This window comes from Diadema antillarum, unplaced genomic scaffold (genome assembly GCF_040938485.1).
Source record: "Diadema antillarum isolate AM-2024a unplaced genomic scaffold, OU_Dant_1.0 seq00002334_RagTag, whole genome shotgun sequence".
Lineage (NCBI taxonomy): Eukaryota > Metazoa > Echinodermata > Echinoidea > Diadematoida > Diadematidae > Diadema > Diadema antillarum.
The window spans coordinates 17,211-80,000 of NW_027272951.1; the positions used below are offsets into that span (position 1 = coordinate 17,211).

The 62,790-nt window shown below is 41.0% G+C and overlaps 3 protein-coding genes across 3 annotated transcripts; 2 read left to right on the forward strand and 1 right to left on the reverse strand.

The window, feature by feature from the left end:
• The first annotated feature begins 8,152 nt into the window (after nt 1–8,152).
• Nucleotides 8,153–10,674, forward strand: LOC139714606 (piggyBac transposable element-derived protein 4-like). Its single transcript, XM_071626286.1, has one exon. The coding sequence runs from the start codon at nt 8,456–8,458 to the stop codon at nt 10,301–10,303; it is 1,848 nt and encodes a 615-aa protein (XP_071482387.1). The 5' UTR covers nt 8,153–8,455; the 3' UTR covers nt 10,304–10,674.
• A 16,233-nt stretch (nt 10,675–26,907) lies between these two features.
• LOC139714601 (UDP-N-acetylglucosamine transferase subunit ALG13-like) lies at nt 26,908–35,278 on the reverse strand. Its single transcript, XM_071626280.1, has 4 exons — nt 35,089–35,278; nt 32,712–32,874; nt 31,136–31,274; nt 26,908–27,103 (listed from the first exon to the last, which is right to left on the reverse strand). The coding sequence occupies exons 1-4, from the start codon at nt 35,179–35,181 to the stop codon at nt 26,992–26,994; spliced, it is 507 nt and encodes a 168-aa protein (XP_071482381.1). The 5' UTR covers nt 35,182–35,278; the 3' UTR covers nt 26,908–26,991.
• A 5,717-nt stretch (nt 35,279–40,995) lies between these two features.
• Nucleotides 40,996–60,001, forward strand: LOC139714605 (uncharacterized). Its single transcript, XM_071626285.1, has 3 exons — nt 40,996–41,149; nt 50,036–52,806; nt 54,360–60,001. Exons 2-3 carry the CDS (start codon nt 50,085–50,087, stop codon nt 59,999–60,001), a joined length of 8,364 nt encoding a protein of 2,787 aa, XP_071482386.1. The 5' UTR covers nt 40,996–41,149; nt 50,036–50,084.
• The last annotated feature ends 2,789 nt before the right edge of the window (nt 60,002–62,790 follow it).

The following is a 62,790-nucleotide window of genomic DNA, read 5'->3' on the forward strand; positions in this document are numbered from 1 at the left end:
TGTCACAATACAGATACGAAACATGATGATTATCAACCGATGATGACGATGAACCAGAGATAATTGATAAAAATACAATGGCAAAAACAAAATGAAAAAAGTATTACAATTTTTACACTCTATCAGCAAGTAAACAAGATTAACTCTTAATGTGCCAGGCCCAAAACCCCTAACGTGCCAGAGATTTTTAGCCAGTGCTCGGAAGCTCCGAATCTGGATAGACAGGGTAATTTCAAACTGTCATATCTCTGTAATTACTGCTTGTTTTGAAATGTTGTCTGCACAAAAAATGTGGAGAAATGGTAATTCTTTCGTGCCATGTCGTCAGTTTGCAGTAATATTTATCCTAATTTGAAATATTGCTGAAAGAAATCATATCATAAAAAAATTATTAAGAAATTTTGGGTAGCATGAAAAGGAAGAATTAATTGTGAATTTTCTTCAATAGAACGTGTGTTTGACTCTGTGACAAAGTTTTAGATATACATTTTTTCTTTCGAATGATACCACATTTGTCAACTAGAGTCGTATACTTTCAAAGATATTCGCAGTTTGTTTTGCCCATGCAATTTACTTTTTTGACCGAGTAGTTCATTCCCAAACTTTGGTTATTTAGTCCCGGTTCCTCTTTGAGAGTAAAGGTAATTGTCCCGGGTCTTGGAGGAGAGTCTTTCCACTCTTTTATCCATTTGAGCAGGAAGTGCCAACAGTAATCCCTCTTTTGTTAGTGTGAGGGGCGAGCGTGCCCTATTGAAATCGGCAGTCCTTTGTCGGTGAGGGGCTCGTTGGCGTGCGAGCCCATGGTCACAGGCGGAGATAATCCGAGGATGCCTTGAACAATGTGCTACACTGTTGGACCAAAAAATATCTTATTGACAATGCGGCGCATGCCTTCCTTATTATTTCATCAAAAGTCTACGAGTAATCGATCAATGGTCAGTTCCTTGTTTTGCGTAGCTACCCACCACCAAAGCGATCGCGGCATGACTAAAGTGTAACCTTAGTAACTTCATAACAACGACGCGTGTTTGGCTCACAACAAGCGATTTACTCACAGCACCACGAGGACAGCCGCTGAAACCTGCAGTTGAAGCCACGTGCTTGTTGCGCCTAGCGCTGGCTGAAACCAGATACGTGGAACAAAGTGGAATTTGAAAATATAGCACTACACATATCTACATAATCCTCATTCTGAAACGTTCACCAGATTTTGAAGAGCAATCAGACCCTCATCTAGGTCTAATATTCCCGCGAACTGTATGCGAACATCGTTTTGTAGGAATATGAAATTCTCAAACTAATTAGTCTATTTCAAAATGAAGGACATAATGGCACACAGACCAAGAACTACACATCCATATGAAATAAACAAAGGTTACTGATAGTTCATTTGCGTGCACTGCAGTGCGGTGATTCGGGGGGGGGGGGGGGGAGGCGTAAAGAAATGGAGAGAGTGATTTTTGGTTTGCGTATTTCTGAATATTTCAAAAGATTTTGATCGGTAACAATATCATTGTTTACTGAAATTATTTTGGAGCTTAGTGAGTTTCATTTTCGTATCGCACCAATATTATGACCATGTGAAAAAATCTATTACTTTGCTTTTTGACGTGATCGGTACATTGGGTGTTGGGTAACACTTACAAACAGAATATCAGCGATATTAGAGGTATCCCAGAAATTGTACTTCACTTCGGAAAAGTGTTTTGATGCTGGACCTTCGCATGACGGCAGATTCATTTCCCGACATTTTAACCGCTAACGTCTCACAACCTTAGTAATATCGGAGAAAACTGCAAAATCAGAATGTAAAGTCTAGCACTCATCCGTCGCGAAAGTCATGCATCCACACATCAAAGAATATGATCAAGTCAAGCACGCATCCTTATGTTTTGAAAAAAAAAGAAAATATATATAAAATTGTTAAACATTATATGATTAGTATGATCACGTTATTTGAGGTAAAAAAAAAAAAAAACATAAGGGAAAACATTTGAGGTGCAGTAAAAACTAAAATCTTTCCAACAAAATTACCATGATGCAAAATGATAGAAAGAGAGAATCAAAGGACTTCAAAAATCATCGTACCCGTGTAGCAGCTATAAAGAAGAAGGCAATGCTGGTAAGTGGGATTGAGCCGCCGGGGCAACAAAATATCAAGCAAAGAAACAAGATGTCAATCAATCAAACAAACAAACAACGAAAAGAAACTACAAACATAAAGACAACCTTTAGAAACTCTGCTAATGTGGGCTTTTTTGATGTCATTATCTCTCTTTTGAAATTACGTCTCCTTACTCGCTAATCGCTCCTGATTAGTTTACGTTATTCAGCAGTATAGTCAATACAGCTATCTTCTGTCGGAAGATCTGAGGCGCTTTTCTTATTGCTGCTAATTCTGTTCACTACACGTCTTGTAACTCAGAGTGTCATCTTTTTCTCTAGCAGAAACAGTATTTACACTCTATACTGTCGAAGTTCAGTCGTCCCGGTGTAGCGTAGAATGCTAGCTTCATTATTCATACTTTTCTTTATCAATTTTTATGATTTCGATCACTGATCGTGCCTTTGCATAAATCAAAGTATGTGCTCTGTCTCACCCTCTCTTTCTCTCTCCCTCACTCTCTCTTTATATCTTGCCCCTCAACTTCTTCATTTCTGATCGTTGACTTGTTATTCACATTAGGCATAATTGACTGTGAAGTTACGATAATCTCAATGTCAATAGTAATCACTATCGCTGCAAAGGAAGGGGGAAGTTTTCGCCGTCTGGTTCATGAGTTCAATTAGATACGCTCAATGATGATAATAATTATACATAATAAATGAATGCATGTACACGCCAAATACAGAATGAGCTGTTTTTCACGTTTGTAGTTTCGTATACATCCATGCAATCACTCGTATGCTGTAGGATGCATATAGGATGATGCTTCATTTCGCTACAAACTGAAGGGTTTCAAGGAATGAATGCAGAACACAGGTGGTACTGAAACTCATATTTTGTTGTGCACAGAAATGAAGCAAAATATGCTATAGGCAAAGGGAGTCGAAGTAATTCCTGTCAAAGATTAATTTGGAAACGTGTTTTACTGACCTAAAAACTCAAACCATGTTCAATAAAGCGTAGGTGTCACGCTAGTATATAAGTTTCATTCACAGGCTTCGACTATAACTATCATAGGGCTCTTCTAGTCTTCATAAAACATGTATCGTTTTCTTGCAGCTCCGCGATGCTCACTGCATTTGAAAGTCGACCGAAAGAACTCTCACAAAAGGCGAAGTTTGTATATGCTTATATATACTGCGTTTATTCATGAACTAAAGCTTTCTTTGAACATGCAAAATCTTCACAACTTATGCTACCATCAGGGGAGGTCTCTTGAATTCTTGGTTTCTGTTCTGTACGTTGCTCTGATTGACTCTTCTTTCTTGGTAAAGACCCTATCTGCGCTAATGATAATCATTTCCTATTTTTTCTCACAGTCCGTCGAAATCAGAGGCCTTCCTTCAACACCCTGTCATTACCACATTCTTCATACAAGGTACCCCACGTATTTCAAGTACCTGTATACAGCTTGTTGATTTTCTTTTTTTGATAACAATTAGATGCATTACTGACATAATCACTTCTTGAAAAATGTACACGAAAATCGTTGGCACAATGCATACAGTCAATCCACGTTGCTATAGACATGATGGAGGATGGTTATGGAAATACATGTACGGACCCATCACAACAGCCACGTCCCACCGGTATCGAGACAGGAGTAATGCAACTGGAATGGACAGAATTTGAATCTGTTTTGAAAATTGAATAATACAGAGCTAAAAAATGATAGTTTGATTTTTTTTAAGAACATGTGAATACCTCTAGTATCCAAAATTCACGGAAATGGGTATTGTACTGCCCGCGATCTTCAATTCTGATCTGTGGTAACAGCGAGTTCTTCAGATCGGCGACGCTAACATCAAGACGGCGCAGATTCCCGTGTTGGACAATGATCATGGCTGTTGGCTGTGTCGCGCATGTTCAGAACATAATGATCTGCCTGATTAGCGTCCTCTTAGCGTTTGCGAGGCAAATCTTTAGTTCGTGTTTATACCACTGTGTGGTCAAGATGAGAGAGATGAATGGCAAGTTTTATGATTGAAACTTGTCTGTGTTCTTTCTTTCCTTTTTCTCGCAAAAGCTGATTGCTTTTCTTATAGGCTACAACACGGTATTATGTATCCTGAAGAAGCTTTGCAAAGCGGAATAAACAAAAAAATCTGACTGCAGCATGAAGGAGAAGCATTTTATGTTCTGCTTTACATGGTACATATTTTGTCCTATACTATTATGACAGAGAAGAAGCGCCGTCTTAGGTTATCAAGCGCAGTCGTTATAACATTACTGTCAAAATATATATATATATATATACTTCTATATACATGTCGGTAGAAAAGATGAAGAAGTAGAATGGTAATGAATTTTGAAAGTCCGAATGTGCTAATAAATAGCACTGTTGGACTGTCAAAATGCATTACCACTCTACTTGTTTATCTTTTCTTTACTGGTACCAACACGCGGACTATGAGTTTCATAATACATAATCATAATCTATATATATATATAGCATACAAGGTGAAGCGGCTTGGCCTCCTACGTTGTGGGTGCTGCATTATATTCATGTGTAGGTGTGTCGGGAAAGACTGCTCGCAGATGTTGCAGTAATGTTCACTAATAGCCTTTTACTCTCCCAAGCTTTCGACCGAGTTACCAGTCTTTTTCAAGGGCTTGGAACGTAAACACAAAAGCAGAAAAGCAACCAATTTGCATACATTTGAACAGAATAAGGCAAAATCGTATATAAAGGTATATATATATATATATATATATATATATACATATATATATATATATATATATATATATATATTCACAACAGTAGGTCAATATAAACTCCGTTGGAGACATAAATTTGACGCATTTTCGCCCATAGGGCTTTGTCAAGTCAATACATTTGACACTTTACGTCTCCAACGGAGTTTATATTGACCTACTGTAGTGAATCTATACTTTCTTAGGACTCCGAGAAGAAACTATTTGTTGCTGTTATATATATATACATATATATATTATATATATATATATATATTATACATATAAGAGAGAGAGAGAGAGCGAGGAAGAGAAGGCGCCTTGTACAGAACAAGTGTACATGTAGCTACTTCATTATTCATCCAGGGTGAGAAGATAAGGGCATTCACGAACGTAGTTCAACGAATGTGTGTATACGTGGAACATGTACGTTGAATTATCTATACGTCCATGAATGCCTTTATCTATTCCCACTCTGCATATTATGTATGTATGTATATCTTTTAAATCGACATGACAATGCTTTATTGAAATGAATATTTAATTTCTTTTCAATATTTAGTTCGTTGACATACTTGATGAAACCTAGATTTACAGCCCACAATCAATTGCGCGATAATATAGTCTGTCACAATCATTCACGTGTTTGATTCTGCTGGCAGAAAAGGTACAATATGACAGGGAAAAGGTAAGGTTGACATTCGCAATTGAGGTGTTGCCAGTTCAAAACACTCATTCCCCATTATTTTACGAGTGTTTACAGACCGATATTCTTGTTTCGACGGGATAAGTTCATATATTTCCATAGTTTGACCAACAAAATACTGACACATGTTTTTCGAATGTAACAAACCATGACCAAGGTTGGATATCATGGCCTTCTTTTGTCTGAGGCGGTCTTTCGGTAGGCGCTTTCATCTATGCAAATAAGGCACTCTTATTGTATTCGCGGTGAGGTGGCGTGGCCATGAAACATCTATTCACGCGTGCCGCGCCTTTATTATGGGCTAGGTTTTGGAAATAGGCGGTACTCTTTCTTTTCAGGTCTTTCAAACGAAAGTTTTATTCTAGAGCTATAATAACCTTTGCTTATACGTGATTGGCGAAGGTATCGAACGTTGATAGTTTTAATCCTGCTATTCTATCACCCGAACTGATCACATTGACTTACATAAGAAGGGGGAAATTGCCAGTGATCATCATTTATCTCGATCGATAGTGTGATTTTTTTATGCACATGTGAATACCTCTAGTATCCAAAATTCATGGAAATGGGTATTCTACTACCCGAGATCTTCAATTCTGATCTGTGGTAACAGCGAGTTCTTCAGATCGGCGACGCTAACATCAAGACGGCGCAGCCTCCCGTGTTGGACAATGATCATGGCTGTTGGCTGTGTCGCGCATGTTCAGAACATAATGATCTGCCTGATTAGCGTCCTCTTAGCGTTTGCGTGGCAAATCTTTAGTTCGTGTTTATACCACTGTGTGGTCAAGATGAGAGAGATGAATGGCAAGTTTTACGTTTGAAACTTGTCTGTGTTCTTTCTTTCCTTTTTCTCACAAAAGCTGATTGCTTTTCTTATAGGCTACAACAACACGGTATTATGTATGCTGAAGAAGCTTTGCAAAACGGGATAAAAAAATCTGACTGAAGCATGAAGGAGAAGCATTTTTATGTTCTGCTTTACATGGTACATATTTTGTCCTATACTATTATGACAGAGAAGAAGCGCCGTCCTAGGTTATCAAGTGCAGTTGTTATAACATTGCTGAATTTATAATTGTATGTAAGATACATATATTTTGGTATATATATATATATTTCTATATACATGTAGACAGAAAAAATGATGATGAAGATGAAGACTGTCAAAATGCATTACCACTCTACTTTTTCATCTTTTCTATACCTACTGGTACCAACACGCGGACTAAACGTTTCATTATATATAATCATATATATACAACATATAAGGTGAAGCGGGCTTGGCCTCCTACGTTGTGGGTGCTGAATTATATTTATGTGTAGGTGTGACGGGAAAGACTGCTCGCAGACGTTGCAGTAATGTTCACTAATAGCCTTTTACTCTCCCAAGCTTTCGACGGAGTTACCAGTCTTTTTCAAGGGCTTGGGACGTAAACACAAAAGCGCGCAAAAAAGCAACCAATTTGCATACATTTGAACAGAATAAGGCAAAATTATTAATATTATAAAGATACACATATGTGTATTAAAAATATGAATATATATATATATATATATATATATATATATATATATATATGTTGATAAGGTAGCCCACGTGTTGGCAAGATAAAAAGATAAGTAACAAAGCTGTAACAAAGTTCATGCTGTATTCACCAACGGTTTATTTCTTCACACAAATTTTCGAGCGTCTCGCCGCCCTTTCTCAAGTGTTGATACTGAGAGAACAATAACAAAATTCATTTTACATTATTGTATTATTCATTGTATTTTTGTTACTTATCTTTTGTTACTTATATATATATATGAAATGAGAGAGACAGAGCGAGAAAGAGAAGGCGCCTCGACCTTGTACAGAACAAGTGTACATGTAGCTACTTCATTATTCATCCAGGGTGAGAAGATAAGGGCATTCACGAACGTAGTTCAACGAATGTGTGTATACTGTATATACGTGAAACATGTACGTTATCTATACGTCCATGAATGCCTTTATCTTTTCCCACTCTGTATATATGAGTGTATATATATATATATATATATATATATATATATATATATATATATGTACATGTGTCTTTTAAATCGACATGGTAATGGTTTATTGAAATGAATGTACTTCATTTTATTACAATGTTTAGTTCGCTGACATATTTGATGAAACTTAGATTTACTGACTAAAATCAACTGCATGATAATTATAGTTTGTCACAATTATTAACGCGTTTGAATCTGCTGGGAGAAAAGGTACAATATAACAGGGAAAAGGTAAGGTTGACATTCGCAATTGAATTACTGCCAGTTCAAAACATTCATTCCCAATTATTTTACGAGTGTTTACAGACCGATATTCTTGTTTCGACAGGATATTTTCATGTATTTCCATAGTTTGACCAACAAAATACTGACACATGTTTTTCGAATGTAATAGACCATGACCAAGGTTGGGTGTCAAGGCCTTCTTTTGTTTGTGGCGGTCTTTCGGTAGGCGCTTTCATCTATGCAAATAAGGCACTCTTATTGTATTCGCGGTGAGGTGGCGGTGGCCATGAAACATCTATTCACGCGTGCCGCGTCTTTATTATGGGCTAGGTTTTGGAAATAGGCGGTACTCTTTCTTTTCAGGTCTTTCAAACGAAAGTTTTATTCTAGAGCTATAATAACCTTTGCTTATACGTGATTGGCGAAGGTATCGAACGTTGATAGTTTTAATCCTGCTATTCTATCACCCGAACTGATCACATTGACTTACATAAGAAGGGGGAAATTGCCAGTGATCATCATTTATCTCGATCTCTCCTGCGATTCAACAACGTTACTGCTTCATAATCTCTAAATACTCTATCAGTCTCTCCTGAATGAGCTAAAGTGTGCTCGCTTCTATGGCTCCACCGAGAAAACGGCGAAGGCGTGAGTTCACTGCCGAAGAGGTCCGTGATTTCATGTTGGACTCTGACTTCGAAATCGAGGATATTGTAGATAACAACTGGGAAGAAGACACGCAATCATCTCGTAGCAGTGAAAGCACAGAAGAACGTGATTCCTCACGTCTTCTCCCGGAGTTTGAAGAGCACGGTGAATCACTGTTTGAAGACTCGTCAGGCGACGAAGCTGATGGAGGTGACGATGACCACCTCAATGATCTACCTCCGCCTCATCCAACAACTCATGCTGAACCACTCTCCGATCACGATTGGCGGAGACTTGAGCCTGACGAGCGATTCAAGTCAAGTCGACGAGTGTATGACGACCAACCCAGACTACTTTTCGACGCTGAAGGATTGGAGCCAGTGGACTTTTTTACGAAGTTCTATCCGACTCCCATCTTTGCCCACATAGCAGATGAAACGAACAAGTATGCGCAACAATTCTTCGATTGCCCAGCGCCCCTCCCAGAGGCTTCTCGATTCGGCGTATGGCTGGACACCGATGAGGAGGAGATACGCGCTTTCACCGCACTTCAAATAGCGATGGGACTGGTGTCAAAGCCATCTGTGCCTCAGTACTGGGAAACGAACTCCGACATCTTAGTGACTCCTGGGTTTGCCGACGTCATTTCCAGGAATCGATTTCAGCTATTGAACACCTTCCTTCATTTCAATGACAACGAGAAGCTCGTGCCCCGTGGACAGCCCGGTTTCGACCCCCTTCACAAGACGCGCCCCCTCATCGATATGTCCCAGCCGACGTACCTTGAGCATTTCCTTCCCGGGGGATACCTGTCAATCGACGAGAGCTTGGCGCCGTTCAAAGGAAGAATCTCCTACAGACAGTACATCCCAAACAAACCACGGAAATGGGGGATAAAATTCTGGATGCTCTGTGACGCCCAAACGGGATTTTGTCTGCGGTGGCGGCAGTATGTCGGAGCCGAGGGACAAGACAATGGGGACAGCGCCACTGAAGCCCTGGTGAAACAGCTGACGGAGCCATTCTACAACACGGATCGCGTGATCGTGATGGACAACTATTATAGTTCCGTAAAGCTCTACGAGGATCTGTCACGGAACGGACTTGGAGCCTGTGGAACGGTGAGGAGCAACCGACGAGGACTTCCAGAAGAGATCCGACGTGGTGGTCTGCACCTTGCGAAAGGTGACGATCCCGTGTTTTTCGCCAAAGGGAGGGAGATGTCAGCAGTGACTTGGCATGACGTGAAACTCGTGAACGTGCTGTCGACCGTCAGCAGCAACGATCTCAAACAGAAGCAGATACGGAGTAAGAACGCCGAAGGAGGTCGCCGTACGATTCAGAAGCCAGCAACTGTTGACGTGTACAACAGGTTCATGAACGGCGTGGACAAAATGGATCAACGCATGTCCTACTACCGCTACCCTCATAAGAAAATCAAGGGATACCGCGTAACCTACCACTTCACCATGGAAGTAGCTCTCGTGAACGCTTACATCGCATTTCGCATGGCTGGCCACAAGATGTCCACGCGCGACTTCAGATGTCGGGTGATTGAGGGTCTGCTGAACGGCTACAGAGCATCTCGCTATCGTCGGACACCGTCACCTCCCATCGCCGACAACGAGGCAAGACTGACTGAGCGCCACTTCCCAGCAGAGTTCGAAGATCGACAACATCGTCCTGACTGCTACGTGTGTTCGGACCGCAGGAGGGGAAGGCGAAGACAGACGAGGACATACTGCCGACAATGTGGACTTGCTATGTGTTGCATCCCGTGTTTCGAGATCTACCACACCAGAAAAGATTTCCGATCATAGGTCACAAACACTGAGTCTTCTGATGACATGAACTCTAAACAATGTCATGAACTTGTCGTGTATAGGCCTGTCTACCGTTGCTTATAGAATATGCATGTTCAAATTACAGCTCACAGATGGCAAGCATTTCCAGGTGCATGATTCATTGTAATTACATGGACATTATTGGTTTTACGATCCAAGACTGAGATGTATTGAAGTATAATCGTGATATCTGTCTGAACTTCACCCCAAAAGAAACGTTCCGTGTACTCTCACTTGTACTCATTTGCATGTACACAAAACCAGGTGGTTATTGTCTGTCAAATCGATCCCAGTTACCAATGATTATGTCATTAGCCAGGGTAACGTGAAATCTTTAGACATGAATTTCTCTGCCAAGTTATCTCTCATATTACATTGCCTATTTACAGTGTACACACAATGTATGTACATTTCAATAATGGTGATATTCCCGTAATTGTAAGGATTGGTTATTTATTATCCGTAAGTCTTCGAAATAGTAATTAATAGCATTAAAAAAATCAAATACTGTACAAAGAGATAAACGTTCATATTGATGATATGGTTATACACAAAATATCAATGACAATGTGATAATTTATTGAGATGTAGCTCACAAGTTCTTGTATTATCAGAAAAGGTTGATATTATGGGTCAAATCGATCCCCATGAGTAACCAGTGATATGCCAGTGATTGTGCCACTAGCACTAGTTTATTATCAACTTGTACTAGTAATTTATTTTGTATACATACATATGTCCGACAAATTATGGAATTATGGATTTGTGTAGTGCTCATTACACTTACAATGTATACTTGTCAGTGGCAATTCTGAATCTCGATGGTATATTGTGTTTATGAATTCAATGGTGTATCTTATCAAACTTTAGATTATGTGGGGTTATTTATGTCATTGTGTAATTATTCCTTGGCTCTTCAACAATAAGTAGCCGCTGTCATGATTTTACAGCGAGTTCCACGATCGCATTTGAATAAGTAATTGTCATATCACCACATATTACATGCATGTAAGTTGTCAATGTAAGAGCAGTGAATTCTTTTCCGGATATCACTAGTCATCGTGTGAATGAGGAATTGAAAATAAAGCATTATTCACAGTGACGAGTGAAAGAGATAAACTATACTCATCTGTTTCTTATTTGTAATTTAATCAGCGTTGCTGAGTGTGTAATGTCAGATCAAAGCTGATCAATTATAGTGAGATTGCAAAACTGAAGTGTATGTAACTACTGAAGGATACTAGTAGTATCTAGAGATATTGACGAGAGAAGGTGCAATGTATATTCAGTAACAGGTTGTATATGTGGAGTGAGATCAGTTTGAAGAGAGAATACTATTGCCAGAAAGACAGAGAGAGAGAGAGAGAGAGAGAGAGAGAAAGTGACGAATGGAAATGGAACTCGACGTTCCAAAAATAGTTATCTATGACATACAGTATAACGATAATAATAATAATAATAAACATGTGTGCATATAATATATATATATATATATATGTATATATACATACATATATATATATATAAATATATAAGTATATTATATGCGTATATTTCTTACTCTCTCTCTCTCTCTCTCTATATATATATATATATATATATATATATATATTGTATACATACATAGATCGAGGTCGTCAGTTTCTTCTTCGCCTAAAAACACAAAATCAAATAAACAACCGACAAACAAGACTCAAAAGCACACATACAAACAAAGCAAGAGTATGATTATTAGCACACTTAGTTGCATGTAAGGTTGGAAAAGTATAATAAGCGAAGCTGAAAACATGCACAACAAAGGAATTCATCAAATCATACACTCCATGCAAACGTACTGTACAACAACGTCAACATGTAAGCTAACAGTTTTTATATCCGCATCAAATCATACGAGACGCAAGGTACGAAGAAACAATGCACGAAGCCTTGTACAGCAATTCCTCTTTAGAGTATATAGTTCTCCCCCCCCCCAAAAAAAAAAAAGAGAGAGAGAGAAAAAAAAGAAGAAATGAAATTCGCCAATAGGGTATTAGTAACAACAAGAGTTTGAGAGACAAAGCGATTCTGTCAGAAAGAGAGAGAGAGAGAGAGAGAGAGAGAGAAGGGACAGATGGATATTGAGGTTAACGTTACAACAATAATTTGAAGTTATTCATATATCATAGAGAGATATAATAATTTTACCTCGACTTCTTCACTTATTTTGTGAAGTAAAGATTTGAGTTAACGACATTCTTGTATGACCAAATTGCACCAATTATTGAATATTGAAAAAGGCTGCGTCTTGATCGTTTGTATGGATAGTACCCCCCCCCAAAAAAAAAAAAAGAACACACACACACACACATATATCAAACAACACACAAACAAGAATCAAGGCAAGTTCCACAACAAAAGGTTTGATTATACGGGTACACTTAGTTCTATCTTAGATTAGAACAAAAAAGCTAAGCTAAAAAAAGGTCAAAATCACGTTGCACTTTGCACAAATTACGTAAAACAGCGTCAGGTGTCAAGTAAGACAGCCTACAGTACTGTGATCTGTTGTATTTGCCAAATTTATTCACGAAATTTTGTAGAAGAGGAAGTGCAAGAGAGTTGCTCGCCAAGTATATGAGGAGCTCATTGATACACAACAACAATAAGAAGAAATAAAGACATATCGCAAGGTTCGTAAGTCCACAGGGTTTTAGTGAGAGTTTAGTCAGTTTGAATGACTTCCGCTATCTTGGAAAGTCCTTCACGTACGTTTTTGGATTTGATCAATGTCAACATTGGAATTCCTTTTGTTGACTAGTTTTGTTGAGCACTTTACCATTTTGCAAAACATGGGACACTTATCGTCAGAAGAAAGTACACAATAAACGCATACAAAGGGCCAAAAAGATAGGACATTAGCTATCGCGATGTGTGCTTTGTGAATGTCTATGAATCGTTTACTATGTATACAGTAGGAGAGCGGATCGTATCACCGAACGCCTTTTTTTTTGTGGCTTTGAATTCAGCACAAAGTGGATGAAATGTCGGCAAAAAATAACACCGGTTATTCACAAAGTCCTGAAAATACGAATTCAGCAAAAGTACGCAAATTATTCACTCAGGTTTTTGGAGAATAGGCTTCAAGTATATCTTTCTCTCCAAAAATTTAAAAAAAAATCAAAAGTTGTCTTTTACAACCGCAAAAAAAAAAAAAATCGCATTATAATTAGGTACATGATTTTCGTAATGGCATAGTCAATGCTTTCACATCTTGTTCTTGCACCAGAACCACAATTCTTACCCAAGGTTCACTACATGTACCTACTAGTATTCTTACCGAGGGGAGGACAAAGAGAAAAAGAATCGGCTAATGAGGCTCATTTTTTTTTTCTCACCGCAAAATGTCTAATACGAACATTTTGAATAGTTCCCATGATAAAATCTTGCGATAAATCGACATCTTCTTCTAAATCTGAGGTAAAATGTGAATTTCTTAACGTTTTTGCATTTTTGTGTTGCATTCTATTTTTGCGGTTTCGGTCCTTATAAACGATTTGTGAGGCCAGTCTACGAGGTCCCGCGAGTATTGAAGATCGTAAGTACGCAGAAATATGCGTACGAAATTACTATGATGTCGGGCACTACCATACCAGCTGCATTATGTATTCAGTACTTCCCTTTCTCAAGGTGTGTATATCGAACTCTTTCTAGCGCTAATGATATTATGTAATGACACATTCATACACAAAAGGGGACTATACCTGGGTATTTTTATACCCTTTTCACCTCCCCCTCTTTTTCTACCATTCTGTCTTTAGTCCTAAAGTACGCCAACCTAAATTTCTCCTGGTATTCACTTTCATTTGGACAAGGAGACCGGCAATGACAGGCTAAAAACAATGACGATCACGTCAACGCAAATTATATGGATGTGCCGTGCGGCTTAGTTCACGAGTCAAGTTTTCGCTTGCTGGTACGCGTGCATACACAAGGACAAAGGCGTTTTCTTCTTTTGTATCTGATTGTATGTAAGCGTCGGGACGATTACAGTACATCAAACAGACAAAAGGATGAAAGGCTTGACCGTCAAAATAAAAGCTGACCTTCTCTGAGGGACAAAATGAAAGCATGCTTTCAGCCGTCCCGCAGGACAGCATCCAAGCGGAACAAGACGACTGGAACCTCATAGAAAAGACACGCAGACTCAATAGCGTACACACGCGTGGTTTACCAATGAGACTTTTGATTTATACACAGCTCACAGAGGGTGCGCTCACGCCGAATTTTCCCGGCGCGAAGAAAACATACCTTGTCGAAAAATCATGAATTTACTCTAAAAAATCCTATGTAAGCATACACAAATATTTAGTTCAAACGATAGATACACTTATCTGCTATCATTATATATCAATGGCAGTTTCATAGTGCAAGTAATTATGATACCACAAACATTTTAATGAGCAGGAGTTTTCTTGCTCTTCTTAGTCGCCGATCGGCGACCATGGCACGTCAGGACTATGGTCGCCGATCGGCGACCATGGCACGTTAAGAGTTAATGTAGATTGTCACTCAAATGCAAAGTCCCATGACATTTGCTGATAAGTTATCATCATGTTGGGGGGGGGGGGCCACCATAGTTATATTCATGTTAGGTAGCTGGTTGTAATCTAATAATTCAAAAATACTCAGGCCCTCCCTAAATTGACATTTTGTTGTGCAATTAGAAAACAACACAGACTAGTTAAAAATTTCTGTTGGGTAGTCAAAAATTTTGCGGACTATCCAAAATTGATTCTAACTTGTCTGCCTGGGTAGTTAAAAAAAAAGTTAAGCGCAACCCCTTATCAGATCTGCCCACAGTTTTTACGTTTCATGCTTTCTGATCAAATTATTACCTACAACTACTGTGTACTATGCATCAAGAGAAGTATTTGTGCCAGTGTATGAGTGGGAGAGTTATCTCTCTTCTCACTATTGACAGTTTCCCCAGATCAAGTTGTATCACCATTTCTACACTGAGTGCTAAAATCCTGGTATGGTCTTTTTCCAAGGAGAGGGTTGATGGCCCTAGGAAATCATTTAACTTTGCCCTCTCTGCACCAGCACCGACACTGCCCTGAATCATTCCACCTTCTGGTTTTGATGTCCACCACAGACGTTATCTCTACAAGGAAATTCTGGAATTTGTAAATATGATACATGGACCTTAATCTGCTCTTGACCAGATGGCTGAGTATCGTCAAATTTGCTATGTAGAGTGTATGTTTTAATTTATAGTATTGTGACAGAATTGTTTTGTTTTCTGTTTGTTCTTTCAGGTATTCTGCACGATTGAGGCACCTTCTTCAGCTGTCTTCATGGAATGAATCACTGCAACTTCACTCAGTTCTACAGATGGACCCATGATAAAACCTTTCTCCAGGGCAAAAACAATATGCTAGCATAGCTGTGTCTCGGCATTGGAGACAAAAGCAGTCTATTACCTTCAGAGATCTAAATGATGAATGAAGCAAAATTGAGAACAAGGAGGAAGATGGCTTAGGTGACTTTGGGTATACACACACTTCAGTCTATGCTACTCACAAAGATCTAGTGCCTTCCAAAACTCCAAATGAGCTTTCTTTGCGTAACACATCTGGGATAAATAACAAGCTAGCAGATTCAGGTGTGAATTTCTTCAATTTGTCTCCATCTTTGATTGATTGAAGAAACTCACACCTGAACCTTCACCCCTATGAATAATATCTTTCTTTCATTCAAGCTAGCAGATTATTTCTCATCACCCCTGCCATGCTCTTTGATATTGAATAAAATAATGTAGCCCAGCCAGTTGGCTAAGGGGCTTCAATTACCAAAAGCCAGTTTATGTAGTCCTTTTGATTTGATTCCATTCTTTGTGCCCAGTTACAAACTGGAAGCTGCACTCTTTGACTTATTTGACTCAAGCTATTGCTGCACCTTTTCACCAGAGGTTATGCGGTCTTTCTACTGGGGTCAGAATCTATGAATCATAAAGGCACTGCCCATTCACACAGTGTTTATAAGCTCAGTTGGCTACTACACCTGAAGATCATGTCTCAATGTGAATTCCCCCATCTCACTCCCATAGGTTGTCCCATTTACACAGTTAGCAAAATTTAAAACAAAGTTAATTTCCTTGTGTGAACAATGTAGTCTAGGCCACTGACCGGCCAAGCCCGGAGTAAATAGGGACCTTTGTCCTAAAACTTGGAATCATAAATGACTGAGGTCAGAATAAAGATAAACCCAAAGAAAGAGAAAATAAAGAAATGGGAGATTATGCAGACTTCTACCCCAACCAAAATATTAATCACTTAAAAGGGTTTGTACATAAACCAGATGCATCAACGGACAGTTCAAGGGTTTGCACATAAACCAGATCCATCAATGGACAGTTCAAGGCAAGTCATTGCTTAGTAATCATTTTTTGGAAGAGTTTGGAAGGAAGATAGGCACAGCCCAAGAATATTCGACCAATCAGGATTTGTTTTATACTTTATGCCCAACCTAAAATGTAATCAACCAATGGCACTTGACAACCATCAGTGACTGACATGTAAAGTTAACCAATTAGTGTATGAGTTGTAGAGAGAGGGTTTTAATATTAATGAAGATTGTTTAGGGTGGAGGTGAAAAAGAGAGAGAGCGAGAGGGGAAACAACAGAGGAGCTGCATGATTAGAGAGACCAGAAGATAGAGAAGGACCAAGAATAGCTGGAGACCACAGAGTTAGAGTCAGGAGATCCCCTTCCCTTGTACATCATGCTCCCCTCCATATTAATCAACTAAACTCTATCAACGCTGAAAATGTGACGAGGATCTCGGTTGGACTGCCCAAGAGTTAATGAGTCAACCGGTAAACAACGACAAGTCGAGAAACGGTACAAGACGACAAGACAGAACTTTGGTTTACACCAATGTGGGGTGTAACGAACTCGAAATAGTCGACTGATGTCATCAGAGATGTTGAAGCATCCTGTCAGATTGACACAACGTGGACGGCAATGGTGACGAACTGTTTAACCCTAACCAGGCCGGGCTTTTTTGGGTGTTCTGTGGCCGGAGAGGGGTTGATTCAACCCCCCCCCCCCCCCCCCCGAGATCTCGGCCGTCGATCGCGCAATCGCCATGAAATTTGGCACGTGCATTACCTGTGGCGTAATCTACCAAGCTATACATAAAGAAATGGAAATTTTCATCATAATAATTATTTATGCTAATATATGCATAAAATCATACATTTTGCTCTAAATCAGAAATTAAAGCTCCTAGAATCCTAATTTTTGGTGAAAACATTCTTTGTAGCATTCCTAACGATGTACTTGAGAAAAAAAATTTGGTATCAAAATCAATTTCTTATGTATTTTCTTGTTTTATGAATTTCTTATGTATTTCTTTGTTTTTTCGACCTTTTGTTTTATCATTTTTTTCAGTAAAATTTATGACAGAACCTATTTCAAGCATAATTATGCTAAAATTAATTAGTTTCAGCCTAAAACAGTGAAAATAATCATATCTTTATGAATAAGAAGAGAAAACTCCATTTGCATAGACTTTATACACAAAATCACGTTTTTGAGCCATTTTCGGTCTGACAGGCATGTATGAAATGTTATGCAGCGTCGTAACGGTATGCGCGATTTTCGCGAAAATGGTGTCAAAAGATGCGCGAGACTTGAAAGTAAAAAGTCAGCGAACGGTGCGGTCAAAAAATTTCGCGCGGCGGAGTAGTCGCGAAAAATGTCGAGGGGGGGGTTGATTCAACCCCCCCGGCCTTTTTAGGGTTAAGGAAGCAGTGAAAGCAGACCGATCAACAGACGCCCCAGCCCGTGGACGAGCCCGATATGCAGGCGAGAACTTCATCCCGTGACCATGCCGACGTCGAGATAAGTGGCCACACCCACTAACATCATTTTCCCTATCAACCAAATCCCTCCCTTTCCCATAGATTAAGATGGTAGAATGTAAAACGGTCTCCAAAGGTGTAGAAGAGTTAAGCGATCAGTGATGTGTTCCATTGTGTAATAAGAAAAGAAATTGAATTTGTTTGTGGTTAAGTATCTGTTTCAGACCTACGAGAAGGCAGGTCGGTGAATAAAGATGCTATTAGCAGCATTGACATTTTCTATGTAAATTTATTCTCCCGCTTTTTACATTCACTGTTGTTGTGAAGCAATATTTAGTCTCTTTCTAACTTTTGGAAATTTGTTGATGATTGGTGTCTATGTGATTAGCTAACCCCCGACCAGTACAGAGAGAAGCTAACAGACCAGACCAAAATTTATCCGCCTCTGTACAACATTGGTCGCCCCCTTGAGACAAAAAGGGGTGTGGGGGTTGCAATAAATACTGAAGAGATTGTACATTTGTTTTAAGACTGTTGGAAGACTCATTGAAACTGAACCAGGGTTGGTCGGCACCCGCAAACACGGAAATGTTTTCCTTTACATGTACTTACATCCCCAGTGGTGTTAATGCACAGGAGAGCATTAACTCCTTTATGCCATGAATTAGATGCTGCTGCTTGGCAGATCATGTGGAGTATGGGTGGGGAACCGCAAAAAAAAAAGTTGCACACAGGGTGTTTAAGAAAACACTCACATGCCAACAGTGCAAAAGAGCCATCTTCACAAGAAAAGCATACAAAGCTCATTGTGCAGAGCATGAGTGTACTAAAATGCCACCTGCAGAGAACTCCCCACTGTCCATGAGTTTGACTGGGTACTCCTGAAGATTGGACATGGCCATGTCGAGATGAATATGGTGAGATTATGTTTTGCACTGAACTGGGAGGATTGCATCAAATTTTTGCTCGGAGAATGCACAGAAATATGCTTAAGGTGGTTCAGATCACCACAAGGCATGGGAAATGTTTCAGATTCTTTTTCATAGAACAATTCAAGAACTTGTTCTGCAATATGTGAGGTATTGTCTATGTGCAACTACAACTGCAACAAAGAGTTAAGAATCCTTGCTCTAAGTACTTGCAAGAGCAAATTCTAACTTATGCCTCAGCTATCATGAGTCTACAGCATGGGATTCAACACGAGGACATAGCACTTGTACTGGCAGGCAATTCAGTGGTATGTGTAGATATACATTAACATTGGCTTAAATGCATTATGAACATACAGTAAATATGCATCCCATGTTACATGCAATGAACATGAGTGAGTCTGCCAGCAGAAGGTAGTGTACTCAAGTGTGAGCATGAACCTCCGCTGTATAAAAGAGGACATCATCAAGAAGCCTTTGGCTTGTAAAAAGACTCCATTTAACAGGAATCTTGTGCATGATCAACAAACAAATTTCTAAAGATATTACTACTACAAATGTAAGTTATAAATGGTAAAAACAGGCTCATGAGATAAAGTTTTTGTTTGAAGAGAGGACCCCCAGCAAGGAGCGCACCACTAGTTACCGGCGAAAAAAGATTTAGATAGTGACAAATGACAGCAGAAGGAAGGGATTAGGCCTACTGATTACAGATGCAACAGTATCAGTTTTTGGACTCCAGCTAAAATAAAGTAACGCTCTGTGAAAGCGGAAAGTTTTGGAACTTTTCTTCAACCCTCTACTGGAAAACGTCAATTTATATGTCAAGTTTTAACAGCGTCGAAAGATATTGTAATTTTGATCTTCTAGTCTTGCTGAGCCGAGGAAACAGGACTTAAATTTGCACAAGCGCAGATATAAATGTACGTCACCGTCCTGCAAGTAATCTGTTTCAGAAATTAATTTGATCCTGATTTGTTTCTGTCTTCCCGATGTGATCCTACATGGTTCATTCCCAATGTGATCCCGATTTGTTCCCGAAGTGATCCTGACCTGTTCCTGAGTTGTTCCTGAATTGTCCCTGTCTTTAATGCCCCGGAGGAGCCAGAATCGCGAACCGACCCAACTGAAGTGCAACCAAGTTCAAGACTGCAGCGCATCTCGCAAATTATTCCATTTATTGTTTTTCCACGTGGACTCTCGCGTTGCATGAGAGTACACAATCCACCCCTTTTAACCCATTCCATTTATACTAATTGCCCTCTCATTCTCTATCCTGCCCTTCCCCCTATATATATTACCAGAGAAGACAATTGTAATTTCTACACATGTATAACTAGTCAATTGACACAAGTAATTTGTACGAGTGTTGAATATGAGAATTTGAATGTGAATGTTGGATGTTTTAATATTTTGTATATATATTAAATAAAGTGACATATACCTTATAAAGCAAGTCTCCAAGTTCTTTATTTTGCTATTCATGTAACAATCCTTTCTTTAATTTGGTGGTCTATGTAAACTTTCTAACCCCGGAGAGCGGTGATGTATTAGCGGACCCATTGCCCATCCCGGGACGAAATTTCCTCCTCTCCTTTTCTAGGGAAGGGTAATCAGCGTTGTGTTTTCTGATTCCGCCGCTTTTGATAGTGAAGTACATCAAGTTAAACAGATGGTAGGGAGGTATTCTCATGCTTTCAGTCAGTCTGATACAGATTTAGGACACAGTAAGATAATTGAGCATTCCATCCCCCTGACAGACCCACCGGAGGGTACCCCCGTCACTCTATGCTGAATTGCGCAAACACCTTGAATCGATGCACCAGGCAGGCGTTATTAGAGAGTCATTTTCGCCCTATGCAAGCCCAGTTGTTTTGGTACGAAAGAAAGACGGGTCTTTACGATTTTGCATTGATTTTCGAAAGTTGAACCAGAAAACCGTTCGTGACTCGTACGCCTTGCCCAGAATAGACGAGACCTTGCAGATGATGCAGGGCGCCAGGTGGTTTAGTTCGCTAGATCTGAAGTCGGAGTACTGGCAGTTAGAGATTAATGAGGCAGACAAGCACAAAACCGCGTTCGTACTATCCCTCCCCTAGGTCTCTGGGAATGCAATAGAATGCCATTCGGATTATGTAATGCCCCGAGCACCTTCCAGCGCGCGATGGAGCGAAGCCTTGGCAAGTTGAATCATTCATGCTATGTGGTCTACCTAGACGATATTACTGTATTTGGTCGGACTGTCGAAAAGCATATCGCAAATCTGGAAATGGTTATTCAGTGATTAGACATCATGGCATCAAACTAAAGGCGACAAAGTGCAAACTTTTGCAGACAAGTATCAAATACTTAGGTCATGTTTTGTCTGTGGAGGGCATTGCGACTGACCCGGAAAGACAGAGACAATCAGAAACTGGCCCACCCCACAAAATGTCAAAGAATTAAGGGCTTTCCTTGGATTGGCTAGTTATTACAGGAAGTTCATTCCAACTGGCCAAGATAGCCAGCCCTTTAAATGCGCTGCTCGGTGGACCTAGGAAGAGAAAGGGAAAAGGTAAACACAAGACCCCATCACCTGCTGCCCCTCCCCCATGGGTCTGGGCTAAGAAACAAAATGATGCTTTCCGGAAGATGAAAAGAAAAGCTAATGAGCCCCCCTGTCCTCCAATACGCCGACTTTTCGAAGCCCTTCATACTCCATACGGATGCGAGTACGACCGGTCTTGGGGCTTCATTATATCAACTTGACGAGGAAGGTAGGGAGCGAGTAATAGCGTATGCAAGCCGATCTGTAAGCAGAAGTGAACAAAACTGACCCGCCCACAAATTGGAATTTTTAGCTCTGAAATGGGCTGTGACAGAAAAGTTCCTGCCCCTGTAGGTAAAAGGAAAAGGGAGGAAACTGAAGTTCAAATGTTGTTGCGGGAATGGGATAATTTGGCCATGAGGGATAAGTTGGCCATGAGGGATGGTATCCTTTACCGAAGAAGGGTTGTGAATGACAACCAAGTGTGGCAACTAGTCCTTCCTAGGAAGTATCGCCAATTAGTCCTAGAGTCCTTACATGATGAAACAGGCCATCTCGGAATAGAGCGGACAACTGAGTTGGTCCGGGATCGATTTTATTGGCCTTTTCTGAGTCGGGACGTCAAAAATCACGTCAGCATTTGTGGACGCTGCATACGCACGAAGGGTACTCTGAACACACATAACACTGCCCCCCGAGTTAATATCAAGTCCATCAGACCCCTGGAATTAGTATGCATGGACTATTTGACGTTGTGTTTGGGGAGTCAAAGGGAGGGTATAGTAATATTCTTGTCATTACTGACCATTTTACCCGATATGTTGTAGCTGTCCCTAAGCGCAATCAAACTGCGAGCACCACTGCCAAAGCTTTGTTTGATAACTTTTTGGTTCGTTATGGTTTTTCGGAACGTCCGCACTCAGAACAAGGGATAGATTTTTAGTCTGATGTGATTTGACAGCTGTGACAGCTGTGCAAACTAGTGGGTACACAAAAATCTAGGACCTCCCCATACCATCCCCAGGGTAATGGAAGTTGTGAGAGGATGAATAGGACCCTGCTGAGTATGCTCGGGACACTTTCAGAAGAAAAGAAAAGCAATTGGAAATCTCATGCCCCTCTCATACATGCGTACAATTGCACAAAACACGACACTACCAGGTTTTCCCCTTTCTACCTTATGTACAGTACCTAGGCATCCCCGCCTCCCCATTGATATGTACTTAGGGCTCAATGCTGGAGATGACGACACATCACATGATAATGAGCCAGGATATGTCGCGGGTCTGCGAGATAGACTATCATATGCTTACAAACTCGCAGCAGAGCGCAGCGATAAAGCCGGAGTTCGGAATAAGGTCACATATGATAGGCGTGCACGTGAAAACAAAATTGAGAAAGGTGACCAAGTGCTGATTAGAAATGTAGGGGTCACAGGTAAACAGAAACTTGGCAACAAATGGGGTAAGGTTCCTTGTGTAGTTAATGAGCAGCCGAATGCCGATATACCTGTATATAAGGTCCGCCCAGAAGTAGGCACAGGGAAAACTAATGTTTTGCATCGTAATCTCTTATTCCCGTGTAACTTTCTATCAAGAGAGATTCGCCCCAATAATCAGTGCCCCTCCCCCAAGAGAAGGATTCCCCCGGTAAATGAGAACAATGAAAACCAAACCTATGATCCCGTCGTTGATGACTTAGAGGAAAATGAGGTAACGGCCTGGAATATTCCAGCAGTAGGGACAGAAGAGGGTGCATCCTCGGGTGTAGACACCGTAGATTTTGAGACCCCTCAAGAAGAAGAAACACATGAGATTTCTGTTATTCCCGATACCCCTGGGATTCCCGAAGTTACCCAGGTACCAGACTCCCCAGGGCAAGGTGTGCAAGAGACCACCTCTCTTGAAGAGGAGGATCGTCAACCCAGACGGTCGAAAAGATGTCCGCATCCCCCTAGTAGGTTGGCGTACTATCATAGCCAGGTAATTCAACCAGTTGTTGAGAATGAGACAGGTTGTCTTGCTTTGTATGGCTTAGTAAATCTGATGTTTGTGAAAATTGTGTTTCTAGTGTTCTCACTGACTGAGGTATTTGTAAGTGTTGGATTGGTGCTGTCAGAACTTTTGCTGTCATCGTTTCCTAGCATAGAGGAACAGTTTGTTGACATTGTACGTGCACGCAAAACACCAATTTGTTCAGGATGCAAGACGAAGAGATTGTTAGGAAAATGGAGACTCAGGAAGGTAGAAAAGAAAGCTACCACTTGATTTGATGTACTCCAATGAATGCTTTTTGGACTTTTTGGACAAAGGGTGCGTGACATGACATGTCCATCATGATAAACTGACCAATGGAGATTTAACCCTAACTAGGCCGGGCCATTTAGGTAGTTGATAGAGCTGGGGGGGCTCCCAGGCCCCCCCTCCAGATCAGATCTCGGCCGCCGACCGTGCGATAGCGATGAAAATTGCCACACACATTGCCTATGATGTAATCCAAAATACATTGAAGTTAATTTTTTTTTTTAATTTCATTTATGCTAAATTATGCTAATTTATTCATAATGATGCATGAAATCAGACTATTTGGTATAAATCACAAAATAACGCTCAAAACAGGCACATTCTTTGTGTAAATATTCTTTTTAGTGTCCTTAGCAAATGTAATAAAAACTAGGTGGAAGAATTCTGTGTACCTGTACTACTCCTACCTACTCATTATTTTATCCATTTATTTTATTCTTCACATGCAGATGTGGAGGGCCGTGTGTTGTGCTCCCATCTTTCAATGAGGGGGACTGTATATGCTGTCAGGAGATTGAGGAGGTAACCCAGGAGGGAGAAAGGCAGAAAGTGCAATGCATCACACTGGCAGAGTCGTTCAACTCGGCCATCTTGGACCGTGTCTCTCTATACATAGGGTGGCTCCATTACACAGAGAAGTGGCGCCGGCAAGCAAGATCATTTCGGGAGAGGAACAATGAGTAAGTAATGCCCTGGAGGAGCCAGAATCGCGAACCGACCCAACCGAAGTGCAATGAAGTTCAAGACTGCAGCGCATCTCGCAAATTATTCCATTTAGTGTTTTTCCACGTGGACTCTCGCGTTGCATGTGAGTATTCAATCCACCTCTTTTAACCTCTCCTTAGGGAAGGGTAATCGCTGTTGTGTTTTCTGATTCCCCCGCTTCTGAGAGTGAAGTACATCAAGTTAAACAGATGGTAGGGAGGTATTCTCATGCTTTCAGTCAGTCTGACACAGATTTAGGACACAGTAAGATAATTGAGCATTCCATCTCCCTGACAGGGAAGGGTAATCGGCGTTGTGTTAGAGATGTATAAATTTGCCCAAATGCATTATGAACAAACAGCAATCATATGTAATAGGCGTCTAAAATGTTGTGATACACTGTAGTCTTACAGTATGATAGTAGGTGAGTACCTCTTTCAATCCTTAACTATAGTGCACATTACTCAGGCAAAAAATGTTTGCCCCCTCAGCCCTGGATGACGCATTTCAACACAGAGTGTGAAAATGACAAGCCAGGGGGAAAAAAGAAGAGTAAATGCCTTTGTAATGCCGGAGAAAAAGAAAGCAAGAGAGAGCAAAACAGTGTCTCCAGGAGAATCAGATAGAATGAAGCCTTTTACTATATGTCCATTCTTTCCTGTGTCAAAGATTATAGAGATGACTGCACAGGGGGTGGAATGAGCATCTGTCTTGGGGCTGAAGGTTTGGTTGATTTCTGCTCCTCACTTTTCCTCTTCAAGGAGAATGGTTAAGGATGTGCCATACGCAAATGTACATGGGTAATTTCAAATATATGACAGTTCAAGATATCAGGAGAAAGAAATAACCTACAGTAGGTTCCACCGGATCTCTTGACTCTTAAACAAAATTTTCTTGAAAACTCAAAATTTCCTATAAATTAGTCTCTTTGTATCCACCGGAATTGCAAGTAGAGTGCATTCCAGTTATAAATCTGAGATTGCAATAAAGAAAATATACTTGCATGGCCTGTGCTGCACACAAAGTTCTATGAGAAGTGAGCCCTCTCTTTGGTTCCTCCAGTGCTGTGGAAATCCATTACATCTTTGAGATTAACCGATCTGAATGAACTTTTCCGGTCTCTATTGCAAAATTTCATTTTTGAGAACTATACTTTACTTCAGAATAACTTGTCAAGGCATAGCCTCTACCTGTTATCTCTACTTATTGTCTTTTTATATTAATTCCAAAAGCACATAAATACTCTATGGGAATCCCATGTGTTGTACAAAACTTGTATCATACAATTTAAATTTCTGCCGTCCTAGTAAAATGGTGACCAATGCCTGTCAACAGCAGTTGTATCTCAGAACACGGATCAACGATAGAATGCCTTTGTCACATAAAAAGGGGTTACCACATAAAGGAGGCAAAAACATGGTTAACAGATCAAACAAAAACAAAAAAATACTCCATAGGCACGGTCACATATATGCGAAACTACGCATAATTTCAATACCCAGTATTTTGCTCAGTATAGTTTAGGCAGTGTGAGTGCAAACTACTAAAGAAGTTACAAACAAAACTTCCAGCTTGCATTTGGGAAGTTTCTCACTTCTTGCGAAATTGTGCATAGTTTTGTGTAGTGTAAACACACATGGCTGAAACTTTGAGAAGTTTGTGATGCCATAATAGATCCATTCATGCTGTTTATGCACATTGTGCATTCTTTCGTACGCTGTTGCGTCTTGATGTGCATTATTTCCTGCTACATATTGAAAGTACAGGCAGTTTCCTACCATTGAAACTATTTTTAGTATTGTCATGTTGGAGTATGACCACATGCTCAAACTTCTAAAAGTGGTCAGGACACAACGCAAACTACACATAGTTTCACAAAGTGTGACTGCAGATTACAAGAGCTGCACAGGGTCAGTAGAGATAATGCAGTATTCAAGGTTTGCAGCTGTGTGTATCTGCAGTACAAATACTCCAGTTTTGCTACACCATGTAATGATGCAATCACAGTATAAGTCACTAAACATTCTGATTTCAAACACTATTTCATTTGTAATAGTTATTTTGAATGAAGATGATTTTCATAATCACAAAAGCTGGAAGACATTGCACATAATTCTACATTAAAAATCCATATTTCGAGTTGCTAAATTATAATGTAATGCTCATGAAAGGTTTTGCAATTCAGTATTTTTTGGTCTTTTTGTATGTTTTTCAAAAGAACCAATCGCAAAAATAACCTTTCATGAAAAATAAAGAAGTAATTTCCACCTGCTTACAAAGCACATGCCTACTGGAATGTATGATTTGTCAAACGTCTCCACACCTGCCCCTTGCATTTCTTTCGTGTGGCATCGTCACGACAACCCAAAGGCCTTGTCGAGGAAGGAGGCAAATTTCGACGGGTCGCCAGGGGGGAAGGGCTTCAGCTGTGACAAGTCCATGGACTCCAGGTCTGCTGCCAGTTTACTGGAGGAGAGCAAAAAACATAGAATGTGATACCATGATTTATCAAACACATCGTGTCATTGTAAGAAACAGGTGAACAAAGTAGTCTGTAATATATTCAAATTTTATACATGTTTTGTTCACAAACGTTGCCCTTAGCAACCAAAATGCTTGCCTCGGACCTGCTGACCTAGCTACAACTCAGTGTTGTCCTGTCTAATGCCCCAGTCACATACACATGTAGACATCCCGGATCCCTGATCTGATCCGGGGAGAGATCCGTGTTGACGCCGGGAGGCGTTTTGGAGGTCAAAAACATCCAGCGTCATTCGGGGATTGCCGTGTTGGCAGAGCAATCCGGGGTGGTCCGTATGGCTGCCCTGTAGCTGCCGTGTTGATCCGGGTAGATGCCGTGTTTGTCTGTGTAGACGCCGCGCTCTTCTGGCCTTATCCGTGCAGCTGCTGTGTTGATACCGTGTGTACAGTCATACCAAACTCCCGGATCTCCCCGGATCACCGTGTAAATCCTTGAGCATCCGTGTTTTTATGTGACTTGGGCATAAGGAACTTTCATGGGTGGGAGCAGGTGAACAAAATGCTTCGTTAATAGGCCATAGGAAGAAACATCCATAAATATTAGCCAGTTTGGAGTTAGCTCACGGGCAAAATGGTACAAATGGCCTTTCCCTTTCCTCAGTCAAATAGGGGCACTTCACTCGTTTTCAGAGTGACATGATTATACGTTTTACATAACAATTTATGGGATTCATCCATCCTGTTCAAACAAAGAATGAACTTGCATCTAGACCAGATGACCAAAACAATCCATCAATTAACACTTGGGAAAGCATCCATTTCATTATTTTGCATTGAACACACTAATAATCTCTTTCTATTTATATTGCTAATTTTTTGGTAAATACCACTTTTGATGTCAGGTGGATGTGCTGGCAAACAGCATTTATAAGGATTACAGGAATGATCATAACATCACTGATGCCCATCCCTGTGAATTTAAAAACCAACATGCCTGTTGGTTACGAATTACCATTTTTATCTACTTAATGTGCAATGTGGAACTGCAAACTGGCTTATTGTAATGAATTACAGAAAAGCTCTATTGTGAGAAGAAAAAAAGTTGTGCAATATTGGCTTACATGTATGAAGTCTCCATGGAGATGCTGACTAAGACAACAACAAACTTCATGGAATAGCAAAAAGGGACAGCTGTTAGCTAGCAACTATGCTGTGTAAACCAAAGGAGCAACCAACAGGCAGCAACGCAACAATGGTATCAAATATCAAGTGCATACGCTGAAATGGGCAATGGCTTGAGTGCAGACGCAATGTGCAATCAAGCTAATCATTATACAATGCATGTGACCATGGCCCCAATGGGAGACCATTGTAACACCTCTCTTTCAATGAGGTATAGATCTCTCCATAAGGCAGCGTTCACATAGAAGTATACGGTATTCGCTATTCGCTATTCGCTATTAGCTATGCGCTGTCAAGTCGACCCAGTACACCATCACCCGCACCATCAACTCCCTACTTCTTCCTCCTACACAATCATCCCAGCAAGAACAATTTCTAAACTGCACCAGAATGTCAGTCTACATGCCTATTTTTGCTAAAGGGCAAATCCAGACAAAAATTTTCATGATTTCATAAACGAAAGATGGTATACGCTGCTCAAAAATCGAACAAGCGCGATTCCCACTATACTATACTATTCGCAGCTATTCAGCATTTTCGAATAGTGCCCTCTAATGTGAACCGGTGTTAGGAAATCCTATCGTTCGATTCAAGCTATTCGTGTGCCCTCGAAAACGAGCACCGAATACCCGAATAGTATACTTCTATGTGAACGCAGCCTAAAACACATTCAGAGACTCCAACCCAAAGCACCTTCTGATCTGGAGATTCTCCCGCCTGAAACCCCTAGCAAACGGGAGACTCCAAGTTGATGTGTGCCTAAGGTTCTAGATGCTCTCTGGTGCTATCTAAGGCTTATTTTTTCAACATACAATAGCAATAAGTAAGAAATCCTTTCCAACAGGAGACACTGAGCCAGGGGGAGAGAACGGGAGATTGTGCCAAAATGTTTTTTTGGTGGGACATCTCCCGTCGAAAACGTGAGAGTTGGAGTCTCTGCACATTCCATGTATGCACTCAACCTTTGCATTGTCTCCATCACTCAGACTGTGTACATCATTGAATTCTGGGCATAGCTTTGATGTAGTACAGGGGCACCACTTTGTAACTTGGTCAGATGTTCATGTAGGGAGAATCTGCTCGAGTACATATTAGACGAAACTACCTGTGCTTAGGAAAACCATGAACCATGTCAAAGTAAGCTGTAGAGTACCAAAGTTCTCTCACCCCTTATTAATAAGTTTATACAATCGAATAAAATCATAAATGCATGGACATGCTTCTGTCTAAAATAGTTTCAAAGCAGCTCTGATTATGCCACACTTTTTTTTTTTAATCAATTAAATTTTGATTTTTTTTTTTTTTTACAACTTGCTGCATTTTACATTCAGAAATCTTGGCTTCTTGTAAAATTTGACAAATGTTCACATGCAAAAATTTCTGGTTTTGCAGTGACATTTTAGTTTGACCCTGGGAAATGCATCATGCAGTAATTTCAAGTTTTTGAAACATTGAGCAAGCGTTTTCATTCTTTGTTTCATAACTGGATGTTTGCACAATATCAGAGACTGTAGTACACACTGTAGCATGGAATAAAAAACAAAACAAAACAAAAACAAAAAACAAGAAGCCAGAGTCATAAGTTAAAGTCCCTCGCTATGTCTTTTGTTAGTCACATTAATATGACAGAAACATGCAAGTTATGCTGAGTCGAGGGGAAGGTGCATTCCAGTATCTTTTGTTAAACATTTCATCACTTAAGCAATGATTGACAGATGATGTCATCTCAAGAATATGAATATTGATTGGTTTGGAAGGATTTTTTGTGGGCGTTCCCAAGTAATCTGAAGAAAAATAGAAGAAAAAATCATTAAAAATATATGGAATGTTTCTAGATATTCGTTTCACCGCAAAAGTGATGTTGAGGGTATCATAAACTAGAAATGTCGCTACAGCGACTGGTTATACCCCCGCCAAACAACATTTCATGAGCTTTGGTCAAAACAACATTTCATAAGCTTTGGTCAAAAAACTGAGGAAGTAGTTAAATCCGCAAGATCTTTCCTTGATCTTCTGCCATTAATATGCCGTTACCATGGCAACGTACTTTCGGGTACTGTCAAAAAATGCGTCTTGCACATCTACAACCAAAGGCACACATCTGTACCAAGTTTCATGGAAATTGGGCAAAAACTGAGGAAGTAGTTTGCAACACAAAATTTTCCATCATTTTGGCTCATAATATGTGAGCTGTTACCATGGCAACATACTTTTTGTCACTGTCAAGAAATGTGTCATGCTGACCTATATCCTAAGACAAACATTCAATATGAATTCCATAAGAATTGGAAGAACACTGATGAAGCAGTTTTGCCATGAAGCATTTTGCCCTATATTTTACCAATAACATGCCATTACCATGGCAACGCACTTTTTGCCACTGCGGAAATATGTGTCTTGCACATTAACATATTCAGATGAACATCTGTACCTAATTTCATAAAAATTGATCAAAAACTGTGGGAGGAGTTCGCGACGCAAGATTTGTACCCATTTTTGCCCATAATATGCCGTTACCATGGCAACGTACTTTTGGGTACTGTCAAAAAATACGTCTTGCACATCTACAACCCAAGGCACACATCTGTGCCAAGTTTTATGGGAATCGGTTGAAAACTGAGGAAGTAGTTCGCGACGCAAGATTTGCAACGGACCGACCGCCCGACCGAAGACCGACCGCCCGACCGACCGTCCGCTGATTCCTATATACCCCCTTCAAATATAATCAACACAAATCAACATGCATTTGGATTTCAGGGCCCCTTTAAGCAGTGAATTTGAAGGTTCATACAGTTTACCAGACCTGGTGCAAGCATCCACACTACCATATCTCACCTTGGTGTGGTGTAGAGGAGGTGCTGGTCTTTGTAGAGTTGATCGGCAAGCTCAATCTGATGGTTCCCCATGAGAAGCTCGTTGATAACCACCAGGAGGGGCTTGTTGGCTTCAAGGGCTTCCAGACAGCTGCCAGCACCTGGGCAAGAAGGTTTCAATCAAACAGTCAAGGGAGAGCAGCTGCTTTTTTACTTGCACTAGCATTGCACACAGAGTAGTTCCAGGGCTGCCAACACTGGAAACTAGTTGAGAGTGAGACTCCCATAGGCCAATGCTATAATTTAGGAGTCAAAATGAGTGAGATGATCAATAGAAATGCATGCAAATGAAATAAAGTTTTAGAGTGAGAAAGGACCAAAATGAGTGAGTCTCACTCTCAATGAGTGAGAGTTGGCAGCCCTGTAGTTCTTATATTTCTTCATCATGCTTGAATGTATCATATGCACTACACTCACCAGGTAAACAGTATGTAATACACCAGAAGGTGGACTGTACTTCACAACAAGAAGAAGAAAATAAGGAACTGCATCTTCCAAGTTCCAGACAATGAGCCTCATACCCTAGTACTTCACTAAGAATCAACACTCAATGATGATATTCTGGAAGTGTTGTGCTCCACATGCAGGAACCCTTCTTTCTTGTGCAGTGAACATTCACATGCAATCTTGATGTAAGAGGCAGAAAGTGGAGCTACTGCCACCAATGACAGCTGCACTATCCCAAGCAAGGTGGTATAGTGAAGCATTTGTTGAATTCTCCCTAAAACTTGGCCTTCTGGTGGGATAATCCCCTTTGGACTTTACAAGGAGGGTCCTACAGGAAGACCATTGTGAGCCCTAGATGGATTAGGGCAATTACATAATCCCTGATTCACTTACTTAGAGCACACTGTTGCCCATCCACAAGGTGCAGTGAGATTCTTTTGTTCCAAAGTTTGGTAACTCAGCTCTGTGTGCATACAATCCCTTGTACAGTCTGAGCTGCTGTTACGCTGTGGATGCTTGACATTGCAATGGAATCTTCAACCTTACTATCCAGCATTTCATACATTCCATTCCCACTACTAGTGTGTCTATAGATGTTATTAACTCCATGCTATCAACTCCCTGGAATATTTGCAAGGGACATAGTAAAGTTAAGTCACATGCTCAGACTCAAATCCCCTCTCTACAGACTTGGATTGTTTTTCTGCGGTTTGTCCCACCACACTCCGCAGCCACGTATTCTGCACAAATGGTATGAAAACTACAGTGCGCTATTAGACAAATGCAGACCCTGGAAAAAAAAAAAAAATGGGTTGATCAAATGTGCATGTAAACGAGTTACAAATGAGTCATTTAAAATACTGCAGTCACTTGTTTTACACACACACACACAAAAAAAAAAAAGAAAAACCTAGTTTGAAACAGAACAGACTATGAACTTGGACACTTTAGATTTTTCCTTAAAATAAGAATTTTTCCCCCAACAATCATAATTTTTATTGCTTTTCTCGACTTTGATACCTGCCAGACTTCATCAGGAATATGCTGTGATAAGTGATTTTTACGTCTTCATCGATTCTACAGGAACTTACCGGCATGACTGATGATTAAGTCTGCACCTCTGATATCTGCTGCAATTGAGTCTTTGTACCTGAATGCCTCTAAGGTGAAATCTGGCTGATCAAATGATTTCGGTTCAAACTGCCCTCTGCCATACTGAACACACAGCCTTGTGTAGCCTAGTTTCTTCAGGACCTGTGAAGAAGAAAGAATAAAACATGATGATATATTAAAGATAATGTTTGCATACACTGTGATGAACTGTACATACCATATTTATTCCACAGGGTTTTTCACATCTTGCATGTTGGGGTGCTATTCATGACTTTATCAAAAGGGGCATTCCAGACAATTTTCAAAATTTCACATTCTGTGGTACATAAATCAGCAGCTCCATGTATAGATTTGTGGAATTTATTTGTGGCCCTTCAGAAGAAAAATCAATACTCTGAAACCCCAAAGCAAATTACACTGAACAAAGATGATGACATAGGAGCCTCTTTCAGAAATGTAGCAATGTAACTCCATGACAATGCCATGTGCTTCATGTCTTCTTCTTTTGTTCTGCTTCCTTGAGCCCCTACTCATGCATTTTTGTTGTGAGGCTGCCGTGTTATCGTCCTTGTTCACTGTGATTTGTTGTAAATTTTGAAAACACTCCTCTTCCTCATCCAAATCTACAAATTCTGCAACTCTGCACCTGGTGTAAACCAATTTCTAGTTGTTCATAACAGTCTGAAATCATCCAAAGGTCTCCTTTAACAGTATAACACCATGCAAAAAAGTCCAACAGGGGGCATACTCTGCAAAACGTAGGACGTTAGGTTAGTAAGTGCTTTTCTAAGATGAAGAGATATTAACACTGTCTGTAATGACGGAAATTTTCATGACATGAAACTAGTGCAACAATATAAACATGAATTATATGACCGAAAGATCGGTCTGTATCTGGCGGTCGTCGGGGAAATGTTCCGCGGAGACTGCGTCTGGCTTCGGGGATCCCCTCCTTTTACTAGGACTGGAGAGCGATATCGTCAAAAAAATAAGAGACTCCTCCGGACAGACGGATCTTTCTGTCTCACGTTAGTGAATTATTTGCTTGTCAAGTTGTGTGTAAATTGTGTAGGCCTGACAAAGTTAATTGTACTCTTACACAGACCTCTCGCTCACAACCTTTCTATTCTGATTTCTAATCTAACTATCGACTATTGACCACTAGCCGGCAACAGAGTATTGCTACACAGTGTAGCTACATCCAAAACAATGAAAATGGTGTCTGAATCTACAATACAATGACTTCAATGATGATAATGCAATTGAACCACCTCCCGGCCTGGGGGATGTTTCATAATAAAGCTGTTCTTAAAGTTACGTGGTGGTGATCAGTTGTGATATGCTCTAAATTTACTTATCAGAATTTCAATAATTCAGCATAAGAACTGATCACCAGTCGTCCGTAAGTTGTTCATACATTGTAACTTTACAAACGGCTTTATTTAACAGAGCCCTGGGGCCTGGTTACTCTACTTATCACTAGACTAGACCCTAGTAAATTTAATTTATTAACGTTAACGGCACAGTAGTATCACTATCAGCACGTCGGCCGAAACTTTGGTGATGTTTATTAAAGGGATGGTGTACAGTATTGGTGGAGATGAGAATTGGGCTTTTAACTTTTTGCGACATACCAAGAAAACACTTAGGAAAATAGTACAGCCGGGCATACCACTAATCTACGAGGAATTCAAAGTTCATTATGATGAAAATTGGGTTTGGAATGACTGAAACATCCAAAAACAAAGTAAAACAAAGTGATTGTAAAAAGGTGTGGGTCCCACACCAGAATCGCTCTGTTTTGCCATTGGATATCTCAGCCATTTCAAAACCAATTTTCATCAAATAAACGTTGAATTCCTCATGGAATTACATGCTGTTTCATATTTCATAACAGGTTTCTCATTATCTCACCAAAAAATGTTAGAAATCTGAAATTCGGTCTCAACCAAAACTAGACTTCTATCTATACGATCCCTAACTGTTGCCTACCCGCCGGTATTCAAAACTAGCCCGGCCCGACCAGACGCCGCGTCTGTACGGCGGGCCGTACGGCGCCGTACAGACGCCGTACTTGTGTACAGCGACAGCAGGGCTGTGTTAATTCAAAACTAACTAGATCTATACACAGCCCAGTAGTAGCACAGCGTACGAAAAACAGCGTCTGGTCGGGTTAATTCAAAACTAGACAGAAAGATCCGTCTGTCCCGAGGACTCTTTTATATTTTGCCATTAACGCTGTCTTCCGTATCAGAGTATGACTGGGAGGGGATCCGTGAAGCCAGACGCAGTCTCCGCGGAACATTCCCCGACGGACAGATACAGTCCGATCTTTCAGTCAAATTCAAAACCTACTGTGACAACGTCGCCACTCGTGACAACTTCAACCAGTGAATCGAAGCTCGTACTGCCAACGGTGACGAAGACTGTTTTCCCTGCGTCGCCCATTGTTGAATTGGTTCCTCTTGAATTGCTTTGTTGAAGCTCCAAACAAGAAACGTAAACTGTGATTATAATTTAGTCTGAACTCTAGCTACACACAGAGTTCTGTGGGTGGTACAGTATGATTGACCGGCGCATGCACGCTAATCTTATCTATGGAATGCCGAAGGAGACAATATTAGTACATGTATAGCGTGCACTCAGGGCAGGGAATAGAGTCATAGGCTGCGTTCACATTGAAATACATGTATAGAAAAGCACTCTGAGAGCGCAGACCTCCGCCAAACATGCAGCTTATTTTCACCACTGATCTTGTTCTTCCATAGAGATATCAGTGATTTCCACTTGTACTTGTGTGCTGAAAGCCGCCCGATTTCCCAAAATAGAAGCCTTTGTCAGGGGCGGATCCAGGAATTCCGTAAAGAGGGGGCACGTTTACAAAGCTAAAGGGGGCGCACGCACCCCTCCCCCATTTTTTCTTTTTATTTCTTTTGTTTCAACAAAAAATAAAGGGGGGGGGGGGCGTGCGCCGGTTGCGGTCCTCCCTGGATCCGCCTCTGTTTGTTACGTCATAAACCCTCGATCAGCTGCACGGCGCGCCACGCTCCAGCAGAAACTATAGGTGCGTGCATGCAAACCTCAATAGCGCAGCCTGAACTCCCAAGTAGCAAAAATCCTTCATAAATTCCCAGAAATTTCTCGGATCACTACCAAAAGTTAATCGTTTGTTACTTGTGTCATTCTCAACCTTTCCTGCAAGTTTCATCCCAATCCGTTGACTACTTTTTGAGTTATTTTGCACCCGGACAAACTATCCACTAACACTGTGAACTAACTAACTAATGAACAAACAAACCAACGGTAACGAAAACATAACCTCCTCCCTTGGCGGAGGTAATAATGACTGCTATGAGGGGCACAGTTAAAATTATGGGCCCAAGGTGATGTGAAAACCATAACTATGCCCGAAGCGAAGCTGGAGGGCAGAGTTATGGTTTTCACATCACCGAGGGCCTAAGTCGTTACATAATTTTAACTGTGCCCCGAATATCAAGCTGTCATTATTTGTTTTATATGCCGAAAATATAGATTCCGAAATATAGATACCGTAGCACTCGTAATCAACGCTGATCGACAGCGCGGCGGTCCGAGTATCATTGGTGCGTACATAATGAGTGTTCTATGTGTACGGGGTTGCGACGATCTCCAAACCTACAGGGCGGGCATAGTAAATCACGACGTCATTTTGATAAACAATGGGACACAGCTATTTTCATGAATCCACTTATAACCAATCAGATGAGAGGATTATAGGTATAAAGTATACTACATTGTATTAGCTATTCGGGTATACGGTGCGCGTTTTCGAGGGCACGCGAATAGCTTGAATCGAACGATAGGATTTCCTAACACCGGGTCACATAAGAGGACACTATTCGAAAGTGCCGTTTAGCTGCGTATAATAGCATAGTGGGAATCGTGCTTGTTCGATTTTCGGCGTGCAGCGTATACTAAGTACCATCTCTCGTTTATGAAATGATCATGAAAATGTTGGTCTGGATTTGCCCTTAGCAAAAATAAGCATGTAGACTGACATTCTGATGCAGTTTAGAAATTGTTAATAAGATTGCTGTGATGTTTGTGTAGGAGGAAGAAATCCTCACTGCATGGGATAGGGAGTTGATGGTGCGGATGATGGTGTACTAGGTAGACTTGACAGCGTCAAAAGAATATTAAAGTAGACCCGTGCCCATGCCCGAATAGCAAAAACGAATAGCGAATACCTTATACCATTATACTTCTATGTGAACCCATATACAGAGAGAGAAAGAAGGGAAATACGAGACTATTATGTAGAGAGAGAAACAGACAGGAGAAATTGATAAAGAGAAAGTACAACAACGGGGGAAAACACGAATCTATGAATTTGTTACAAGATTTAGAACTATAGCACTATTGATATAGTAAGACAAAGATAAAAAAAAATGAGATGGAAACACAAAGTAAAGCCTATACACTGGTAAAGAATATCATGACGGAAAGAAAAATAAGGAGGAAAGGACAAAGAAAGATCGATTGAAAAAGAAATGAATTAAGAAGATGGGTTGAAAATCAAATAGGGAATTCATCATTTCAAGGATAAGAAGTCAAGAAAAGCACAGAAAGATACAGGAAAAGGTTTTCCCGTATTGGTCTGAGCTAAAGATTTAATATTATGCCCTGTATGCTATAAAACTGGATTTTAGTCACCCGGTGCGAAACGTTCATCAATTTTTCCATCATCATCATCATCATCATCATCGTTATCGTTTTCTTCTAGGCCTATAAAAGTAACTTCTTCCTCTTCCTCAGGATAACTTTCCACGTTTAAGTAGGTAATTTTGAACAGTTGGAGTGATTTTACGTGAAATTAATTTTAGAATGCTATACTACCGGTGCAGTATGCAGCATTATGCTGTCAGTGCACTTTCCCAGTTGAACCTGGAGCGGCGGGGGTCATTCCATCCCGAGACCGACACCCACGAGTCATAATGGTCCATGAGACCGACATAAAAAATAAGTCATACAGCCCACGAGATACGGCTCACGAGTCATACATCCCATGAGTTCGACACTGTACGCAAAAAAAAAAAAAAAAAAAAAAGGCTCACGAGACCGACACTATAGGCAAGGGGGTGAATATGGGGCAACTGATAGGGCACTCGCACACCTGAGCAACTCTCTTTTTCCATCTCTCATACCTTCCTTATCTGGAAAGGGGAAACCATACCTCATTATATAAATTATCATTAGTTGGTCTAAGCAGGTGGCACTGATTATCCTGTGGGTCTCGCGGGCCTTCTTTGCCTATCCAGGTCGGTCTCGTGAGCCTTTTTTGCGACTTGTCGAACTCATGGGCTGTATAAGTCGTGGACAGTAGACTCGTTGGTGTCGGTCTCAACGTGATGTGCACCCTAACCGGGCGCGCTGTGAATGTGCAACTGCACTTCTGTTCGTAAAATGATGTCTTCGCTCGGGACGATGGAAACACAAACATCGATGAGAAATCCCTATGCGAGGCTGCTATTGCACAGAATAACCTGTTTCATAAAAAAAAAAAAAAAATGTGGGAATCTAAAGATTATAAACTTAACTATTGGAGACTAGAAAACCACTCTGAGAGTGCAGACCTCCGCCAAGCCAGCAACTCGTTTCCACCCATATATGCATGCACTTTCCCAATACAGTGCGTATCAAAAAAAAAAAAAAAAAAGGTAGTCCAACTTTGGAGGGCTAACATTTCAAAATTGTCAGCTCTGGAGAGTGCAATGTTGATTGTGGGGAAAGAAGAACCCTTCTTTTTTCCAATGATACCTAATTATGTTGCCAATCGTCATGCATGTCTGAGCACATGAACTTTAAAGACAACAATGACAAATTACACTTTTTCCAAGTTTGAGCGTTATCGTGAAGGAAAAATGCATGTCTCACTGAATGGATGGGATCTCTCAATGAAAGTGGTAACATCAGAAGGCCAGCCTGCATGACTGTAGGTTTGTGTTTAGGGCTTCTTCTAACCTTCTATGGTCTGTAATCTTCAATATGGCCACATTGTCGCTAACTTGATCACTCCCACAAAGGCTAAACCATTATTAATTTTTCTCTCTTCACATTCAAGACTTGGTTTGGCGCTGCTAGCTATGTGTATGTGTTGAATAATATGGACAGGGAAAATGGACTCTGTGGGTTTACCTTGGCATAGAAGTGACCAAGTTAATGGACAGGTGGCCATGTGAAAGGTTATGAACCATAAAATGTTAGAAGAAACCCTAAACACTAACCCTATAAACACATACTTGCAGTTATGTAGGTTGGCCTGCAACTGTTACCACTTTCATTGAGAGATATCATCCATTCAGTGAGACATGCATTGTTCCTTCACAAAAGCATGCAAACTTGGAAAAAGTGCAATTTGTCATTGTTGTCTGTAAAGTTCATGTGCTCAGTCATGCATGACATTTTTCAACATAATTAGGTATCCATGGAAAGAAGAAGAGTTCTTCTTTTCTTACAAACAAATTGAGCTCTCCATAGCTGACAATTATGAAATGGTAGCCCTCCAAAGTTGGATTACCTTTTTTTGATACGCTCTGTATAGAGGTCTGCCAGGTATATATCACCAAAAGTCATAAAAAATTCAAATTTGGAAAAGCTGCTTCCAGCTGCGCCGGGCACTTTGACCGAGCGTGTACGTGGAGTAACGTATAAAATGAAAGCCTCCAGTATGGGGTAGGTTGAAAGTCCAAGTTCATTGACCTTATGAAAAAAAAGGGAAAAAAATCGGGGTCAGAACTGACCCGGAACTGGGTCCGTTGGGATTACACACCGTTCCGGGTAAAAAATGACTTGGAATTTGGTCATGAAGACCCAATTAACGACTCTGGATGGGGTCATATCTGACCCCATTCCTTGTCATTTCTGACCCTGAACGGCCCGTGTGCCCCTAACGGACCCAGCTCCGGGTCAGTTCAGTTCTGACCCGGATTTTTTTAAGAGTGTATAGGTCATATGCCAAGAGATTAAAAGATTATTTAAAAAATCATCAAAATTCCTTGATCACTTCCAAATTTAATCATCTGTTCCTTGGTCTCGTGACTGTTACTGCATGTTTCTTTCAAATCCGTTCACACTGAGTGTTCGAGTTATTTTGCAGGCAAACCATGGCGCCAATCACTTAACCTCCTTCTTTGGCGGTGGTAATAATAGAAATAATAATATGTCCTTTCGCTCTTAAATAATATCTGAATTGTTTCTTTCAGTCACTTTACGGTTCATTTTTTTTTCTCCGCTAGCTCCCCTTTAATGTTCTGATTTTGTTATTTTAATCACGCAACTCATTTTATCAAATAGAGTGATTTTTATGATTAAAAAAAAAAGAAATTTCAGTCCGACCTCTAGTCCTTTCCGGACATGTCGAAACCGATGCTCCTCCGGATAAGGGATTTGGCCGGATGGGAGATGTGCCTACCCAATGGTAGGATATGTAGGCCCTACATTTACGTTAACAAGTCACCTCTTCAGCTGGTCTGCGTTCAAATTTCTCCGATAGTTTTCTCAGTGAACGATCGCATGTACCGTTCTGTCCTTGCTCTCGCAGTGATGGGGTAGTGAATGTCTGACGATGTTATATGTGAATGTGTGGTTAATTATGTTGGGAATAATACCTAATTGATGCTATATACTTTGTGCTGTCCTGTTGATTTTGCTCTGTTCGAAATCCCCTTCCCCATAGTTATTAGATTGGGAAAAAACACGTCGAGCTCGCATCCGGATAACAGAGAGATCCGGTAAAGGGAGGCCGGATAGGAGAGGTCGGATTGTATGTTTTTGTGTTTTGTTTTGTTTTTGTTAGTTTTTTTTCTGCTGTATAACGTTACTTCTTTCTTTCTTCGGAGAAGTCTGATCTTTGAAATAAGTTGACTTTCTGCTGGAGCAGACGTTTGAAATAAGAGACAAAAAGAAAAAAAGTGTACAGTGTAATTAGCAGCTTTGAAGGTCAGCGCAGGACAGGTCAGGCTTGGTCTGTATCCCGAGTGCCATGATTGATTGTGGGCATCTTCGGCAAGACAAGATAAGAGACAAGACAAGTAGCTGCGATGGCTTTCCATAGTACTTCGCCCTCTGTGATTTAGTCATGTGCCGCCGCGCCGCCGCGTCCATGTTGTAACACCCATGCCCAGTCGCGGCACACACCATTCGACATGCATGCTAGCTAGCTATAGCGCGTTAGCATTGAAGTCAACATTACACCCACGGCCACACGTCTGGGACGTCGGATCGGACCCAGAGTGCCTCGCACGTGTGGCTTCCAACTCGTATCCTCATGAATTTTGGCCTGTAACCAGGATGGAAATCAAGATAGGATAGCTTGAGAGTCTATCGGATGATGGTGGCTGCGACAAAAGCTACGACTCGGTGATAGACTGCAGTGCTGGTACGTTAGCAAGGTTACAGGCTAAGCAAGTTCATGAGTTAGGGCTCTCAGAGTCAGAGCCGTCGTACAGCTTGTGTATTGTAGCTTTTTTAAATTTGTGGTTCCATTGGAATCTTCAGCATTTTTCCAGTATGTACATGGCCATGGGATTTCATAGAATTTCAGGAACGAAATGTGATTCAAAATGTATGCATAAACATTAACTGTCTATGGCAAGGTGCGGGTCACCCCAAGTAATTTAGCGATTCTATACATTCTAGTTTCTACTTGCTGAACTACTCTCGTACTAGTGTGCGTTTGCGTGCAATTTGTTGGACTTGAAGTAATACGTGCATGGCGTGCAATCCGGGGTTTAATATACTAATACTAGTCTAAGTCAGAGCCTATCCGAGGCTTAAATTATTGGCAGTGTATACAAGCACACGCGTGTGTCTTTACCATCCAGCCACACGAGTGTGGTTGTAGCCTAGCCTGACCAGACACTGTGCTGCGCACAGGGTCTGACATGTGTTAGTGTTTCAACGTTGTAAACGACCGTCACTATTGACGGCAAAATCACATAAAATACCTTTTATTTTGTATGATTTTAAGAGTAATATAATTTGCAACACTTACCTACAGCGTATTTTCCTGATGGTTGAGTTGAATTCGGCGTTTTGTTGGTATCCAGACCTTATTGTTGAATTTTTCGGAGTAGATCGTGCGGTGGCATCTTTTCCTTCGAGAGCTTCACAAAAGCAACAAACTACCACGCATGCGCATTCAGAAGTGGTTGCTTTTTACGTACGCCCGTGCGCCCGTGCGTTTCATGTGTTACGTAAAGCTTGTAGTAGATCCGCGCGTGCTGCACCGGCAATGATTTGAACTTTTTTAGTCGGGGTCATCCGACTATCTCATCACTTCCGCCCCGACTACCTACGTTGTAGTATACGAGAGTGAATGCCATTCATATAACACGCAGATGAGGAGTGAAGCAGTAAGGACGTTTACAGACCTGATTTCAGCCATAGATTTCGGTAAGTTTTAGACGTAGTTGTAGCCATGACTCGAGTCGCTGGATACAGCCACACTCGTGTGTAATGTACGTACACAGGGTTACACAAACGGTATGGAGAAGATGATCACCGTGCGTGCCTGTCAAACACATAAACGCCACACAATCAGCTTGCTCACAAAGTGATGAAAGTAACCTCATTTTCATACCACTGACCAGGTACCTTTTAATATTGTTATTTTACAAATATATTTTTGCTCCATTCTCATCGTGTTTGCTTGATATAAAATGGATGGGTTTAGAATTAATAGCAAAGGGTACAACTGCCGCAAAATTGGGCTGGGGGACTTTGGATTGACATCGCTAAACTGCCGGTTGTGGGCTAGCAATCGCTCAGCGCAGCTGCAGCCTAGCCAGCGCAGTTGTGCCGCCCGCCCCAGCCCAGCAGGGACCTGGACCCGCGCGCCGGCTGCCTGTGTACACTGGATCGTGGATGCGCGATTTGCAAGTACCCGAACAAACGAAGGCGAAGTCTCAATAACGACACAATGTATGATCAGTCGTAAAATCAAAAGTCCGAAATCAATTGTAACTTTAAATTCACCTCATCAAATCAAGAAAATGAGAATAAAGTTAAAAATGAAAAAAGTAAATTTGTCTAGATGGTGCGATAATATTAAATGGGATTAATCTAGGAGGCAGGCTCATGTTCATCGCTTTGCGGTGGTGCATGATCGCCAGTTGATGTGGTCACACACATTGCCGCGTGTTCCCCGCTACGCAATAAAAAGCTTCTTCGTGTGTGTGTATATACATTACACACGAGTGTGGCTGTATCCAGCAATTAGGGCCATGGCTACAACCACACTCGTGTGGCTGGATGGTAAAGACACACGCATGTGAGGCATCTGACTTTCTTTGCCCACAGCAGCCCCTCTCTAACCATGCTAACCTAACCCTAACCCTCATAATACATGTATAAACCTTAAACTTTATTACCTTCTTAGTGACTTACCCTTTGAGTTTTAATTTCAAACCCTAAAGCCACCTAACGTTAGAGTTAGAGTTCTAAATTTAATCATCTTCCTTTGATACACAACTGATGGCGGTGTATTATTAGGCCTAACGTTACAACTTCATGATTACAAATCCACACACCATCCATCCAGCCACACACTCGAGTGTGGTTGCAGAAAAGAAATTTTATAGTGTAAGCAGTCGCCATATGCTTAACCGACAAGTAAATTTATGTCTAATTCCGCGAAAAACTTCTCATTTATAGTAATGACATTTGCTGGGTCATTTTTTCGAAAAACTGACCCAGCAAATGTCATTACTAGTAAATGAGAAATTTTTGCGGAATTAGACATACTTGCCGGTCAAGCCGTATGCGTGCATACAAATGAGGCGTCCAAAATTGAAGAGGGAGGGCCGGAGGGCACTCTTCATCACATCCAGTCATCTGATTTCAGTCTACGTTCAAGTCATAGTAAATTTACTGGTATCTTCTCATTTCATATCAATAGCCCGAGCAGACGCCATTGATGCAGCGAATGGGCTGTGTATAGTTAATCATATCAGAGATTCTCTATCTGGGGTATTTTTTATTCTTTATAACGCATTTTGCATTTTCAGAAACGCAATGTGGTTAATTGTTTAGATACCTGGTACTAAAGTTTCTATGATGATATATTTGAACCATTATGTAGAGTCTAGACCTTTTTGTTATTCACAAAATAAACAATGGGAACTTGAGTGCAGACTAACTTCAAAATACTAGTACTGTATACGCTATATATTTCGCGGGGGTTTTATTTTCGCGAATTTCGCGAGTCGGGAGCTATTCGCGAAATTAACAACACGCGAAAATATTGCCTTCCAAAATGAATCCCTTGCCTTGATGATACGAACATTTCAGTACTAGAATACCATGTCACGGCTTACCGAACAGACCATACTGGCTAAGCTTGTTTACGCACGTCCACGTCTATACTTACGAATACTGTAGAGAGCCAATCCATTATCGCAAGGGGACCACTCATCAGAAATCTAGCGCGATGGACTTAACCACTTCAAAAATGTTGAATTCTAACTTACTAGTTCGCAGAGTTTGGCAAGTCTTTTTCATGCAGTGTATAACTAGTATCATTCTTATATGCTAGTAAGTAGAAAATTCACACTTTCTTTGCCACTTCATATTTTCTCTGGTCCCCCAATCGCGAATTTAACCACTCGCGAAAATGTGTGACATCGGCAATTCGCGAAAATTTATGTACGCGAAAATTATAGCGTATACAGTAGCTTGACTGGGCCTTGAGCATTATGACATTTAAACCTTCCATTACCTGACCACTGTGACGTAAAGATGTTCTATAGACCGATTCGGGTTCGTTGAGGGCAGCAGACAATTTGTGGCTCTGGGCGCAGCCATAAGCTCATTTTGAGGTGTCTTAGCCGACCCCCCCTCCTCTCCCCCACCCCACGGGCAACGTGTTTATCGCGCACATGTAACAGAGGTTCGCGCACTAAGCAAGCGTTTGCGCACTCAGTACAAGACGCCTATTGGCTAAAATGACCATGCATCAGTTTTTCATTCCGCGCGCGGAAGGGGGTGGGGGAGAGGGGAGGGGGGGTCGTCTAAGACACCACGTTAATGGCGCTGCCCATGCCAAAAATACACATAGCGCATCACAGAATCGGTCTATAAGACTGCACAAGAGAAGTGAGCTAAGTGAGAACCAGCTAGGTGACGGGACCACAGTAAACCTGTCTGCAAATGCTGGATTTGACTGCATTTTGAGTTGATTAGCTGTGATTGAACCATTTATCAAGGAACTGATGAGCCTCTATTGAGCTACCATGGTCTAATTGTGTTGTTACAATGATCCCTCCTCAAATTCTCAACAATGAAATAGACTACATTTGTACCTGGTACCGTATAAGCTGTTATTTTCATGAGGATTTAATTTTCACAAATTTTGGGAGTCACTGTTGGACCACAAATCTAACAACTTATGAAAATGTCACCGTAGCTAGTACCGGTAGCACTTGCACTTTTTTTAAAGGAAGGCCACTGTGTCAGTTTGAGTCAACAACATCCCACAAAAATGTTCATGACCTCCTCATTCACAAAAAATATCTGTACGCAGAAATAACAACGCACATGTATTTAGTTAATTAGTACTGGGTAAGGTCTAACAACTGTGCAATTCAGAGATAATTCAATTTCTTTGGAAATTTGAGAAGTGTCCCACAGTTTTGCCAAGCACAAAACCACAAGAACCTGTCAGCTTTGGCATTGTCAAGAAACTCTCACCAACTTTAGCCAGCTGCAAGCACAAAACCTTGTCAGTTGTAAAGGAGTCTGCCAAAGCAGCTCCTTTCTGGGTCTTTGCATGTACCAACATGTACATTGCATAATCCACCATTGTAGCCGCTCCTTGCGCAGCGACAGGGCATGGTCTATGGGACAACGTCAGTGGTGCATGTAGTCTTTCTAGCTCAGACTCCTTTATGACCGAGATAAAAGCTTTCTTTTACTTTTTTCCTGAATATTTGATTAATGATTTCTTTTTTCATTTAAGAGATATGTATCTTTTTGCCTTCCTGAGTAAATATTTCTGATACACATCTTGTCTGTTCGATGTTTTTCTTTCAGGCCAAATGAAGGACAAAATAGTATTTTGATGTTTGCAATTACTCCAAATGGTCTGATTAGTCCATTGGCCAAGACCTGAAAAATGGGTTATTGGTACCACCTGAAGTGGCAAAACCTTTTTGGTGTCATTTTGTTTGTCGGGCATATGCATATCAAGCTATGATAGCATTTCCAAATGAGTAGCTTAGTCATAATAAATGAATTTTTTACCAATTTGGTCTCTTTTTTTATATCCCTGTACTTCTATACAAAGGAGAGCACTGTCTTCTGTGTGTCCACAGGTGTTCTGTTGTAAACGCGGTGCACTTAGTCGTTATTCAAGGCAGCGAAGGGAATATCCAAAGGGTTATGATGTCCACATCATAACCTTTGGATATTCCCTTCGCTGCCTTGAATGAAGATTAAGCGCACCGCGTTTACAACAGCACGCCTGTGGACATACCACAGAACTCTATTCTGTGGGACATGTATAAAGAAGACAGTGCTCTTCTTTGAATACAGCAGTTAGTCTCAATTATAAAAATGAGACCAAATTGGTTAAAAATTCATTTCCTCCCAATCCATGCAATTTACAATCCCCGTGCAAAGTCATTTGCCCAGTAGTTTTGTCAGGTAGCTGTCGGGCATGCTTTGAAGTTCAGGGGAAATTTCCACCAGCCTGGCCTAGCTGGCAGGCATGGTATTGAGTATCCCTCTATCTGCTGGTGCTATCATTGCTGTTTAATTTTTCATTGCGAACATTTTGTTTCACCTTCCAAGAGGCAAGTGCAGATGCAATGTTGGCAGAGCTAGCATTAAAGTAGCAAGTAGTTTACTGTTTTGCTGCAGTGTTTTTGTTTTTGTTTTTGTTTTTTTGTTGCATCACGGGGGGGGGGGGGGGGGGGATGGGGGGATGCGTTGTGTGAACGCACTTCCCCTTCAAACCCTTGAAAGAAAAATCTTATTACCACTTCAGTCTGCGAGCGACCTCAACTCCGAATGCTAAATAATCTTTTTTTTTCCTTTTGTTGATATTTTTCACCACGGACAAAAAGTTTGTACGTGGGGAAAAATAAGTCACACCCCGGGCCCTGGCAGCACTTTAAATACAACATCTATTTTACAGTGTTTACTATGGTACACTGCACCAAACAGAAGATGAAATTAATTCCATTTGCATGGAATAGAAGATCTCCATTATATCTACCTTAAAGGCTTTTTCGGCACAATTGTTCATGTGCAAGCACACGCATTGATGACACATTGCCCAGCATTGCATATTTACAGTTGTTGTCCATGGCCAGATTCATGTGTCAGCATTGTCCTGGACATTGATGCATGAATGCTATATGAGAAGTCGAGTACAACCATTTTTATTTCTCCCCCAGAAAAGGCTTCTCATTTGAAACAACACAGCCAACTTTCAACTTTACATGAAGTTGTACACAAAAGTTGCGGTACTCCCTGCTCTGCCAATTTCAGGGTGCACATAAGCTTAAATTGCAAAAGCAGAGTCAATCCGCATCAAAATGCTGTTCATGGGGATGCAGTAATTACCTCCGCCAAGGGGAGAGGTTATGTTTTTGTTACCGTTTGTTAGTTAGTTCGTTTGTCCCTGTGCAAAATAACTCAAAAAGTAGTGAATGGATTGTGATGAAACTTACTGGAAAGGTTGAAAATGACACAAGTAACAAAATTTCAACTTTTGGTAGTGATCCGAGAATTTTGGGGGAATTTATGAAGGATTTTGATATTTTGGCAGGTAGGGTCAATGAACTTGGGAGTTCAGGCTGCGCGTATTTGAGGTTTGCAAATGTGTGAATGGCTGCCAAGAAAAATGGATGTTTCAGTTGTAATTACAGGTGTTCAGTAGAATTTTCTCTTCTTTGAATGGCGATTTTAAGAGTAAGATTAGGAACATGATCCAAATCTCACTCCCTGTTATCTAGAACACGCTTACTGTAACATACATACAAAATTGTACATGTAGCAATGTTCGAGTTACACACATTTCAAGTAGGCACAGATTCATGGTGGCAATGCACTTATTGCAAAAAAGCGAGATTTTGAGATCTATAACAGAGAAAGAATCCAGACCCATAGACTCGAAAATTTGAACTCTGGGTGTAGGCATAGTGTGGCTCTTTCCCCATGTTTATGCTCAAGAGTTTTTCATGACCAAATTTGTGGGAAAGACAATGTACATGTGCTGAACTTTTCAGTTTATGTATCACAATACAACTTTAAGAAATGATGAAAACATGGTTACCAATGGGTACAGTTCATTATCCTAAAAGCTCACTATTCTGAAGGGTTTATCAATTTGAAAATGAAGTAAAGGCTCATTATTCCAAGTGTTTGTTAACCGAAAACAAAATAAGGTTTGTTATTCTGAAGGTTTGCTGGTGCGAAAAGAGGGGGGGGGGGGGGGGGGAGGGGTTCTGGTTCTGGATCTGGTTCCAGGATTGCACAAGCACTAACCCATTTGCAGTTGTGCCATGAAACCTTCAAACGTGTCATACGAGTCATTTGAAACTGTGGTCTCACATTGTCAACATACTGTAAAAGTGGATATTTTCGCCCGACTAATTTTTCACGCTTGGCCAGGTAAGAAGAGTTTCGCGTGTTTTTAATTCAGCAGAATCAAGACATCATGCATAGGAACATATGGCAAGCAAAAATATTCGCGTGCTTTTATTTTCGCGCTAGTTTCTGGTTGTGCAAAATGCGCGAAAATTTCAACACCGCGAAAATTTCCACTTTTACAGTATACAACAGACCTGGCCTCTGGGGTTGAATATTGTGATATGGTGTTGGTAAAACACAATCATTTCGAAATTCCCTGACCCTGTGTGTGTGTAGTATTCACACACTGCACTAGGCAAGTAATCACAATGGTAAAAAAATAAGGTGTGGAAGAGGAGACTTATGTGGGCACTACGCTCCAAGAATTGATTTTTATAAACAATTTTGAATTTCAGGCTCTGCATGCAAAGCTACGTATATATGTAACCTTTGTTAATCCCAGTGGCTAATGACTGACAGGCTTCAGGCAATGTGAGATGTGGAACATGGTATTTTCCGGGGGGGGGGGGGGGGGGGGGGGTCTAGGGCAATAACCCCCTGGGCAATAACCCCCTGGGCAATTACCACGGACCCTTCCCATGGCCCTAATTCTAATCCTAATCCTGAACCTAATCCTAACCCTAACCCAAACTACTAACCCTAAACCAAACCCCATCCCTAATCTTTACTCTAACCTTACCACTAGCCAGAATTTAGTGGGGGGGGGGGGGGGGTAATTGCCCTGATACATCCTAGGAGTATCTTAATATTTTTATGTCAAGTTTTATCACATGTCAAGACTGCATTCTTTCCTACTTTTCTTCAGCATCTAGATTATTCTGGAAGTTACTGGTTCATGTGTGACCCTGCATCACAAAACCAACAAAAAGTTGCCAGAAGTGGATTTTTAGTAAAGGGTAGATTCTGAAAGAGCAGACTGTAAGCTTTAAAATGATGTATGACCCAAGTCAAATAGACTCCCCAAACCTATCTAGATACTGGAAAGAAAGCACAAACTCTGTGTGAACTGAAAAGTGTGAACTAAGAAAAGAGGCTTTGAAGTACACCGTCTATTCAAGCACTTAATCTTATACCAAGCCGTGCTAGCTGTGCGATGAAAGACACAAAACACAGGATGTAAACCACTGGAGCAACGACAATGAAGAGAATTATCAGATTATGCTGATATTAGGCATGTTGTATCAACACATTCTGTCCATGATTAATGCCAACTTTCAAAGCAGTAGCATTATGCCCTCAAAAGTTATGAGACTTGAAAGTGAAGAGTTAGCAAAGGATTTCAAGAAATGAAAAGTGGGCCTCTACGACATACCTGATCATTCTACTCCACTCCCCCCCCCCCCCCCAAAAAAAAGGGGGGGGGGGTTGTAGAAAGACTAGTGAAAATACACTTCCCACTCATGTTATGATCCCAAACTAAAAGATTAATGCAGAAGGATAGCGCTTTCAGATAAGAGGAAAAACTGACCCATTCCACCTTTTTTTAGTCCTCACACAAAATCAAGGGGTGAGGAATTTTTGTTTGTTTTGTAATGAACGGTCACATACTGGTATGCTTTGTCTTATGATAAGACAGCATTTCCCATGCATGTGGTAGTTAAAGCAGCCTGATTTTTGCAAAAGTTTATCCCTTTTATCTCACACTTGGATATGGTATTTTCTTTTACAGATGAGCCATCAGATTCCTGAACAGTCAAGGTGACAAAGGCGATATCACAATGGCAAATATCAGATTTGGCTGTGCTTCAGGATCCATTTCTAGCCAAGGAGAATTCCCAGACAGTGTTCTCTGCATGTTGCAGGGTCCCGCCAAGACAGATCCAGATTCAGTAAAGAAGTTCCTCCTGGAATCTCACTTCTCGGACTTGGAGAGGATTGTCTGTAACACAAGTGGCTCCTATAGATGGGGCCAGCTAAACAAGGAAAAATTGGTGAGACTTCAGCGAATCTTTTTCAAAGCTTTTAAGGTCGAGGACTCTGACAAGACCCAAGCCTGGCAGAGCTATTGCAGCTTCATTGACAGGGCTGGAGATAAGCTGCGATCAGAGCACTGTCGTGTGCCAGAGGAAGTCATCCATCGTGTGGCACATGATTGTGGTCATGACATCTTTCATATCATTCAGCAGCTTTCACGGCACATTCTGAATGACAATGAAAGGACATTCTTCAATTCAAGTGGAACAGATGGCTTCCAGCCTCTGCCTGAGCATAAACTGGATGCCCTTCGCGATGCTTTCCTCAGGATCTACAAACTTCCACTGGCTTGTGAACAGGAAGTGTGGAGCAGTTGCCTTAAGCAGATAGACACAGAGGCTTTGGTTCGGAGAACACAGTACATGGAAAAGCTCTTCCCACATTGGAAATCGGATCTCGCATCTGTCAAACCCACAGAAAGCATTCCAACACGGACAGTCAGTCTCAGTCCAAGTACAGAGCATGTGAGAGAGTATGGTGGAACTTGCAATGGAGAGACAAATCAAATTTCAGAGACAAGAAATGCTCCTGATATTGAGGTGCTAGAAGTCTGCAAAGTGAAAAGCATTTCATCCTTGGCTGTAGAAGAATATGAAGAAAAACCTGTGACTACTACCCAGAATCCTGCAAGTAGTGGAAGCCAAAGTCATATGACACCACAAATGCATTCAAAAGATGTGCTTTCCGAGGGCAACAGGACGGATTTGTCTATTGGCCCAAGCAGTGAGTATGGTGTCATGTCAAGTAAGAGGAAAATGCTGGAGGACACAAACAATGAAGCAAAAAAACAGATGATTAATTCAGCAATCGAGAATCAGTCTCAGGCTTCCAGGCAGGGTCTTCCCGAAATTGCGATGAATGCATTATTACAGTTGGCTCAAAGTGGTACAAACTGTTCTACAGATGCTGCACCAACTATATTATCAAAAGCTTACCCAGCCCCTGAAAAAAACATCCCTCAAAATTTGCCATCAACCTTTGGTGCAGGTCAGGTGTCTGTACAGGAGCAGGATCTTGCAACTCTCTCACAGTCAGTTGTCGAAAGTGTTTCTGCCCCGCAAACAACTTCTTCATCTCACTTTTCAAATAGTGTGAACTCGAGCCATATGAGTCAATCATTGCAAGTACCAACACCTGTAACTTTGCACACAGCAAATATTACAGATTACCCCAGACTGGAAATTAGCCAGTTAATGAGCCCCATCCAAAGGCCAGTAACTCCAGGATATCAAGGTAGCCAGCCACACACCCCCTATGTGCTAGTCAGTGGCACAGGAACAGTACAGAGACCTTCCTTTCAAAGCCAACCAACTACTGTCACAGTCCTGCCATATCCTCCTGGCAATTTCCAAGGAATGAATGCATTACCCCCTCCACAAGCCTCTCTCATACAAAATTGGCAAGGGCCAGTTCTCGAAAGTCATGCTCATTCTGGTGCTGTGTCAAATCTAGTCTGTGCTGGCCCTAGCCAAGGTGTGAGATTGTCTGGTGCAGGCTTGCCTTCTGTCAATGTTGCTATCTCACCTTCTGGGACATCTTTAATTTTGGTCAACCCCAATCCTAGGACAGAAATACCTGCCCCTTCTGTCCAGAATGTTGCCAGCTCTCCAATCCCTACGGGAACCACTGCAGTCTCTAAACAGATGGAATATTCTATTGATGAGAAGTTGGAAACATCTCGGAGGAAAAGAAAGGCTCACTTTGAGGAGAGGGCAGAATTTTGTAAGAAAGGGAAGAATGTGCACAGTGAGGAAGAGGATGAGGAGGTGGAGACAAATCAGACTGTTCAAACGGAGGCAGAAATCATGGCAGAAGATATTCTTGTCCAGAAATTGCAAGCAGTCTCAGGACACAAACTGTACGTTGTTGTGGAAATTGTGAAGCACTGTGTTGGCGCACTACATTCTTTCAATATATTAGCACGTAAACTCACCAAGAGGCAGTTTCGAGTTTTCAAGAGACTCTATGCTCGTGTGTACAAAATTAAGCTCAAGAAACATGCCGATGTACAACATTTGAAAAAGCTCATCAATGAGGTTTGCAGTTTGCCATTGCATCAGTTCGGAATTGAGGAAGCCAAGGAAGTGCATGAGGCTGTAGTTAGCCTTGCATCTGTTGGTTTGTCGGCATGTCAGAAGGTAAACAAACTAGCTGCTGTGCTATTCTCAGAAGAGGAGCGGACCTACAGCAGTCCAACAGGGAGCTCATCATATCCTCCATTTTGTAAGTCAAGGTTGTTTGTCTTGTGCCACGCATATTTTGCAGTTACCAGGTGTCAGTGGTACAAACAGAGTCGAGAAGCATGTAATGTGAGGACTATGCTTTATCGCACAGCAAAGGAGAGACGGCTGCAGTCGAGACTCAGAAACCAGCTTGGCAATGATGAGGATTGCTTCATGTCTCCCCACCAGTATGAAGAGAGTAATCTCCAGAGGAAACAAGATGGCTTGGTGTCAAGCAACAGAGGTGAGAATCTCTCCTGCCCAATGTTGTCAAAGAATTCATGCCAGCTGGTGAATGCAAATTTGTGATCTCTTCATAACTGTCCCATTGATTTCTAAACAAAAAAAAAAAAAAACTATGATAATAACTATCATCTGAAATCAGTGTTTAACTTTTGATTTCAGTGCACACTATTCATCTCCAGAATTATCAGCAGAATTATCAAGGCTGCAGTGCACTGTTAGTGTTTTCACCGTGATCTTTGATGGTCGATGAAGGTTGTAGCATTGAAAGTTATGAATTCTGGAGGTAAATTGTGTTTACTGAGATCAAAAGTTTAACACTAATTTCAGATGAATTGCTAATACAGATGTGCTTCAAATCTTGTAAAATGTATATTTCTTATTGAAACATAATTTAGCAAGTGTGATCTCCTCCGGGGGCTGTTCGTTATTCCGAAGGTTTGCTATTCCAAAGGTTTGTTATTCCGAAGGGTCGTTAATCCAAAACACACAATTCCCTATACCTAGAGGTTCGTTGATAATCCGAAAATGAAAAAGGGTTTGTTAATCTGAACATTTGTAGTGTTATTCCGAAGATTCGTTCATCCGAAAATGAAATTCTGAACAATGAACCTTCGGAATAACAAATCTTTGGACTAAAGAGCCTTTGGAATAACGAACCTTCGGAATAACGAGCTGTAACCATCTCCTCCTCCCTCCACTTCACCCGAAAAAGATGTTGCACTACAATATCACAAGACTTTAATTGTTATCTGCAGAGGATACATTCAATTCCCATGGATTTCATGTCACAAGAGGAACTTTTGTGAAAATTTTTTGTACAATGGGATCATCATGAAGTGAAAATATCATCACTGACAATTGAAGTATATTGTATGTACGTGCAAATGCTACCACAGGTTTAAAAAAGGATTGTACTTTTTTTTTTTCAATCCTATTGCAAGACTCGTTACTAACCTCTCCTGGTGGTGGCCTGTTTTGGGGCCACAAAAATTATCAATTTTCACGGTTTTTTCATTCCCCCCCCCCCAAAAAAAAAAAAAAAAAGAAAGAGAAAAGACATAAGGATGTATAATTTTAACAAAATGGAAAAATACAATAATAATATGTGAAAATATGAATGTGTCGTAATTATGATAATGGGTTGCAATCAAATACAAGTGGAATGTCATTAGATGATATTTAGTCTACAGATAAGCTGAAACTAAAGTTATACCACCTTGGCACTGGCTAAAGGGATAACATCAAATCTATACTGAATTCCCTGAAACACATGTGGATTCAGCGTATAATGCAGGAAGAGTTGGAGAGCATTCGTTGAAAGGTTTAAGAAAAATTCTGTCTTACACAATTAAGGGAGTAGACAAGCGAGACAATGGCAGAGGTCAGAGTATGATGAATGTGTGATATGGAGAGTCATTTCACGGGTGTTCTTGCCTGACAGCTCCTTTTATCATTGAGTAATTTGAGGATTGCAGAGATATTGTTTGTTTTTGTTTTTTTGAGCAGATAAGTTGATTCAAAATTTCTGTGAATCCTTTGTTTGCAATGCAGATACAGGGCATGCCGAAACAACAGGACATTTCATGGAGGAGCATGAGCTTGGTGCATATGTAATGAGTCATGCAGACTATTGCAGGATGAAGGAACTTTTTCCCTTTCCTGTCAGCTCACGGAGAAAGGCTCTTGAGGTACTTACAGTGGCTGTACTGTCAACAGAGGAACTTCTACTTTGTGCAAATAAAGCATCTACCAATGATAGATCTGATATGCCAGTGAAGTTTGCCTTTCTGCGCCAAGCATTCTTCCTCCTGTTTCCTCAAGCATACGGAAGGCACTGCTTGGAATGGAGACTTTGCTCTATGGTACTATCAGACATATTATTGAGAATAGAGGAGGAGGCTTGTAAAGTGCAGTGTCTCGCTTTCCCAGTAAAGGTGAAGCTACTTCGACCAGGACTGATGATGGGAAGTAACAGTGTTAAAGAGGAGAAACAGACAGAGGAGACAGGAGTGCCTCCTCAAGAGCTGAGATTGCCAGAAAGTGCCAATGGACCTGTAAACAACCTTGGTGCCTATGTTATTGATCATGTGATTGCCCTTCATCTTGACATTGTCAAGAACCATCCTTCAGAAGAGTCAAGGGAAGATATCCTGAAGCATATCATTAAGAAGGTCATTGCCGATGACAGGCACTCGAATTCAGTCCAGGATATTCAAGTGTACCTGGCACTCCTAAGGCAATGCTTTTCATGGACCTTTCCAGATGAATCAGATGCTCTTTGGGCCAGGAGATGGGACCAAGGTGTTGATTATGTGAAACGAATTGTGGAAAGACAGGAGGACTGTGTTTGGGAACGGCCACTTTTGATGCCACAGATGGTTTCACCTTCCAACATTAAACGTGAAGACACAGATGAGAGCACTTCATTGGTTTTTGGAGCAACCTGCCCGGTGGATAGACTTGGTGCCACAGTGTCTACCTCAGAAGAACTGTCAGAGATTGACAATATCTGGTCCAACCTAAGTGGCAGTGAGGAGTCATATGCCAAGAAAGCAGCCATCATGTTACTTCTGTCAAAGCTCTTCAAAGAGGATGATCTCGCAGCCATCCCAATATTCATGGCACTGAGTGGGCTGCCATGTACTGTCTCCAAGTTGACAAGACTGAGATATGCATTCTTCTGGCTGTTTCCACAATCAACATTGGAACAGGTTTCCATCGAATGGGCCTGGTGCTGGGCACAGGTCAACAATGTTTTGAGAGGGATGCTTCAAAAAGACAAATCTCTGACAGCCAAGCTGTCTGTTCCACACATGGCTTCTGTGAAATTGTCATCATCAGAAAACAACTGGGATCCTGAATTGATGCCCTTCTTTGTGTTCAGTGAAGCAGTAGAGCCAGAATTGACACATCATCATTTCATGAAGACTCTGAATAGTGGTCGTTCCACATTAAAGACGTACAAACATGTCAAGTATCTTCACAATGGCACCATGCAGTTTCATAAACTCGGATCATATGTCATGACAGCACAGGAAGCAGCTTGGACAGAAAATTTCAGGAGGAAATGCTGGCGTGAAAAGCTACAGAGAACACAGGTCTTGACACTCATAGTGCAGAGTCTGTACACAAAGAGTGAAGTTGTTCATCTCTACCACTTGAAGTTGAGTAAGAAGAAAGTGTTCTGTGAAATGAAGATGGCAATTCTTTGCCAAGTGTATCATTTGGTCTTTCCTCCCGAAACACTCCATGCTACAAAGAAATCATGGCACACTTGCTGGGAGATACTACAGCATGTCTGTAGAATCTTGAAAGACAAAGCAATTAAGAGTGGCTTGCTACAGCCCAAGCAAAGGCCTTCCAGAAGAAAGGAGAGGAAGGTGGGAGCACAAGACCAGAAATTGCTCGAAGCACAAGACCAGAAATTGCTCGAAGCACATGGGATGGAAATGCAGTCAAAAATGCAAAAGCCACTTCAGAAATCACATGTCATGGAAGGTGAAATTATCAGATCCTTGAAGAAGGGTGTGCCCACTATCAGCAGATGTGAAGAGGGAATGACAGAAACAGACAAGCACAGGAGAATGAAAAGGGACGTTGAAACACAGCAGCAGAAATCGCTTGAAGCGCAGAGCATGCAAGAGTGGTCGAAAGTGGACAAGACACTTGAGAAATCACATGAGATGGAAAGTGAAACAAACAGATCCTTGAAGAAGGACATACCCACAAGCAGCAAATGTGAAGAGAGAAAGACAGAAACAAACAGGCACAGGAGAATGGAAAGGAGGGTTGAAGCACAGCAGCAGAAATTGCTTGAAGGACAAAGGATCGAAGAGCAGTCAAAAGTTGACAAGCCACTGTCCCTACCACTCCAGAACCCTTTTCATCCTGGCTTTGTTAAGTTGCTGGAACACTTTTCATGGGATGTGAAAATTGTGATGAAGCTGATGATGAGGAATCTCTTCGAAGAAGATGAGCTGCTTGAATATGCAAGTGATGCAAACAGTGCATTGAATGACGGGAAGTTTTTGACATGCTACACAACATTTTGTGATATATTTGGTCTGGTGGAAAGGAGCATCTTCACAACTCTGGTCCGACACATCCTTCATGAACTCAGCCGACAAGAGAGTAGTAGCTTGTGGGACAGGTGGACAGATAAACAGGAACAAGGGCAAGTGAAGAAGTGTGCACGGTTGACTGCTTATAGCACCAGCGGAGAGAGAGCTGTACATGGAAAGAAGATGACAACAAGACTGTGTAAAGGCATCCTTGGTGTTAATGCACACAGACTGCCAGCCAGAAAGATCGACAGATGCAAATACATTGCAAACAAATTGCTTACCTTGTTTTTCTCTCAGGAGGAGAGATTGGCATGCAGTATGACTGGATTGCAAGGAATGTGTCACTTTGATCCTAGGAGGATCGCAGTTCTAAAACATGTCACTTTCACACTTGCTAGGGTATCCCCATCTCAGCGTGTGGCCACATGGAAGAAATTCCACAATGACATAGGTACAGACAGTCATCAGGATGTCAATGCCCATTTCAAAAAGGACAGGCAAGTACCGCCAAAATGTGTGGGCACTGACAGTAACATTGGCAAAAAGCAACTAAGCTCTCGGTGTGATCGAACAGGAACAACACAAGCACTTCTTGAATTGCCTGAAGCCTTAATGCAAGAGCTTTCTCAAAGTAATGAAAATCCATCAGAGGTACTCAAGAAACTCATGGCCCATCTGCTGCCATGTACAGATGGTCAGTACAGGTCTTCTCTGTGTGTTTCAGAGAAGATGATAGTAATCAGGGAGGCTTTCTGGAACATATGCAAGATCACAGAATCCAGGCAAGAAGAGACCTGGAATACAGCTCTGAAGAATGTATGGCGTGACCAAGTACTGTCCATTAGTACCATACCAGTTGTGAAGCCAGGGTCATTGTCCAATCAAGACTCCAAAGAATCCAGCTCACCAAACCAACTTGTTCAAGAAGAGAGTGTGTCAGTCCAAATTGAGTGCCAACCCGTGGTATCCATTGAGGATGATGACAATGCAGTGGAATCAAGTGCGTATGCAGGCCCATGTAAAAATACAGAGAAAGCCACTGAGGAATATGTCTTGAAATCAGTGCTGGCTTGTGTGCATGAACATGTTCGCACAGGCTGCATGCACCAGGATGAGGTCATCGATGAACTTATCTGGTATATTTTCAGTGGAGATGAATTGCTGGAATTTCCTTCAGGAGAACAGTTGATGTCATCACATCGAACGGAAGCTCTTAAAGCTGCAGTCTCTGAACTCTACAAGGCGACCGAAGACACAATGAAATCATTGGAGAAATTGATTGAGGACAGGTTAATTAGTGCTCAAAACAATGTGAAGACCCAACTGAAATGGATAGTTGGTTTCAGTCATGAAAAAGATGAAGGGAACAGTGTGATGTCATACCCACAAATGCAGAATCTGTCAGACAGAGTAAATGAAATGAGATCCCTGTTGATGACACATGTTACTGCTGCTGATCGAATTAACATTGTGAATGGTGACTTCAAGCAATTGAAAGTGAAAAAGGCAAAAATTGTGATGGATGCCTTCCAAAGATACTGCAGGAAAACGGGAGAAGAACTAGAAAGGAAGGATGTCATGATCCTCATTTATAACTTGACAGTTGAACTGCAAGACATTGTCAAAAGAAGTTTCAAGCACAAGATGGACATAGCAGTGGACACATATGTTGCTCAAACTGTGAGTAATCTTGAAAAAAAGGCAGAGATGCTTAACAACGACCAGTCTGCATCTCCAAAGGTCTTGTTTGAATCAGTGCTAAGAGAGTTGATTGAGGTCTTTCAAACAGCTGGCCTTGTCCCGACCGTGAGAGTTCTTGTAAATTATCTGTTCACACATGATGACCAATTGGTGTTGGCCTACAGCAGTGCCAGTGAGTGGCAAAGAGTGTTGGGAATCCAAATCAACTTGCTGGAGAGGACCGTTCTAAAGGTGATAAAGACTCCGTCAAATTATCGGGAGAATGTTTGGTCATGCATTACATGGATCATCTCACAAGAGGTAACCAATGTCCATCCTGCAAAGTTCCTTAAACAAAATTCCTTGTTCCCTGTTTTGGCACCTGTTTATTGCCGTGAAGCAGTTCGCAAGTGTGTACTGGAAGCTTTTCTCACTGCAGAGGAGCGGGAAGAGTTTTGGGTCAATCCACAACACTTTGAGAAGACATATGCTAGGAGTGTGAGTCAGATGAAAAATATGTACTTTCTCATTAGGAACACAGCATCCCATGACCAGGTGCAAGAGTGGGAACTGGTTTGCACACGTGCCATGCATGAAGAAGGAGTGATTGCACTGGATAATGATAGAGCAGCTGATGACAAAATCCTGCCTGATCAGGAAAGTCAGATAGTGTCAGACAATCCAGCTGTCCAGATGAGTCTGGAAAAGGAAGTAGGCTCCATTAAATTGCCAAGCAAAGGCTGTGATGGCGAAGACAGTCACATGAAAGATGATGACATGAGAATAGTGGAGCAGAGACTAGATGAGAGCGTCACTGCAAGCACAGCTGGAGCAATCATTCCGAGTCATGAAAGGACTATTCCTCACACAGAAGTGTGTGATGAGGGTAACAACAACATCAGCAGTGACAATGAAGGTACATGTCATATGGCAGGAGAGAGAATGGAAAATCAGAGGATGCCTTCAGCAGGAGTGAATGTTGAGGAATGTGCTGATAGTGACATGCAAACATGTTTTCAAGATAAGACTGCAGTTGATGCTACACCTGATGTGAGTGAAGGAGAGCAAATAGTGGAGGATGACATTGTGGACACATGTACAGTTTCCACTACTGACACCATGAAAAATGACAATGACACTATGAACAGTATGGAATGTGAAGAACAAGAGAAGATGCCTCCAGCTGAAGGGAATGTCACAAAATGTGCTGAAAGTGACATGCAAACATGTTTTAAAGATGAGACTGTGGTTGATACTACTTGTGTAAGTGAAGAAGAGCAAATTGAGGAGGAGGACATTTTGGACACTTGTAGAGTTCCCAGTGCTGATGATGACACTTGTGAAGAAGCTACCCATGCCAATGATACACCAACCTCTGCTGTGTCTGTTCAACGTGTAGCTGAAGTGGATTGGGAAAGCTGTGTGAAGGTTTTCGACATGATTGATTGAGAGAAGGATGCTGAGGAAAGCAGGGTCTCCCCCCACTCACCTCAAATAAGTGCAGAATGATTTGGATGGATGTTTGGTGTGATCATGGCATATTGGGATAGTTAGGCCTGTAGACATCCAGTAAGGCTGTGGTAGATACCCATGGTAGATGCAAGAAAGGGATAGTGCATGTAGAATGCTGTGACAAAACGTCCAAGAGAGGGTTACTGGAAGAGGTAACTGAATTTTTTTGTCCCACACTTCGTCGGTTGAGAATGATAAGGGCGTTAAGTGACCACAAAACCCATAGTGTTCGAGAAGACTTAAAGCCCTTCTCATTCTCAACAGACGACTTGAAGATGCATGTTGAGACAAGCCTAATAAGTCAGTACACAGTTAGAATCTGAGCATGTGCAGATATTAGTATTTTCATAACTCTTCATGACAGTGACTTGCTGCTTATGTATTTTAAAGCTAGACAGGTCTTCATGACACCAATATGGTAGACATTTATCTTTAAACCAGACGCATGTAAGAGTGGACATTTGAATATATGTATCATTTTCGACCAAGTAGACAAAAGAGATTTGATGCAGTGCGCTTCAGTGTAAATTACCACTCTTTTCCTTGTGTGTTTGCAACTTCTCAAAGATTATTCCATGTTTTGTAAAATCTGTGGAGGTCCAGACATCACTTCGGACTCGTGCTTCCATAAAATATGGACTGTCTTATTTGCCATCATAGTAGAATAATCCTAAGTGCACCTGAAAAAAAGATGAGGAGCTCATTGAAAATCAAAGAAAATGAGTATTTGAATCAGGTGTGGTCTGATTTTATTTTTGTTTTTGTTTTCTTGCAAATGTGCCTTACAAGTCATCTTGTAGTAAGTATGGATTCACTCAATGCTGCATTCTTTAATACAATTTAGTTACATGTGTATGACATTCCTTGAGGCAGGCACTACTGGTGTAGCAAAAGACCACATCCCACTCAAGTGACTGTGTACAGAAAATGATCAGTGTGAATTTTTCCTTCAGCAGATAAGATTATCTGCAGAATTTTGAGCATAGGAATCTGTACAATGTAACTACATTCAAATTGTGATTATGCCTTGTTGTACAGTTGTAATCATACAGTGCTCTCTCGTTCCTCAATAATTTGTCACAATAATAAGTAATATACAAGGGCTGTAGCCATGAAGAGAGTCATAGGTTTTGTTGATAATTCATTATTAGCCACCCCCCCCCCTATTTTTTAACCAAAAGTGTGTACATGTGTTTTTTTTTTTTTTTGGGGGGGGGGGGGGGGGGGGAGGCTGCAGCCCCAGCCCCAGTTCTGTTCCTGTCCATGGTAACACACAACTTTTGACATTCTGTGTTCTTTCCACAGTAATACTCATGCTTCTTATTGAGATTCAAGCTACTGCTTGAAGGTAGTCTTAGTTTTCATGCAATATCATATCACACAAATAGCATTTGATGAAATTAGAAAAGGAGTGCTAATTCCAAAATGTAATTGATGTTGTTGTCACATGTATGCCGAGGCTGCAGAACACCTTGGTATCTTTCAGAGGATTTTTTTTTTTTTTTTGTATGAAGTTGCATCCATCTGAATATTTGAAGATGGAATCAAATGATATTTGAATGCGACAAGTTGCTATTCTTCACTCAAGTATTGGTTCAACATGTCATGATTAGTGTCAAAGATACCAAGTGATGTTATATTACATATGCATTGGTATACATGTATATTAATGAGTTTGCTTCAAGTTGTTCAGTAGAATAATTTTCTTGGTGATTCTTACCAACCCTTCCAGCTTTCATTATACAGTACGTTGTATATGTCAGTTATGTATGAATGCTGTCTTGGACATTGTGAGAGCAGTCAGGCTAATGTGCTGGCCTACAGTATTTCAATGTGCAGGAAAAAGTTATTTGGTAATTTACTTGTTGTATATTAGGTGTGTTTGTTAATTGGTGAAGAACTTTCATGCACATACTCCCCAAAAGGCAGCAGAAAAAAAGGCATTTACATGTACTGGTGTGATCTGCAGTAATAGTGCACAAACTGTGACATCCAGTAGGCCTGAGCCTGAAGGGCTATCAGTGAGAAATAAAGGCATCAATACCCGACTAATACTGTAACATGCTTTGCAGTTACTTCCATTACTTAAGTTCAAAGAGTCTATGTAGTTTACCAACATTTCGTGTCAACCATGTTCGAAGATTGTAAATATTTACAGTGCATAGATGCTACATGTACTGTATCAAGTCATTTTTGCATAAATTTGTTCTGTATACATGTAGATACTTTTGCGCAAAAGATGTTCACTGATATAGAGATGTTTTCCTTCTTTCTTTCTGTGATTCTCTCTCTCTTTTGGGTTTTATGTTTAATGGTAATTATGTTTACTGTGACAGAATTTCAGGTGTCAACCACCAGTCTTCATGCAGATAAATTATGTTCATTGTTTGTAACCAGATTATTGAAGAAATGTTGCGAGTATGCTGCAATACAGATCTTGCATGTTGCCTGTTGCATTTCACACGTGTTCAGCTATGTTGAATTTGCCCTTACATTTGAGTTTGTTGGGTTTTTTTTATCTCAAACTGAAGCATTTGGTGAAATGCCCAATGAGTATGTGTACATGTATTCACTTGAGTTGGCATGGTACTATGTGTACAGATTGTATTTTGAAGAATGGAAGTAAAACTGAAAATGTGACATGAACAACTTTTTTTCCCCTTTCCGGATACTGAGAAAGGATTATCTTTACAGAGGAGTGAATAATATACTTTGCCAAGATGTTT

What these genes read in the sequence shown, in the direction of transcription:
- LOC139714606 (XM_071626286.1), top strand. Translation starts at nt 8,456, where the DNA reads ATGGCTCCACCGAGAAAACGGCGAAGGCGTGAGTTCACTGCCGAAGAG.
- LOC139714601 (XM_071626280.1), bottom strand. Translation starts at nt 35,181, where the DNA reads ATGGGCGACGCAGGGAAAACAGTCTTCGTCACCGTTGGCAGTACGAGC. An exon ending in CTTAATCATCAGTCATGCCG is followed by an intron (nt 31,275 to 32,711) that starts GTAAGTTCCTGT and finishes CTTCTTGCCCAG; the next exon opens with GTGCTGGCAGCTGTCTGGAA. An exon ending in CTCCTCTACACCACACCAAG is followed by an intron (nt 27,104 to 31,135) that starts GTGAGATATGGT and finishes GCTCTCCTCCAG; the next exon opens with TAAACTGGCAGCAGACCTGG.
- LOC139714605 (XM_071626285.1), top strand. Translation starts at nt 50,085, where the DNA reads ATGGCAAATATCAGATTTGGCTGTGCTTCAGGATCCATTTCTAGCCAA. An exon ending in CTTGGTGTCAAGCAACAGAG is followed by an intron (nt 52,807 to 54,359) that starts GTGAGAATCTCT and finishes TTTGCAATGCAG; the next exon opens with ATACAGGGCATGCCGAAACA.